Source organism: Diadema antillarum, unplaced genomic scaffold (assembly GCF_040938485.1).
Source record: "Diadema antillarum isolate AM-2024a unplaced genomic scaffold, OU_Dant_1.0 seq00000143_RagTag, whole genome shotgun sequence".
NCBI lineage: Eukaryota > Metazoa > Echinodermata > Echinoidea > Diadematoida > Diadematidae > Diadema > Diadema antillarum.
In genome coordinates, this window is record NW_027271219.1 from 897,471 (window position 1) to 969,559 (window position 72,089).

A 72,089-nucleotide genomic window follows, 5' to 3' on the forward strand; every position below is an offset into this window, starting at 1 on the left:
CACTCTTCATAGAAGGATAGAATCACCAAGTATATATATATATATATATATATATATGTATATACATATATATATATATCATATTAATATCTTTTTCAGGAAATATATTTCTTGATTTTACTAATAGTTTTGAAAGTGCGCTTATCTTAATATCCTTTGCTAAACCTTTGCACAAATCAAACGAGCCTGTTTTCGCAAGTGTTACGATCATTAAAGAGTGTTCAGGAAAAGAGCTCAGACTTCAGGTGAAAGCAGACAACAGCGAGATAGCTGGCACCAGTTGAATGGAAATCACAAGATCCTTTAAACGAATACCAATATACATCTCTCTCTTTTTTTTCCACAAAAAGTGAACACAACGTCGCCTATGATACAGTTCGTAATTCTAAATGTATACGTTATTCTGATGGTATGTTATTCTGGAGGTTTTTTAATTGAAAAAAAAAAATGAGAATAACGAACATTAACCGACGCCACAGAACTGCCAGTTACAGCGAGAGTGTGTGTTTCATCGGTTCCCTTTTGGTATACTGTATATCTAAGAAAAAAAAACCCGACAAAACTGCTCAATCTTATACAATGACAATCAGAAATAGTCGAAGGCATGTAACATTCGGGCCTTGAACAGTCAATCCCCTCTCTATAGCCGTCACAACGTTTTGACCGTACGTGTTTTACCTCCGGTTTACTTTTTGAAAGCATTTTATACAATTTTAAGCATACTGATACAACACATTTAATTAAGTTTGTACTTTTATTCTCTGGTTTTTGACACGTATATCTTTCATAATGTGATGCGTTTGCAAAGAAACAAATTAATGTTGTATCAAAACAATGTCTTGCCATTACGTTAATATTAAATTTCTGCGCAGAAACGCTGAGTGAAATATTTGGCGCTGTGAATAAATTCAATAGATTATTGTTGGCTGCGCAAAAATTTACCGTTACACTGTTGAATTTCTTCTCCTATACATCTGGTGTAATGTATAATAACCTCAAGTCTCCATCTCAAAGTGCGTTGAACTTATAAACCGATCCTCTTGGCTCTCGCTCTGTACCCGTTGAGTGCGGCCTTGCAGGGTAAAAGTACTGACGCCATCCGGATTCAGTAGAAAGCACACGGTGTACACAGCGAGCTCGAACTCCGCACTCACTCCAAAGATGATCGAGCTAGTTGCCTCGTATTCCAAAGTACCACCGTGAAGACTGAAGCTGATTTGCATCTGGTGTGGCTGTGACAGATGTGGGGAAATATTCGCACGATGAGATCCTTCTGTTTTGGGAGTTATCTAGTTGATTTGAAAAGTCTTAAACTTGGTTATCTTTCTGTCACATTTCAGTAATTAAAGGGATCATGTAGTTTTGGTTGAGACCTAATGTCAGGTTTCTAAAATTTTTTGGTGAGATAATGAGAAACCTCTTATGAAATACGAACGAGAATGTAATTCCATGAAGAATTCAACGTTTATTAAAAACTAAATTTGATGAAAATTGGTTTCGAAATGGCCGAGATATCCAAAAGAGAGCGATTCTAATAAAGTGTGGGACCCACACTTTTTACGATCGCTTTGTTTTACTTTGTTTTTGGATGTTTCAGTCATTCCAATCCCGCTTTTCAATAAATAAACTTTGAATTCCTCTTAGAATGGTATGCTCTGAGGTACTATTTCGTAAGTGTTTTCTTGCCATCTCACAAAAAGTTAAAAGCCAAATTTTCATCTCCACCAATACTGTACCATCCCTTTAATAGTGAGAGATGTAAAGTCCTATTCGCAATGATTTCAAAAGATGCTCACGGAATGACTAAAAGGAAATAGTATTGTGCTATTGCAGACGGACATTTTTTTTGTATATATATATACTTTGTATAATAGGCCTAGTGTGTATAACGCGTAGTCAATGCAGAGTTCAATCTGGCGGGACACGGATCCAGAGCAAATAACCGAAGGAAGTCGAGAGTAAAACAAAGGAAAAAAAAAAGAGGTACGGTAGATCAGTTAAATATCAAAATGAGAGGTCTAGTATGTCATCCGTTTTGGTCGTACCATTTTACGAGATTCCAAAGCCATTCATTTATATCTATCTACATTGCACGTGCAAGAAAGCACACCAACGTACTGTAGTGACCAAAGGTATCAGTTGTATCACTGGTTTACGATCAACAGCTTTCTGTAAAGGTTTCAATGGTGTTGTTGATTTGTATTGTTTTGTTTGCTTTTTCTTCCAACTTTTGCATGGCACCGAGAGTCCAAAGATACAAGGGAGATGCACTCGAAATAGAAACTTGAAACATCTCTCTGAATTCTTACTTTTCATTTACCTGGAGCCTACAAAGGTCGACATTACCTCTCTTTCTGCGATGTATCCATGGTAGGTAATCCGCCCTTCCTTTTCGTCCAAGTAGAAAGCTAGCCAGTTGTGGTACCCGCTGACCATTCCATTTACGACCTCGCCGACGAAAGTGCGCTCGAAGCCGGACGAGTCCACTGTCGTGCCATTCGAGGGCTGCGGGAATACTGCGTGAACCAGATGCTACGGACGTGGGCCCGGAACTTGGTAAGCGAGCAAGGCTTTTGAGGGCAAAGATCTGTGGGCACGATGAGGTTGGCGAGGTAGTGCCAGTGATCGTCGTAAGAGGCACGTGTTCAGGAACAATAACAATAATTCATAAGGGTGAGAGTACACCTTTTTTGCTTGTCCTTACTATAGAAAAATTTATGTAACAAAATAATGTTGTGGATAACGTACAGCACATCATGACGTCATTACGGACAACTAAAGAAGTCTTTAAAAATTCAATATTTTTCCCTTTTCTGGCAGAATAAAAGAGCGCTTGGCATACGTCTTTTAGAACGCATGGGGAATAACTCTTTAACATATGTCAGGAACAAATCAATGGACTGTGAACTTTTCATGAAATATAAGAATTTGTTGGAGTCTCCTTACATTTTTTTTTTCCAGAATGACGTTATGAACCGTAGTAGTTTCCTCATTCATGGATGACTAAATTAACCGATTTTGAATCGAATCCAGATTTAATCAAACTTTCACCGATGCGATTTTCTATTATTACTACTTTCACTAAAGCCACATTTCGGGGTTGGGTTTCCTTTAAGGTTTTAGGCACATATTTACTAACGGAAGGACATTTTAAACGATGTTTGTTTTGATATCTCCGTAAACCTTCAACAGCGCACGAGCCCTTGCTTCTGCATACCGTTATCGACCAGGAATTCGTAGGTAAGGTTCATAATGGGAGTGGCGAAGACTTCGGTAATGAACTCATCGATCTCGATCCTTTCCCGAACAGGCATGGTCTCCATGGTACCGGTCAGCCGGAAGTAGTTGTCCAAAAGGGCAAAGAAGGATGGCCAAGTTCCGGTCAGTTTTGTCTCATTGACATAGTTGAAAAGACTGGTACTTAAATGTGAAAGTTGGGAAGAGAGAGAGAGAGAGAGAGAGATTGAAAGGAAGAAGAAGAGGGAATGAGTAAGAGAAATAGTAAAATTAGTGCCCAATGACTGATATCATGGAAATGTTATCATTCATCTTCAAATACTGGACATTGATATAATCCATAGCATATTCCTGTCCAATGTTTGGCTGTGGATCTAGGGATCTGGCTGTACCTGAGGTGAGGCTATGCACCGCTTTGACATGAACTTTCGTAGAGCAAGGCACATCTTCGTAAATTATTTTACGAGTTACATGCCCCGGGTAATTACTAGGACATTAGACCTTCTGAAGAACCAACTATGTTGCTTTAAACGTTTTATCCCGTCCCATTCCGCTTCCCACCTAACATCAAATTCAACAGACTGTTCGTTGCTTACAGAATCCCCAACCGTTTCTTTTTTTTTTCCTTTTCTTTTTTTACATAGCCTCTATTCTTTGTTTTTATTTCCCTTCTCGATTTTTTTTCTCTTTATCTTATTCTTCATAGCCAAGAATGATGATGGCCTTACCTAGGGACCGCTTTGGTAGGAGTCAACTGGGCAGAATCATCAAGATAGTTCTGACTGTTGATGACCAGGTCTGGACCGTCCAGTCGGTTTGAATCTGCCTCCCAGAGGGACTGGACAAAGTCCGAAAGGATGTCTCCTTTAAGGAGAAACAACGAATGAGATTATACGTTAAAGATGGATATACAGATGATTAATGAAATAATAGAGAAGTTAACATCATACATTGGTCAATCTGCCATAACATAGATGAATTAGTAATAAGCTTGAAAGTGAAAAAAAAAATGCAAAGTGACAACATTCACTACACTGAATGCAAAGTTATATGAAGGCTCTATTTTTTTTTTTTTTTTTGTGATGATAGCACAAACACTGAATTACAAGAAGTTCAATAAGGAAAAAATGATAAGGGATTCTTTACACCCTCGAAATGTGAAAAGAGAGAGCAGGACCAGATGTTGAAATATAATCGAATACCATGAATTACACGATAAGGATTGATAAAGATCGTTGAGGTATAGTTTTCCGAAGACTGTTTACACATGCATTTTTAGCCTGTTATGTATAATTTCTCGTCAAAATTGATAGGTGAGCAATAGGTAGGTAATAAATAGGCTGGAATAATTTGCATATTCATGTTCTAAAACATAAAATTATGTTATTGTTTTGCAAGCAGCTGTATAATTGCATTTTTTTTTGTAGGAAATAAAGGTAAATGTAATTATTGTGATGTTGTTAGACTTTAGAACAAAAATATCAATGTGTATAATTTATTAAAATCGATACAGTCGGTCACATTTTTGAAGTCCTCCTCCTGTGAAGTTCTCCACAAGCACCATGGTTATACTTTTTGTCATTCTTTAAAGAGGAGAAGTAGTGGGAGGGATGGTGATTCAATGTTTCACCAATTTGTGAGCTGAAATGAAAACAACTACAAAATTGATGTGAAATGATTAATCTAAAACACAGGTGACCTTTGTTTGACTGAAATTGGGTTAGAAATAGCTAAAACTTGATCACGTGAAGAAACATATAGGATTCGACTGGCCTTCAAATTTCATTCGAATTTGGTTTTAAAAAGATGTTCCTTTCCCTCTATTATACGGCAATGGAGCCGATGTCTTTGCAGTTTCCACCATCAATCGTGAATGCAGGATTTGCCTTTTCTGCATCTGTGGTCCCAGATGTGCGTCGTTAGAACCCTGCACATTACTACTCGTCTGAAAAGAAAGATTAAAATGTAATTACTATTCTATGATTTCTGTAAATACTACTTTCACTAAATCTACATTTCGGGGGTTTGGTTTTCTCTAAGGTTTTAGGCACAGATTTACTAATGGAAGGGAATTTTAAAAGATGATTGTTTGGATGTCCCCGTAAATCTTCAACTTCGCATATGCTAAAAACATAACAGCAAAATGTAATCAAATAAAACTTCGAATAATTACGAAATTGTGAAATGTCGGTAATTCTCGCAAAGCAGATCTTGAGCAGGCAATAAAAATATGCAAATGAATGACTGGATGATGCTATTCGCTACAAAATTTGTCAAATATTTTGTTCCTGAAATCTTGGAATTCCAAAGGCTTTTTTTTTTCTAAAACGCAATAATGGCTCAGTCTCGATTCCTATAATGTATGTGATTGATCATAATTGTAAATTTGTTCATTTGTGAATAATAGGCGTTTTAGAGGTATTGCATTTTTTTTTTTACATTATCATTGCAAAATTCTGAAAATGATGACATTATGATGAAGTTCACTAAGCAGTCTCCTGAAAACTGTTTTGTGTCGTTAGCAAATCAATGTTTCCCTGTAATGTGCGTAATCTCTTTTTCCCGAAAAAAAGGCTATTTCCTGCTAAGACGTTGTCCTCTAATGTGTGTCTCTTGGTTCGATTTCTCATTGTCGCCCATCTACTTTCCCTCCAATTACAACTGGTTGCATTCATTACCCTGCTTGTCATCGGCAGTGTGGCACTTCATGTAAAGACATGAAAATAGACACTTTTGCCTTTCAACGGTCCATTGTTTGAATTTCACTCATGCTTCATCACAAATAATGGGCATGGATAGCAATTAAAAGCGGGGAATGGTGTCGGGCGTGACAGCAGAACACAGCGGACAATAATTATCATCGGCGAATTTTTTTATTTTTTACAGAACATGGTGTGTTCAAAGCAATTATAGGCTATGATATTTTGTGTGGAGGACTTGCTAATGAGAACGACTTGTTTCTATGGATACTGTCTGTAAGTGTCTTTTCTTTCTTCCTCTCAAGGTCTGAAACAAAACAACAACAAAGAAGCGAGTTGCGTGCACACATCACATAGATTATAACCGTTACTAACAGCAGGCATTGATCAAGATAATGTTAACGGAAACGTGTGTGAAAGAAGGCGCATTGCTTGCCTTGCCGTCAAATGGTCAACAGACAAAAACAGCACACATGCACACACACACACACACACACACACACACACACACGCACACGCACACATAGAATACACACGACTGACAAGGTTCATCAACGTGCGAGGTTTACATAATGATGGTAATAAACTGCATATTATTTTAAATGTATTACGTGCTATCTGTGTGTGCGTATGTGTGTGCGTGTATGTGTGTGAGTTTACATTGTTATGTGCGAAAATAGTTAACCAAGAAAAGATGAAAGAAGAAAAGAAAACCTTTTTCATCCAGATTTACACGTGTGGTGCTTGTTGTCAGATCTGTAACAAAACTTGATTTCGTCTTGTCCCCTAAGGGTGGAGACTTAGATGCTGTTGACGTAGCAACAGTTGTTGCTGAGGAAGCAGCAGTTGCAGGCACACTACTTGTTTCAGTTGTCGTTGGAAACGGTGATACCCCTGCTGCCAGTGACGTTGTTAAATCCGCGAGCGACGGATGAGATATTGCCAGCTGAGTGGTTGTAAGCAAAGTCGCAGCCATTGCCCCCGTTGAAGCTGGTTTGGATGATTGTACAATCGGAGTAGTCGTACCGTCGCCAGTGACTACAGCTGGAACACAGTATTAAAAATGAGGAATTCAGTAACTGTTATAATGTCAGACTCCCATGCAACTTTTTTTTTATTTGATTTGATATGAGTTTTTTTTTTCCATTTTATTTATTTATTCTCTGTATGGCATCATTTACAATTCCTTTTTTAAAGCGATATAATCAAACATAATACATACATGTATACGATACTCACAGTTTCTACAATAGTGAATTTCTTATCTGGGTTTATATTCCCACCAGACATGATAGAGTTCTATAGCTTTTGTACGATCAAACGAGATGTCAAGTCCCATATAAAGTTCAACTTTGTATGATTGGAAATGGTCGTGTGATGTCTACTATAGGGCTAAAGCAAATCCATTATGTATACATGTATTTCAAAAAAGTTTTTCTTGAATAACGGTTATGGAATAAAAAAAGCATTTATACCTTTATGCATATTTTACCGAGATCTATGATTGACAATATCATTACTTATTCTATCATGTGATAAACATTAACCCCCCCCCCCCCCCTCCCCAGAAAAAAAAAGAAGAAAATGGCTGTTTTTGTTTTGGTTTGTCATATTCTACGTGTTTAGATTATATTGTTATCCTTTTAGAATAATATACCACTACAACAGGTTTTTCTCAACAACTTTACAGAAACTAGTGTTTGTTGGAAAGTATTGAAGTTTATCAAATAAAAATACAAAATCATACATAGATAGTGCAATTACCATGACATTGTGAGGGCGGGGAGATGGGGTGGGAACATAATATAATCATATCCGTGAATGTGCAAACACTATGTAACGATGAGATCTCACCACTGCCACAGTCTGTCCCGTCGAATCCCGGTGAGCAGTGACAGATATAGCTACTTATCGTTTCCTCGCAAGAACCATGGACGCAAGGACCGCTGTAGCAATCTGTGTACAGAAAGTAAAACAACCATGGAAGTGCCAATAAAACACGAGCAACAGTGCGACTTCAGTGGCTTTATGATCAAAGGAACACAAACACACATACTCTCTAAAAAAATCGAGTGAAAATATTCACTCTTAAAGGAGTGAATACAAAAAAGAGTGAATTTCGAGTGAATTCTGAGTGAAAATGTTCATTTTCACTCGCTTTGGAGTGACGTCAGGGATCACTCCAAAATCTTCGAGTGATCCCTGAGGTCACTCCAAAATGAGTGAAAATGAACATTTTCACTCAGAATTCACTCCAATTTCACTCTAAATTCACTCTTTTTTGTATTCACTCCTTTAAGAGTGAATATTTTCACTCGATTTTTTTAGAGAGTAATATTATTATCATAATTATTATAATATCATACTTCCTTCATACCTGCAAGATTATAACTACATGTTGTACAATGTATCTCTACAGAATGTGCTTAAGTTTCGAAATGTCTGTATGTTATGAAAGTTATAACATACAATTATACAAAAGGAACAGAAATAACGACCATGCAAGGGAGACTATACAATACATTATTCCGTTATTAGCAATCAAGAAAGTTCATAATCGATTGCACACACATGTTTGACAGCAAGCAAAATTTAAATGAAAAAGGTATGGCACCCATAGTGCATTTATTATCAAATCAGCCTTCCTTTTGCGTATAGTTTTTAACCAGTAACAAAGCTCCGTGGAAGATGGGCAATTAATCAATTTTGTTTTTGATTTGCATGATTGTATCTCTTAGTTTTCCTTATTTTGAAATCTTATGAATATGATAAGTGGGTGTATCTTTATGTTATGCACAATTTATTTGATTTGTGTGTGTGTGTGTGTGTGTTTTCTTTGGTCTTTTTTGGCTGATCAGGTTACCCTGCATAGAGATTTGCAATAGATAGATAGATAGATAGATAAATAAATAGATAGATAGATATAGATAAATAGATATAGATAAATAGATAGACAGACATAAATATAGATAGATAAAGAGATTAATGAATGATAAATAAATAAGAGAGTTTCCTGATGGAATGTACCTGGCTTACGACAGATCCGGTATCCACGGGGGATCCCCAATCGGCTGACTCTCTGGCAAGCGGGGTTCTGCGGCAGCTGCAACGGTTCCAAAGGTGATGTCACGGGGATCAGCTTGGGAATTGTCCTAACGGCGGCGCCGCTGGGATCATCTCGAATAACCGGGCACAATTTGAACATGGGAAGGGTATAATTCAGACCAAACCCATCTCTACAACAGGTTTTCAGAGAATCTTTTCCCTCGGTGATACCTAGGCAGTACGAGTGATGATGGTAAAGATTCGTATTAAAAAAAAAAAATTATTCATATTCGTGCTTAGTTCATAATTATAAGATTGCACTTACATTATACGTTGTTACACAATGTATGTGTATTACGTATAAGGTGTGTGTGTATTAATACCAAACATTACAAAATCTAAACAAGTATTTGCAAGACACATTCAGGTTTAATCAAGGTCAAAATGACAAAAGACGAGACATACAGGTTAAATCATGAATCACTGTAAAGAAAAAATAACTACATCGTATGTTCCTCACCCAACAAAATAGATGAACAATTTATTATAAAGATGACGTTTTGCTTCTTTTCACAGTGAGCTTAAAGTTACAATACAACTGAAGAGTTTGTTCGCAAAAACTGATAAGTCCATTTTTGAAGATTTTTAAGTACGGTCTCTGTCATAAAGTACAACCTATATTGGTCACTACATGTAAAGGTACATTTTTGAAGTTATGGTCAAAAGAAGAAAAAAAAATCTTATCATTCTCTTTATTTTTCTTTGCCTTTAATCGCAAATATCTCCATTTGAAAAATATGTTCTTATCGTTTTTTGCGAACAAACTCTTCAACTATTTCCAACCAATTCCTGTTGGGGTTCGAAAGAGCAATAAACAAGTATGTTCTCAAAATATCACTCGAAGATGGCAAGTCGTTTCCGCGAATTGGAAGGATATTCACTACTTTTAGTAGTTTTCTCAACCGAATATCACATGTATTCAAAACTTGCTTTTTCGGTGACATAACGAGAAGAATGAAAGTACGACAATTCATAAGTCAGTCCAATATCTCCATCTTACGATATCTGAGAATAATATATAATAGATTTTTGGAGAGTATGCTCTTACAAATTTTTAAGAAAATGTCTTACCAATGGCTAGGATTCCAAACATCAGCCATCCTGCGTAGAGAAGCCACGTCATTGAGCAGGGTATCGGCATTACAAGTCGGGGAGTCTAAAACGATACTGAAAAATATGCACGATAGCTGTAACTGTTTCCGTGTCACTCTAAATAACACCGAATTCTTTGAATATTTCCATGGCGGTTTAACATTTACTTGTCCGTAGTTTCACGGTACTATGTATTCTTTCTTGAAAGCGAGTGAAGTCCTGAATAGGTTCTATTCAGTTTCGACATTTTGGTATGCATGCTCTTACCGTCTTCAGGAGAAAGAAGTCCAATATATCGACACCAAAGACAAAACAAAAACAAACATACAAACAAACAAAACACGAGACTGAGAAAATGACACAAAAATCATTCATTCATTCATTCATTCATTCATTCATTCATTCATTCATTCATTCATTCATTCATTCATTCATTCATTCATTCAGGCGTATGGAACAATGTGCCTGGTTGATACCGTTTGCCGACTGTTAAAGAACTGCTCTTCACACAATTTTCTGACCGTGAAAATTGTTCAATTCCGTAACCTATATACCGGTTGTCTTTTTACCAACAAAATAAGCATATAGGTCCTACTTGCTGCATATTGCACTCACCTTTAAAAAAAAAAAAAAAAAAAAAAAAAAAATATGAGAAACGAGTGGTCACGCCCAGTGACTCTATCCACACCAAAGACAAGAGAACCTAACTCATTGAGGACGGACAGATTTTGATACAACAGGCATTTCCTATAGATACCTGCGTTATGACTAATACTTGTAATATGACAATTACACTGTATCTGAATCGACGTGATGATGAGCATAGCAAACTGCAGACAAAATACGACTTTCCTACGCTACACTTTCTAGGTACATGTGGTAGAGTGTCGGGTGGAATACTTCAGCATAAAGCGGACCACCAAAGCAGGTTATTTGTTAAAGCCACATTAAGTCCTCTTCTTCAAATTGTTAAAAAAAAAAAGCAAAACGCGCGAATTCACAGAAATAGCTATGAAGAGGGAAAACTGTTCCCATCATACAGTTGAAAGCTTTACCAATCCGTAAAGTCAACCTACCTCGGTGAACGTTATTTTCCCTTAGCAAAGGGGGAAAAATGATTTAATCCACTCTCTGCTCCAAGTAAACCTCACGATTGCAATGTCGATACCAACTGGACAGACTTTGACTAGTTCTCCAGTGACAGGCAACCTACAAGGTGATAAAAGGGTCGTGCAGTTGAGCGTGCACATCGACCACTCGAATGCTTTTAGGTACATACAACCTGCTTTCATCTTGCGGAAACATTGAAAAAAAAGAAACCACGATTTCATATTTTATTCGTATGATGTACGTGCCTGAACACTGAGGAGTCACTCTGAGGTCACAAAATGAAGAAGAGAGAGAGAGGGGGGGTTACACGAACAACGTCCACAAAGAAAACAAAAAAGGGACCCATAATAGAACATTCAATATTAACCTCTGTCATTTTTCCGTAAAGGCGACAAGACCGATGTCGTCTAAGCGCAATTGTAAATGGGGCGCCCTGTTTTTTAAAGTTCTCTATTTTGATGTATTAGACTGGAAACTCACGAGAGATTGAAAGCTACTGCTCAGGTACACGCTCTATACTAGCTATGAATTATTACTCACTTTGAGTTTAATGGTACAAACATATTTTTGCGTTGTTCTTAGAGCCACAATTTTTTTTTTTTTTTTTTTGGATAACAATTTACTTTCGTCTATGCTGACAACTTAGTAATCAATAATTTCAAATGCTTTATGGAAGTACTCTGAGAATGTGTCCGACTCTGACTCTAAGAAGCATCGCCTATCTAATCTGAACGTGTCATTGTGACGTGTATCTAATGTCGTAGTTGTTGTTGCTGCTGCTTCACCAGAAAACAACCGTCATGAGAAAGTCTGTAACTTTTATTCAATCCAGAATGACTTGGGATAATTCTCTGTGTTCATGTAGTTGTAGTTTAATTTTGTTAAAAAGATCACAATATATTACTTCATTTTTGCTTTTCAGCAGTATGTCGAATTGATAAAACAGGGATATGTTTCTGCATTTACATCAGATATACAATGTATATATAAATGGAAAGAAAATAGTTTATTTTGAATATTAGCTGCTGGATAAGGACACCAAAAGATAACCTTTCTTTGAAGTTTTGTGGCAAAAAAAAAATCAAAGTTTAGGCTTTATACCTTGTGTAACTTCATAAGTTTAAAGTGTCAACAGACGGATAGATTCCCTTGATAGGTTGCAGTTGTAATAGGTTTAATGCATTTTGTCTGCAAAATCATCATTTCTATACTGCTCATCGCGTGGAAGTTAACTACAAGTCAAATCTCAGCACCATCGAGTAAAGCAACACGACAACAGTTTCTGACAACTTTATTGTGCATAATTTATCAATTCTATTCCGCCTTGCGATATTCATTTTTACCACGTTCAGAAACGTGTGCGATGTACAAATGATCATGAGATGTTTTGCTCCAAGACACGGTATGCGTAAGTAATGTTGAACACATTTTTTTTTTTTTTTTATAAACTAGAGACATCACAGAATACAAAACAAAACATCATCACTTGGTTTTAATACTGAATCAGGATTTCATCCCTTTCCATTTGATGTGTGCATGTTTCACTTAAAATTCTTGAAGGATTTCTTTTCCTCCAGCTCCATGGCTGATTGCAAGTAGGCGTGTAAAGAGTTACGTGGTTGTGGAAAGAACAGCACATTACAGTCAATGAATTGTCCTCACTCTATTCTACAATATTCTAATAGTGAACAGGCGCATTTCACAAGTTAATTAAATTTCATTAAATTCAATTTAATCTTATGAAAGTTTATTAAATTTCCATCAGTAACACTTCTGAGCAGCATTAGTTCTGATCCCTCCCAGACAATGAGCTAATTTTGCTATTAATAAAATGACAAGTGACCCATGTTGTATTAAATGAAATTAAATGACAAAGCTTTCATTATCACTCCTACTTATTATAATCCCAGTGCTCTGACCCGGTTGACTGTGCTTTGGATTTAACCTTTTAGCAACTGAAGATTCCATAAATAATGACCTATTGTTCACTGCATAGTACAGCAATATTACTCTCATTTCAACAACTTTCTAAATTATGCAAATTATGTAGATCACTGCATGTTTATTTTTTTCTATCATATTAATTATGTTTATAGCCTATTAAAACTTTACCAAGAGACTTGTGTGTTACAAAAATAATTCTGACACACTTTTGTCGACATATGACCTCTTTAAAATTACATAATTAAATCTGTATGAAACTAACAAAAATAGTAAAGCATAAATCTACATGTACAAAAAAAAAAGCGGGCAGGTGGTTTAAGTCAGTTTGGGGAGTTATCTGATGGGCGGTTCAGTTACTAATGGGTTAACCACTATCATACTATATTGCAAGACAGGAACTTACCTACTACTTTATACTCACATACTAGCAATACATGTACATGCAACACATGACTTCACAACTCTGTTTGTAGACACCAGATGGCAGACTACAGACTGAGTTTCAGACAGTATACTGAATGTATACTGCACCCTGTGCTGGGTGGGATAGTTTGCTTGTTTGGTTTGGTTTTGTTCTGATGTACTGGTCACCAAGGATACCAAGAGAGGTCGCTGTCCTCTCAAGCTTTGGTCATGTGACTTTTCACATTAAAGGACAAGTCCACTTTTATAGACATGTGGATTGAGTGAATGCAGCAATATTAGTAGAACACATAAGTGAGAGTTTGAGGAAAATCTGGCAATCCGTTCAAAAGTTATGAATTTATGAAGTTTCTGCTCAGTTACTGTTGGATGAAAACACTACTCCAGCTTGTGATGTCACAAGTGTATAACGACATAAAGAAAATATGAAAGAAAAAAGAAACTCAAAATATTTTCACTTTTTCCACACAAAAGAACACTTGATTTGCCTCTTTCAGAAGGCAGGGCGAATAATATTACCCGTAACATATGCCAGTGACAAGTCGAGGAAATGTGCAATTTTTTTCAAAAACTAAATTTTTGTGAAATTCTCTTTATATTTTCTTTAAAACACTGGACGCATGTGATATCAAACACTTTAAATTAGTAGTCTTCTCATCCAGGAGTGACTGTGCAGATATTTTTAAAAATGCATAACTTTTGAACGGATTGTTCGATTTTTCCCAAACTTTCACCGATCTGTTCTTGCTGTATTCACTCATATCCACATATACAAAAAATACTATGTATATGAATGTGGACTTGCCTTTTAAGAAGTTGAGAACGGGCTAATTTTGCTATAGACCCCTGCACGGGTAAACTTCAGGACTCATCCTCAATGGGTTAATACACTATGTAGCACCACTAAAGAACACTTCACAGTGGGGTCCAGTTTGACGGAAGGCAATATCATTGCATTTTATACTGTTTCTTATAAAGGCATACACAAAGGGAGGACAAAATAATAACAATTCTTAATATGGCACAACATAATTATTTTGTCCATCCTGTCTCTCACACCTTCACTCTGTTGCTCAGAGATCAATGAAGGGAGCTTCTGAAATTCTTCAGGCTCGAGGTACCTGGAAAAAAATAACTATGTCTAACGGGGAGCTTTCATGTCCGTACCATTGGAGATGGTGACTACTCTTGTTCTTTTAAAATGCCATACAAAACTAGAGCTTTTCTACACTGACTGAGGCAGAGGTATCAATAAAAAAAAGGAACAAAGAGAGCTACCCAGTACGTCCAATGTATTCGTGACAGAAGTGGATTTAATTAGCAAGGAAATGATTCCACAGAATACGAAGAAAAAAAAATTCAGCTGCATCTCCTTGATATCATCCTTTTGTTTTTCCACCGACCAAAGTTACAGAGGAACTAGTCCTCATCCCACCAGTTATCTGGGGGTTCACTGTTGTGAGATCGTCTGTGCTGGTTGTCATGGCGATATCCTTGCTGCACATCCCGTCTCCAACGACTCCCTTCGGCTCGGTCATCCCGGTCATCCCTCCTCTTCGACTGGGCAGCCTGTCCGTACCGACCAGCATTGTCCCTGACACCATCATTGTAATCATCATCATCATCGTCATCGTCGTCGTCGTCCTGGTGATAGTTACCATGGCGATGGCCCGAGGGGTATCCTCGTGCATCATCCTCCTGCAGTCCATCCCCCTCCATCACCAGGACATCAACGATGGAACGCATCACTTTGCCCTCGTGGGAATCCTGCCGCCAGTCGGTGGGGCCTGGGTCTGTTATCTTCCGTTCAAGGACCCTGTCTAGCTCTTCTCGTAGTCTCTTCACATGCAAACAACAACAACAACAACAAATTGATAAAGACATACACTTACAGACACAGACACACTGTACATATTGTTGCTGGGGCAATAAGATCTTGTATCAACAAAATGTCATATGTTCAGGAGAGCAAAAAAAAAAAAAACCATGGTAGCAAAGCACAATATCAAATGGGATAGCCTTTCCTCTGAAACGCCATGGTGGCTTCATTTTGGCGGTAAGACGGCTAGGATTTGGATAGGACACCACTTTAAGGTCATTATCAGACCATTCATTCAAAAAAAGTCATTTTCACAAAAAATTTGAGATACAAGTTATTGTAACCCTAGCAACGATACTGCATATATGCATATATCTTGTAATTTGCACCACATTGCAGAGCAGGAAGAATGATATGATCAAGGCAAAGAAACACATCTTTCTGGGTTTAGCTCTCCCCCCCCCCCCCCCACACACACACACATAAACACACACCAACATCCTAAACATGCACACACTCATATTATACAGTTGGTCACTGGTGGCACTCTTGTACATGCATTTAGGTTTTGTTTGTACTCACAATGACCAGATCCGCGGTGGCCTGGGAGCAGTGGAACTTGATGTCATCATCGACAAAGACTGTCTCGTGCCCGTGGTCATTGTCCCACGAGATCTTTCCCCCGCAGAAGAGGAGTGGGTAGGGTTCTACCATGGTTGTGTCGTGGAGGAAGACCTACAAGGGCACAAATGCAATGACTTCATGAACTCTTTCTGTGCCTATCAACTTTAATGTGCCATGGTGGAAACCCCCTGTGTGCCACATTATTCTGAGACACTAATGTAGTCGTACTGTGAGAAAACATTTTGTTTTTCAAATATATGTAACTTCTGAAAATTCAATCTGTTGAGTTGCCCAAAGTTGTAGAGAAAATGCCAAGCTTTGCTTTGATGTAAATTGCATGTCAAATCTATGATTGATTTTCTTTTAAATGACCAGTAGCTATGCGTACATCTCTGTAAAGGCCTGACGCTTGCACACAAAACAGTGGCAGAAACTTTATTAGAATTTACACACAAATCCAGCAGGGAACACTGACTGCTAATCAATCCCCACATAAAATGCAAGCTAAATGTGAGAGGAACAGAAGCACACGAAACACTTTCATTGTTCTGTGGCATTTGGCAATTTATCGATCGGTTTGGGCAGGTTTGTGCATTTGAGCAGAATATGCGAAGGTGGCACGCTGGCGACTGAGTCGAGCGTGCGAACGTGGCACATTAAGAGTTAATAGTTTAACCCATTCCTAATGGGAACCTGGTACAGCTGTATACCAGGGCCCTGTTTCATAAAGCTTGCTATCAATAACAAGTTACAATAGTTGTTATAAGCTACTGTAATCCTTGCATCTGATTGGCTGAGAGCAAATTTGTCATAGAAATGTGTCAGTTGTCACTGAAAATAAGTTTTTGAAACAGGACCCAGGTTCCCAAAATGTAGACAGAAGAGCCTGCATTTGTGGCCTAAAGTCATGTTAACCCGTTGAGGACGGTTTGATTTTGCTACAACACGCATTTCCCATAGACATCTGCCCGAGTATACTCGGGACTCGTCCTAAACGGGTTAATGTGCATTATGCTGCCCAGAAAAATGGCTTAAATAAAAAGTTTAGAATTTCTTCTATTAACTCTTTATGTGCCACGTTCGCACGTCCGACTCAGTCCACGGCGTGCCAACTTCGCATATTCTGCTCAACACACAAAGCGCCAAAACCGATCGATAAATCGCTAATCCCACGGTACAATGAAAGCGTTTCTCGCGCTTTTGTTCCTCCCACATACGGCTTGCATTCTATGTGGTTATTGACTATCAAGCGGTGTTCCCAACTAGATTGGCGTGTACATTCAAAGTTTCTGTCACTGTTTTATGTGCAAAAGTCATGCCTTTACCGTAATGAAAGAGCTGGTCAGTCAAAAGAAAAATTGAAAATAGATTTGCCGTACAATTATTGTATATTGAAGCAAAATTTGGCATTCCTCTTTAACTTTGCTCACTATTACTGTATGTCCAGCTTAACAGAAATTTGTAGAAGTTATACAAATTTGAAAAACAGAATTCCTACCTTCATGTCTCAGAACAACGTGGCACAAAGGGGGTTTCCACTATGGCACATAAAGAGTTAACATGTTTTCTTTCTGTATGAAAAAAATGTGAGCATCACAGTATCATCTGCCTTTTCTCCAATGTAAAGTGTATTTTTTTTGTGCTGTAAAACACGTATAAAGATGTATATTGTGTTCAAGGTTGAGCTCAGTACATGACTAATTTTGCTGACCCCATTGAGGTGCATCTTTTGTGTATAACAAAAGAGTTTGTGTGCCCATCAGCGCATGCTATATGCATACCTTGATTCTCTAGAAAGAAATGATTTTGTAAGATTTTCTAATTAGGGGGCTCAGCTGCGATAAAGATGCAAGACCAACTCTTGGAATGATAAGGTAGTTCTTATTCGTGGGACGGCACTTTTATAGAGATATGAGCATGGCAATATGTGACCCGCTACAACAAAATGATCCTAAAGTCGGGCGAGGTCGATTATTTGAAAATTGCGTGACACAATTCCCTAATCTTTCTGCTTTAAATTGATATATAACACGTCTCATAAAAATAATCGGCTGAGGAGATATCGATGTTTAAAAGAGAGCATGTCAAGACGTCTTGGAAATCACTGTTTCGAGAAAAGCGCCCTAAAAGTTCTCCTTGCGACGCAATCACAATCAAGAGACACGCAAGTCAGTATTCACCTCCGGACAATAGAAGTTAAGCCCTAGCAACCCCCGAAATGCTCATTCAAACACAGCGTCGGCGGTCTCCTCACCGACCAATCAGTGACCAGGATGTCAGGAGAAGCGGCTAGGCATAGCGCAACCCGCCCGCACGCACCAGTCGACTGGGCAGTGTGCGAGCTTCACGCTTCGGTTAGCGGCAAGCAGCAAACTGACCAATGAGATCACTCTGGTCGTTATTAGGGGCGGAGCCTATGTGTGGCGCTCAATCCAAATGTTCGAACCAGTTTCTGCTTCGTTGAAACGCCAAAAAACATGGCCCAGAAACACGCTATTTTTGGGTCTTTCCTTTCATCATTTTGCTTCAAAATTTCGACAGATGATAGAAGACATTTCAGACTCTAATAATATGTTAAATTCAGAAAATCGTAAGTTTTGACCAATTTTGATGCTCTAACTTTAAACTCGATTTTCACGGCTTCGACCGTGCGCGACTTTAGGACCATTTTGTTGTAGCGGGTCACATATAGTGGGTGATGTAGAAAAAACTGGACCGGAACACTCACGCTGGTCGACTTGAGTTTCAGGTGGTACAGCAGCCATTTGCTGGTGAAGTTTGTTTCTGTGACATTGACCGATTTCGGGTGGATGGCCACACGTCCGTCTTCCGGTGTGCTCAGCTTCGGTGGCCTGCACAAGAAGAGATCGACGTACATGTAAAAATTGTGATGAGTTTCATGACTTTATGGAATTGGGACTTTACACCAGACAGTGTCTGACAACCACAGTACTCATGCATTATCAAATGATCATGGTGGCTGCTTCAACTGCCCTTACAGTAACATATCACAGACAAACCAATTCAATGGGAAACAAAATAATTTACAAAATATAGAGATTAAAAAAACACAATTAAAGTGAGTGTATTTGTAGACTACATGAAATGCACACATGTACACATACACACATAAAAATGTACATACATACTTGATGTCTTTTTCTTTACTGTAAAACATGATATATTCGCGGCAAGAATTTTTTTTTGCGAATTGGAACCAACAGCCTTTTTTGTGGCATGACATTTTTGTGTATTGCCACTGGCATTCAATGCATGTAGTGTAGACAAGAACTTTTGCATGCATTTTAATTTCCCAATCTTGGCACTAGCAAAATTAAAATGCATGCAAACATTCCTCATTTTACAGTATATTCTTGGAACAAAAGTGAAATTTACTGTAAAATATGTCCCCTGATTGACCACTAATCTTGACTTGTGTTACGTTTCACAATTTGTGTGTAATATATTTTTCCCTTTCTTTCATGCAATTTGATATTCTCACAACCCTGGAGGTCCACTCACCTACACGAACGTACATTGTAACATACAGGATTCCTTTACTCATATGACAGTTAACATATTATGGATACATAAAATAATATATTACCGGTTCATCTTGTGTGGAACCTTGTAGACGTGAGCCACTTTGGGGTACAAACCAGCACATAGTACAGCCTTCACAAGTTGGATGTTCTCTGCACAGTGAATGTTGGACAAACAAATCTTGCATGACTCAAGACTCTCTTTATTGACACATGGCCAGAGAAAGTAATGAGATTATCAATTTCCAAGAAATAAGATCAAGGATCTTAACAAAAACTCTTCTGAAGATCCCATTCACAGTCAGACAAGATAACACAAAACTGATGCCACTCCTAACATTCTCATTGAGGACTCAAACTAGCACAGGAAAGAATCTATAGCAGTATGCATTCTCTGCCATCAAGTGCAATTCATATATTCCCCTGTAAGTAGTCTTTGCAGCATTATCCATGCCAAAGTGAAGCAGATGTCTTCGAAGCACAAGGTTTTAGAATGTTTGCAGATTACAAAAACAAATATCCATCAAACAGGCAAGCTGCTACAGTACATACAGCGTACATACATACTGTATATTAAAGCCGTTTTCTTCACAAGGGTTTAATTTTCGTGAATTTCTTGAATCACAGGTTGGATCGCAAATTTAACAACATGCAAATATTATGTCTCCATGTGCTTGGGTAATACATAGTGCATTTATGTTAGTATCGGCGTCACTTTGTGAAAACATCTTGCAAAAATATCTACGACCTCCTCATTTGCGAAAATATCTGTACGCTAAAATACAGTGTATACACTAGTTGCCAGTTTATAATGACTGTTCACAGGATGCTTCATGGGGTGGACGCTTTCAAGCTGTGTACACACATACAGGCTAAGCCATTGGCCCTGGACCAGTGAAATATCAAGAAAAAAGAATTAATATTTCTCTGGTAAGAACGGGCAAGTAAAATGTTGCTACTTTATCAACACTGCCAAGACGATTGTAAAGCATCCGCATATTTCATGCCCATTTGGACTCGTAGTTCAACGTTTTTGTAGGGGTTGCATGAACTTAGTTCACTGTATACATTATCTTTCTACATCATGATGCGGGTTTTTTTTAACTTTTCTTGGGTTTATATTGGCTTCTTCTATTTTTAAATTTAAAAGATGAAAAGTGGAACTTCCAAGAGGCAGTATCGTACTATCGCATTTCACTTTATTTATCATACTAAATACTGTAAACTAGTATTGGTTGGCATCTCTGCATTACATACCTGAATTTCTATTGGCAGCAGGATGCTTGGCTGATCGATGTGAGATGAATCGCAGCTCATGGAGAAGATCACTGTACTGTCCCTTCATCTTGTCTAGCATCTAGCAGAAGGAAATATTATAGACATGATTAACACTTGGCATTTTGTAGATGTTGTGGTCAAGTTCGATCAACAGTGAGATTCAACATGCATGACACCCACTTGCAGAATGGCAAAGCAATCGGGAATATTGCCTGATACATGTCCCTGGATATTCATCTTAATGCACTGTCAGTCCCACAATGCAGCCTAAATTTCTTCACAAAAGGAACATCAGGTTCAAGTGCTGACCTAAAGTCAATCACTCATCAGAATATCTCCACTTTTTTTTCCTTCTTTTTTTTTGAGAATGAGAGTACAAATTTCATATGTGACCGTGCACCTCAAAACGAACATAAAGTCGCACACACTGATTTTGCGTGAGGACTGGAAATAAGTGAAATTGGTCAACCTAGCCGAACCTGACTTTTTCATATTTTCTGAAAGAGCGGGTCTTCTTTTACATTAAGTTAAAATTTGGTATCATAAGACGGGCAGGAAAGTGTGTTTTTTTTAGCAGTTTATCTCGAACTTTTTTGGTAGAATAGTGTGATTAGGTGTGTCTTTAGAATCCCTTTTTCATTTCTGAAAAACCTTGTCCACACTCTTCACTTTCAACTCTAATAACTTTTGAAAGGATAGTGCTACTGCTTTGAAAGTTGGCATTAATTATGGACAGAATGTGTTAATGAGGCATGCTTAATTTCAGTTTAATCTGATAATCCCTTCATTGTTGTTACTCTGGTGGTTTACTTCCTGTTTTTGTCCCATTCATCGCACAGCTAGCACGGTTTGGTAAAGAAAGCGCTTGAATAGACACTGTACTTCAGAACCGCTTTTCTCCGTTCACACTTTTCCTGAGTTTGTGCTTTCTTTCCAATAGTTAGATAGGTTAGGAGAGTCCATTTGATTTGAGTTATACATCATTTAAAGCTTAAAATCTGCTCTTTCAGAATATGGTCTTAACTAAAGATTCATGTCTGGCGACTTTGTGTTTGTTTTGAGGTGCAGGGTCACATATTTCTAACTGTGATATCCCAGAAACCCACATTTACATGTGTAATTTGTATTCATTAGGTCGTACTTCACAACATTCATCATCATCATTAGCTGCAATGCTATCCTTCTGATTTCCCCGTAACACATCATTAAATCATCATCATCATCACCCTTAGTTCCTTTTACTGCCCACCCTATTCTCAGTGCCCTTCCACATCATCTAATATCAGTCTTTTCCATGGCACGATTTTGATAGAGACAAGCACAGCACGCAGAGAGTGCAGACCTCTACCAAGCAGCTAATTTCCACACATGCATACATGCTGAAAATTGTCTAATTTCCCAATATAGAAGCTTTTTGATTACGTCATCAGCTTCCAGCTGCGTGTCATCTCGCCCAAGCAGAGCATGCGCTTTAGAACGTGTACGCAAACCTCAAATAAATGCAGCTTGAACTCCCAAGTTTATTGACCCTATCAATCTGCAAAAAGATTTTTAAAATTCTTTAAAGATTCATAAAAATGCCCAGATCACAAGCAAAATTTTCATCTGTTCCTTGTATCATTATCAACTTTTCAGCGAAACTTCATCCAAAGCCGTTCACAACTTTTTGAGATATTTCGCAAACAGACAAACAAACGAACGCCAATGAAAACATAAACTCCTTCCTTGGTGGAGGTAATGTGAGAGTGATCAATGATAATGACAGGAGATTTGTATCTGAAGAGTTTTATTTCAAAATGAGCTAAGTACCATTTCGAAACATTCCAAAGTAAGTCCATCATCAGATAGTCAAAGAGCAAAGTTAAAACTTTCCAGTGATACCTCACTTGTGATAGACATAACAAGGAATATTCTAGAAATTATGATAAAGATATCCTTTTTTTTTAAAATCAGCTTTAATCACAAATATCTCAACTTAACAAGAATGGAGTTAGCTCATTTTGAGATAAAACTCTTCATCTGATGCCCCCACCTTCAAGACGTTGTTGGACATGAAGTTGTGCCAGCAGTAGGATCCATCATCACCATGCTCTCTTGCCTCCTCCCATCCCCTCACAGCATTGCAGAGCATCAGGTGGTCGCTGCGGGTGTTGTTTGACAGCTCCTTGCGTCGGGCGTCGGCCAGTTTCTCCTTCCCCTGAGGAGGAGGAGGAGGAGGGGGGAATTTTCTTTTTCATCAGAGGCAAACTGCCATCAGTAATTGTTGCGTGTGCTTGTTTTACTATGAAACTCATATGAAGATGTACATAGCGATCAAGGATGAGCTTTATAGTAGATTTTGAGTTTCGCTGACCCCATTCAGGTGCCTCTTTTGGTACTGGCAGAAAAAGAAAAAAAATCTGAAAAAAAAAAATCAGAAACTAGTGAATCCTTAAGTCTAAAGTGCTAAAGTGCATTAAAGAGACTGTACAGTACTGGTTGAGGTGGGGATTCATGTTTTGAACATTCCTATTAAAGTGAGATAATGAAAAGCCTCTTACGAAATATGAAAGAGCATGTAATTTTAAGAAGGATCCAATGTTTATTTGATGAAAATTGGTTTTCAAATGGCTGAGATCTCCAAAAAAATGCTAATAATAAAAGGCGACATGCCACAACTTTATTGGGATCTCTTTGTTTCACCTTGTTTTTGGATATTTCAGCCATTTCAAAACCGATTTTCATCTAATAAACTTTTGATACCCCTTAGAACTGCATGCTCTTTGACATCTCATAGAGTGGTTTCTGAATATCTCGCAAAACATTAAAAGCTAAATCCTCACCTCGACCAGAACTGTACACACCCTTTAAACTGTGAACATTTCACTACTTTGGAATTTCCCAAAAGTCTGAAAAGTGGGCTTTAGGCAAAGCAAGAAAAAACATTCCTGAAATCAGATTGAACTCTACATTTTTATATCCATGACTAGAACAATGGACCTCTTTTAAGATTGAAAATCCAAGTCTAAATATTGGCTCCTCTGGAGTCAAAAAGAGGAGCAAGGGCCTACCAGTGGGATGATGAATGGGTCCTTCCAGCTCAGGGACGTTGCTATGGTGAGGATGGGATCCAGGCAGCAGAACATGGCCCCGAACAGCATCATCTTACCGATGCGCGGAGCGACCGGGAGGCGGGAGAGGTGGTGCCCCAGGGCAGTCAGGTTTTCTTCCTCATCAAGGGCATTCTAGGGGGAAGATGGAGGCGGGCATCGGAGGCAGGGACCGGAGGCAGGGACCGGAAGCAGGAACCGGAAGTAGGGACCGGAGGCAGGGACCGGTGGCAGGGACCGGTGGCAGGGACCGGTGGCAGGTGCCAAAAGGTGGGCGATGATTGGAAGTATAAGAAAGGCAGAGGAAGTCACATGACTATAATGGACATGATACATGTACTGCCTGGAGGGTACACATAATAAATTAAGTGCAAAGTTGCATGATCTAACTCAAATTACATGTATGCAACTCTGCATTTTCAAACTAAACAACAACTTGCCAGACATGGATTTTTAGTGAAGGGCAGATTCTGAAAGAGGTGACTCTAAAAAGCTAGCTCAATACAAATGGACCTTCCTAACCTACACTTGTACATCTAGATAATGGAAAGAAAGTACACACTCAGGCACAGTATTTACTGAGAAAAGAGGCTATGAAGTCTAGGATCTATTCAAGTGCTAATAATCTCACCAAGTTGTACTCTAGATTTCTGCAATAAATGTGACAAATAAAAACTGTATGTAAAACTGCAATGAAGGGATTATTGGACCACAGCTGTATGTTGAAATTTTGCACATTCTAATCATGACTACTAATAACTTTCAAAGCAGTAGCATCACCCTTTCAAAAGTTATTAAGAGTTGAAAGTGAAGAATGTGTAAAGGGATTTTTAAGAATTTAATGAAAAGGGACCTCTACAGACATACATGTACCTACACGTAATCACACACTTCCATATTCTAAGAGTGGTTTACAACAACACACGAAATTATTACTATGACAAAGGTGGGAACAGCCAACTCTGTTTCTTGGAAGAGGTACATTGTAATCCTCAACTTCTCATTCTCTTTGTTCAGGCTCTCTTTCACAAAACTCACCACCACTAAGATTATTCCAATCCACAAAAAAATATGCTTGTGAAATACATAAAATATTAAGTACAAATTATAGAAAGTATCCCCTGTTGGATGACCTTACCATTTGCTTCAGACTGCTAATGGCAAGAGTCACAGCTCTCATGTCTGGCGGCTGCAGTGCTCTGCTGATGAATGGAATGATCTGACCAAGCTTTAATGTCTGGAAAACAAAAGGGAAGAATATGTACACAGTATATAAGTCTACCTGGAATACCATGAACAATCATCAGCAAAAAGAATAATAAAATCAAAGCATAATAAGGCGTATTTTGAATATCTAATCAAGTATCTCAATAATAATGTATGCATTGGTTTCTTTCCTATCATCACAGGGAGATGTAGTTAGACTGAAAATGAAATACTTTTTATTCATCTTTTCATTGACACAGGTCAAACTCTTGCATTTAAATTCTTGAGATATGAATGGGATATCCTACCATCACATTAACTTGTTGAGGACGGACTGATTTTGCTACAACATGCATTTCCCATAGACACCCACCCGAGTATACTTGGGACTCGTCCTCAACGGGTTAACGAGGAACTCACAGAAACATTGAACCTCCCAATACATCGAACATGCTGCTGAACAAAATGATTCATACATCCTTTGATCCTCTAAAATTCATCACTTCCATCGAAAGAAAAAAGAAAATGAAAAACAAAACAAGCAAATCTCAAAGAGAATCAGCCATGTGTGGGTAGGGGGTGGGGGGAGAGGGGGTAGAGATGCCCCAGGGCCCACCTTGATGTTGAGACAGAGCTCCTCCAGGGGTGTTCTCTGGATCTCTGGTAGCTGGTATTCCTCTAGCTGGGACTCCTTCAGCTGGCTGTACACATGGAAACACTCCCCATCTTGGACTCTACAAGAAAACAATCGGTATAAAGATTGGTGTCATTTTTTTTTTTTTTTAACGGTTTCACCCTTTATGCAATAGTATACACAGGTGAGAGTGTGTTGGTGGAGATGCAGCAATCTTGAGGTTATGAATACGATGGTATAACATGTTGAACGACACTGTGAATACCCAAGAGTGAGCTGCATCTCCACAAATGTTACAAACTTAAACTTGTGCATAATTTGGTTTATAAAATGGATCTATGAAATGTATCTTCAGTATAATATCAATAATATTGGGTGCCTCTTCAATAGGCTTTATGAATGACCCTGTAAAAGCATATTACATATGACTGTACTTGCACATGATGCACAGCTAGCTACACAGATTTGGCACTGCCAGCAGCTACGTATACCACCTGTGGACTACATCGAGCAAGTGGTACATTTGTAATCTGCCATAGGATAACACACCATACTGTTTTTATGGATAATACACATTTTTGCTGCACACTTTTTGCATATTAAGTAAAGAAAATATAGAATGCACACATGACTCATGTCAATGTTTTGGCTATATTCTTTGAACCCATTTTATAATACGATCAGCAAGAGCAATAGGTGTGCTCTCGCTGCTGAACCGTTCAGACATTGTGAAACTATTAAATGTCACAGGGTCACATGATATCTCTCTAATACCCAGTGTATCATAAATGTCCTCTGGTGGGACTGTCTTCAGGGTCACCTGACTCTTTTGTTCTTGTTGTTTTAAAAATCATATGGTAGGGGAGTAAACGACTGACTGTGGGCACTGGGTGTAGCATGTGTTATCTCCATGACAAATTGATACCTCAGGTGCATTGGGCTATTAGAGAAGCAGAAAACACTGACATAGCAAGGTAACATAGAATGGAAGTTTACATACAATAACACAGATAATCTTGTATGTATAGAACATCCAATCATAGTAAAGGGTCAAATTGCAGCAGCCAACTCCCTTTTAGTTAATTAAAGAGAGTACCTGCACCCAATTTCTTGTCTGCAAAGTAATGAATAGACACCTGCATGACAGAGTTTTGACAATGATTTGAAATGACAGGTATGATCATGTATATTTTTCCTTCAAATTCATGAATTTCTTCCGTCGAGATGTTTTCATTGCAACTGATTGACAAATTGCCCTACATCGACGTAAATAAATAAGCACTGAATTGATCAGTGTTTAGTAGTAGCCATGATAAAAAATAATGGGCGTACATACTCGAGCAGGATTCGAACCTACGACCTCCTGATCACCGTACAGGCGTCATCTCCACTAGACCACCGAGCTTTCGCCCGAAAGCAAGTGTTGGTTCTTATCCTTATAGCATGCAGCGGGTACTGCTTTGTTATTCAAATTCATGAATTTCTTCCTTATCGGTTCTTTATATAGAAAAGTCATTTGTGACCGTGCACCTCAAAACGAACCTAAAGTCGCACACACTGATTTTGCGTGAGGATTGGAAATAAGTGAAATGGGTCAACCTAGCCGAACTTGACTTTTTCATATTTTCTGAAAGAGCGGGTGTTCTTTTACATTATGCTAAAATTTGGTATCATAAAACGGGCAGGAAAGTGTGTTTTTTAGCAGTTTATCTCGAACATTTTTGGTAGAATAGTGTGATTAGGTGTGTCTTTAGAATCCCTTTTTCATTTCTGAAAAACCTTGTCCACACTCTTCACTTTCAACTCTAATAACTTTTAAAAGGACAGTGTTACTGCTTTGAAAGTTGGCATTAATTATGGACAGAATGTGTTAAAGAGGCATGCTTAATTTCAGTTTAATCTGATAATCCCTTCATTGTTGTTACTCTGGTGGTTTACTTCCTGTTTTTTGTCCCATTCATCGCACCGCCAGCACGGTTTGAAGAAAGCGCTTGAATAGACACTGTACTTCAGAACCTCTTTTCTCCGTTCACACTTTTCCTGAGTTTGTGCTTTCTTTCCAATATTTAGATAGGTTAGGACAGTCCATTTGATTTGAGTTATACATCATTTTAAAGCTTTAAGTCTGCTCTTTCAGAATATGGTCTTAACTAAAAATTCATGTCTGGCGACTTTTTGTTCTTTTTGAGGTGCATGGTCACATTTTATCTCTCTCCATTCTTTCCCTTTGTCTCCTATTCCAGTGCATCATCAAACATTTAGCCCTTTCTCATAGGATCACTCTGCCTTCTCCCTCCTCGACACAGATACAGATGACAAAATAATTATAATTATATTTCTCTTTCTTTCCATAAATTATCTCTCTCTTTTGCTCCTTTCCACTCATACTCCAGTGCCACACCAACCATGGGAACCACGCTCACCGGCCCGCCCTGCCCCTCCTCTGATGAGCGGAGGCCTTGCTGATCCACTCTGCCTTCAGCGTGCTGATGTTGCGCTCCACGTCAAAGTTGTGCTCCTTGGCCCGGCCCATGTTCAGCACGTAGACAACATCGTCGATGGTGATGCTGGTCTCGGCGATGTTGGTGGCGATGATGATTTTCCTCACGCCTGGCGGGGGACGATCAAACACCTAACAAGAATGCAATCAGGGGGGCATTTAATGAAGCAGTCTGGTCCGATATTTTTCTGACAAACTGTTACAAGCTACTGAAATCCTTGCATCTGATTGGCCAAGAGCAAATTTGTCTGACAACTTTGTCCGACAAAATGCTTCACGAAAATAAATTTCTACTACTGCTAACTATAATGATGACTATAAGGAGTGCACAAAGAACTGTAAAACCTGAAATTTGGGTACATGAAACGTTTGTGAATTTCGCAAGTAGCCAAGATTTGCAAAAGTTAACTGCAGGCAAAAGCTTTTATCTCCAAAATACATCAAATGCCAGTTGCCCATTCGCGTAAATTTTATGCCACAAATATTGCCAGTTTTACAGTTTGCAGGAAAAAAAATAATTATGGTGCTACTGCCGGATTTCATTTCAAATTTTTCTTTTATTTTATGAATAGCAAAAGATAAAGAGGGGGCGTGCACCCAGTGCGCCACCTTCTGGATCTGCCACTACTATGTTACTGTCTCAAAACAATGTGGCACACAGGTAGTCTACACCATGGCACATAAAGAGTTAAAAGAGAGTCAGTGAGTTAAACATACTTGTCTTTGGTTTGCGGTGGGCATCATGGAGTGTAGGGGAATGATGATAAACTTGCTGCTGGCAAAGAACTGCTGGGAGGTCAGCTGGTCATGGAGTTTGCTGATCTGATCCCAGCCTGGGAGGAAGACTAAGATGGCTCCTTCCTGAAAGAGATAATACAGTTGGACCTCCATTATCCAGCAATCGATTACCCGGATTCAGTGTTATCCTTACGTACGTCAACCAGCAGACATATTTTTTAATGTTTTTTTAAAGTATTTCTGTGCCAAATCTCACTCAAAGCAAACACACAGTCAACCATTATCGAACGAATACACGCCGGGACAAATTCCAATCATCACAACCGACTTTAACGTCTACTGTAAAACGAGGAATGTTCGCGTGCATTTTAATTTCGCAAATTCCGCAAGCACCAACATTAGCAAAATCAAAATGCATGCGAAAGTTCTTGCCTACATAATATGCATTGGATGCCAGTGGCAACTCGCAAAAATTTCATACTGCGAGAATGGCCGTCACCTCCAATTCGCAAAATTTTCATGCTGCGCATATATTGCGTTTTACAGTATTTAAGTCATTTCGTGAGACAATGTCAATGACTGATGCTGGACTTGTCACTGGCCCTGAGTGCACAGCAGTGATTCAGTGCAATATAATGTAGGGGCAGTATTGGAGAAGTCGCAATATCAATCTCATTGTCAGTCACTATCAATCGACAATTCATGAAGGGACATTGTACTCTATATAAAAAATTACCCAGCTTTGAAAAATACAATGTTTTCGAAATGTGCTCATGCATTGCAGTCTCGGAATAATATGACACATCAGGGGTCTACACCATGGCACACATAAAGAATAAAGGAAATACAAAACTCATTTAACCCGTCCCACACTGAATTCTGAAATCCCAACAGACTTATACACAGGCCACCAGGTTCCCGTATGGAACGGGAAATGTATAAAATCTGCTTCATCATATGACTCTTTGACACATCCTCATCCTAAACTTTCTCAACAAGCACGCCAACAAGTCTTGTTGTTTTTGTTGCTGGCATGTGGCTATTGTCATTGGTGTTGCTGATTGTTGCTGCTATGTTGTTGGCACTGTTGCTGATGTTGGCATTGTTGTTGAAGTTGCTGCTGTGGTTGTGTTTGTTGCCATTGTTACCTCCGCCAAGGGAGGAGGTTACGTTTTCATTGACATTGTACAAATGCATTTGGTATGTTTGTTTGTTGGTTGCCTGCTTGCTTGCTTGCTTGCTTGCTTGCTTGCTTGCTTGCTTGCTTGCTTGCTTGGTCTGTTTGTCTGTGTGCAAAATAACTCAAAATTGAGAATGGATTTGGATGAAACTTACAGGAAAGGTTGAGAATAACACAAGGAACACATGATTAGATTTTGACAGTGATCCAGGATTTTTCTATGGATTTTATGGAGGATTTTCAATATTTTGGCAGGTACAGTAGGGTCAATGGACTTGGGAGTTCAAGCTGCGCATTTGTTGAAGTTTGCATACCCACACTAAAGTGTGTGCTCTAGTTTCAGCCCAAGTGAGGTGCGCCGCACAGCTGGAAGTCAATGATGTATTGAAACGAAAGGCTTCTACATCAGGAAATTGGGCGATTTTCAGCCTGCATACATATGGATGGAAAACACTGATGTCTATGGAAGAACAAGACCAGAGTTAGAAATGAGCTGCTTGGCGGAGGTCTGCGCTCTCAGAGTGCTTCTCTAGTTGTAGCTATTTTTGCTCTTGCTTATTGCTGTTGCTCCTGTAGTTGTGGTTGTTGTAGTTGCTTTTATATCAATCTGAAATAGTTTGTCCTGCATACTTACCCCCTTGTTAAGGGAGATGTGTTTGATGATGGCTGCTGCTAGATTCAGATCCAGCAGGTCGTGATCCATCGTTGTCAGACTGTCGACGACACGCTCCGAGTACCTGAGGGAAGATCCACAAAGGATGTCATCATTCAGTATTGACCCTTCAGTGACTGAAGATTCCATATATAATGTCCTATTGTTCCCTATAAGGTGCAGCGATATTACTTTCATTTCGACAATTTTCTAAATCACGTAAAATAGCTAACTGTTTGTTTTTGTCTATCATAAGTTATGTTTATTATGACTTAACCAAGAGAATGGTGTGTCACAGAAGTAATTCTGACATACTTTGGTTAACCTTTGACCTCTTTGAAATTACATAATCATATATTCTATATGAAAAAAAAATGGTAAAGCATAAAACTGTTTTGAAAAAAAGATAAATAAAGAAATGGACGGGCAGTTTCAGGCACTTTCGGGAAGTTCAGTTACTAATGGGTTAAATGCATTCAAAAAGTGCATCATCACTGTTGATCTGGAAGTTGCTTCTATACAAATGATGCACAGGATGGAGTGTGTTAGTGTAGGCGTGGTGCACTCGAGGGTATTTACAATTGTGAAACATGCACGAGGCGAAGCCGAGTGCATGTTGCACTTCATTGTAAATACCCGAGAGTGAGCTACGCCTCCACTAACGCCACGAAATAATCCTGTGCATCATTTGTTTTATAAAATGGGTCGAAAATTCGAAAACTAACATCATTTTTCAGCGTTTTTCACGTACCTTTGTGGGTCAAGACGTCCGAAGATGTTCGTCCCAAACATTTACGCACGTCGCACTCGCGGAAGTCCCGCACATACAGTATAAGTATAATGGGGGGTTGGGTTTCCGGACACTTAAGTTCCCGCATGAAAACTTACTTATTTTACATAGAATATGCACCCTTTACCTTAAAGGACAAGTTCACCTTCATAAACATAAGGATTGAGAGAATGTAGCAATATTAGTAGAACACATCATTGAAAGTTTGAGGAAAATCAGACAATCCGTTCAAAAGTTATGAATTTTTGAAGTTTTTGTGCAGTACCCGCTGGATGAGAAGACTACTGCAGTGTATGAATAACTTAGATGTCACATGCGTACAACAATATAAGGAAAATATAAAGAGAATTTCACAAAATTCCATCTTTTGAAAAAAGTACACATTCCCCTGACTCGTTACCGACAAATGTTATTGGTAATATTATTCCCCCTGCCTTTAGAAAGAGGCAAGTCAAGTGCACTTTTATTATGCCAAAAAAGTGAAAATATGTTGAATTTTCTTTTACATTTTCTTTATACTGTTGTACGCATATGACTCACAAGCTGTAGTAGTCTCCTCATCCAGCGGTTCCAACACAAAAATTTAAAAAAATCATAACTTTTGCATCGATTGTGCAATTTTCCTCAAACTTTCACTGATGTGTTCTACTAATATTGTTGCATTTTCTCAATTCTTATGTTTATGAAGGTGAACTTGTCCTTTAAAGACTTGATATAGACTCCTCATATAGGCCTACTAGACAACATACTCTGAAAACGGCGTGAGAATTAACCTGCTAAATCGTTGGATTTGCTCTCCAAAGTGACTCCATGTACGCGTCCGGTCCCATAACGCTTGGTCTACTGTACTGTACAAAGTGTATGTATAGTAGAGTATACGTACGTACGCCACACATGTTATGCACAAGGGAAGACAGGCCGGCCGGCCGGCAGCCCGAACTAGAAGTTGTTTACAGGATTGACAGCGCGTATGCATGCAATTCATCAAAGGAGCCGCCGCGCGCACAGACGATCGGCAATCTACCATAGGATTACAGGCAGTGCAATTGTACTGAAGTAAAGGAAGGAGGTGTGTCTCATTTCAGCGCTTCCTATTGGCTACATTCTTGAACCCATTTTATAATTAACAATATTGAACATAAAAGATGACATTTGAAAAAACATGTTACAGACACTTGTTAAAGGTAATTTATTTCCCACTCATTCTAATGGAGGTAAATCAAGTGTGTGTGTGTGTGTGTGTGTGTGTGTGTGTGTTCATTCTTTGTTTTTCTTTTTTCATAATGCCAGGAAATTCAAGACATATGATTCTCTTTATACTTTTTTTCTTTAGATCATGCCACAACTGGGTCATCACAAACATGTCCTGGTCATCTTACCCAGCAATGTCAGCTCATGGACTGAAAAGAATAAAAAATAATACCACCATAAACGACTTCAGAAATCCACAACTTTGTAACTGATTTTCATTAGACTCCACTGATGTGTACTACTTCAGCTCTGCTTCTGCATTCACTAAATCCACATAAACTGATGTATGAGGAATCATACCTAGGGGTTAATTTCCCTTTAAAGGAGAATTCCAGACCAATTAAAGGGATGGTACAGTATTGGTGGAGATTAGAATTGGGCTTTTCACTTTTTGCGAGATACCACGAAAACACTTATGATATAGTACAGAGCATACCATTTTAAGAGGAATTCAAAGTTTATTTGATGAAAATAGAGTTTGCAATGACTGAAACATCCAAAAACAAAGTAAAACAAAGCGATTGTAATAAAGTGTGGGTCCCACACTTTATTAGAATTGCCATTTTTGGATATCTCAGCCATTTTAAAACCAATTTTCATCAAATAAATGTTCAATTCCTCATAGAATTACATGCTCTTTCATATTTCATGAGAGGTTTCTCATTATCTCACCAAAAAATGTTAGAAACCTGAAATCAGGCCTCAACCAAAACTATGCGATCCCTTTAAAGGTCAGTCTGAAAAGTAAATAAAGGTTTACAAGTGCAACAGTGAAAATTTGATCAAACTCTGATAAAATCGAGGAAGTACGTAAACAATGAAGTTTTGGTAATTTTAACAAAACAGCTTTTGAACAGCCACTAAGAAAATTGACATTGAAATGTAAATGCCTTACAACTAGGAGCACAGCTTGTACACAAAACCTTGAAAATTCAAACCGAAATAAGTACATCTGACTGATTGTTACCTTGAAGTATGATGTCACACAAGTACACCAAGAATTTCACAAGACTTTACTTTTTTTAATAGTAAAGTGCACATTTCTTTGACTTGTTACTGACGTAGGTTAAGGGTAATATGTGACCATGCTCCTCAAAACGAACATAAAGTCGCACACACTGATTTTGCGTGAGGACTGAAAATAAGTGAAATGGGTCAACCTAGCCGAACTTGACTTTTTCATATTTTCTGAAAGAGCGGGTCTTCTTTTACATTATACTAAAATTTGGTATCATAAAACGGGCAGGAAAGTGCTTTTTTTTAGCAGTTTATCTCGAAGATTTTTGGTAGAATAGTGTGATTAGGTGTGTCTTTAGAATCCCTTTTTCATTTCTGAAAAGCCTTGTCCACACTCTTCAATTTCAACTCTAATAACTTTTCAAAGGATAGTGCTTCTGCTTTGAAAGTTGGCATTAATCATGGACAGAATGTGTTAATGAGGCATGCTTAATTTCAGTTTAATCTGATAATCCCTTCATTGTTGTTACTCTGGTGGTTTACTTCCTGTTTTTTGTCCCATTCATCGCACAGCCAGCACGATTTGGTAAAGATTAAGCGCTTGAATAGACACTGTACTTCAGAGCCTCTTTTCTCAGTTCACACTTTTCCTGAGTTTGTGCTTTCTTTCCAATATTTAGATAGGTTAGGAGAGTCCATTTGATTTGAGTTATACATCATTTTAAAGCTTAAAGTCTGCTCTTTCAGAATGTGGTCTTAACTAAAAATTCATGTCTGGCGACTTTTTGTTTGTTTTGAGGTGCAGGGTCACATATTATTCACCCTGCCTTCTGAAAGAGAGAAGTCGAGTGTTCTTTTGTTATGCAAGAAAAATGGAAATATGTTGATTTTTCTTTACTCTTTCTGTAAATATCGTGGTACACATGTGACATCACAAGCTATAGTAGTTTTCTCATCCAGCCATGACTGAGCAGAAACTTCAAAAATTCATAACTTTTGAACGGATTGTCCAATTTTCCTCAAGCTCTCACTGATGTCTTCTACTATTATTGCTGCAATCACTCAACCCACATGTCTATGAAGGTGAACTTGTCCTCTATAAAGTACACAGTACACCATTATCGACAGCGCCCAATTCAAAGACCCAAGTGATGATTGTCTCCGCTCGAAAAGTGGTACTCACGTTCCCCTCATGGCCCGGATGTAATCCTCAAAATCTGCCTGCTCCTCTTCCTCCTTCTTCTTCTCCTCCTCCCTTGCCTTCTTCCCTCTCTTGTACTTCACCCAGACTGGTTCCTTGCGTCGGCTGGAGCCCTCCGGTGGCTGGTATCTGCATGGTATGATGACGAGGACGAACAGCATTTATACTGCACCAGTTATATGTGATCGTGCATCACAAAACGAACAAAAAGTCGCACCCCTTGATTTTACGTGAGGACTCAAAAAAGCTGAAATTGGTCAACCTAGTCAATCTTGAGTTTTCCATATTTTTCTGAAAGAGCTATCCTTCTACATTATTTTTCAGTTTGGGATCTTAACATATATGGGAAAGTGTGTTTTTAGCAGTTTTTCTACAACCCCTTTTTGGGGGAAGAGTAGAATGATCAGGCATGTCTTAGAGGCCACTTGTCATGTCTCGAAATCCTTGGCACACTCTTCACTTTCAAGTCTAATTACTTTTCAAAGGATGGTGCTACTGCTTTGAAAGTTCATTAATCATGGGCAAATTGTGTTTAGAACATGCTCAATTTCGGCTTAATCTGATAATCCCTTCATTGTTATTGCTCCTGTGGTTGACATCCTGTGTTTTGTGTTTTGTCCCTTTCATCGCACAGCTAGCTTGGCTTGGTAAGATTAAGCGCTTGAATAGACAGTGTACTTCAGAGCCTCTTTTCTCAGTTCACACTTTTCCAGAGTATTTGCATTCTTTCCAGTATTTAGGTACACTGTAGGTTAGGGGAAGCCATTTGAATTGAGTTATACATCATTTTAAAGATTAGAGTCTGCTCTTTTAGAATCTGCCCTTAGCTCAAAATCCATATCTGGCGACTTTTTGGTGGTTTTGTGGTGCGGGGTCACATATATCACATAATCATTCACAGAGTTGACGAAAAAAAAAAAAAAATAGGTCTGTAGTTCAGATTTGAAGGTATCATGGTTGAATACAATTCCAAAGTTGGATTGCTAGAGCAACTGAAGAGAAGGTTCTATCTCCAACAAGTTTTAAGGAAGGTATTGGGATTTCAACCCATTCCTCCCGCAATTCTCCTAGAGCCTTCAATGCCCTAAAACGAGATTATTTTTGCGGGTTGACGGACAGGTGCAAGCGCATTGCCGCTTACATTGTTTCGCCAACAAAATTCCAACATTTCCAGCTGGGCAGGGGCGTCATATCTAAATAACAGGATACGCTTTAATTTCATCATTTGTTTCAAAGTTAGATTACACCAAACAAATTTGAATATGGGACAATTAAAGTCCATTTTCCAGCTGGGAGGGGGCATCATATCTACATTGAGGATGTGTTCTGACTTCACGATTTTTTCAGAGTTATATTACGTACACTAAAACCAATTTAAATGTGTGACTAAGTCAAGTTTTCTAAATTTTCGATTTTTTATTATACAATGTTTTGCCATCTCACGGCTTAACATGGGTTAACCCGTTTCATACTGAATTCTGAAATCCCCATAGACTTGATACACAAGCCACCAAGGTTCCATAAGGAATGGGTTGATATGACCTACCCTGTCATCTCTAGGATGTCCTCCAAGTAGTATTCAGTCACCGGGAAGGTGAAACCAGGGATGTTCACCATCGGGGCGTCGCCAAAGTACTCTGAGAAGAGCTCTGCCTTCAGCGTGGCACTCATGAGAATGAGCTTTAGGTTTGGTCTACAGCACAACAGATAAACAGACAGACAGACAGTTAAAGAGAAAAACAGAGAAGAGTGAGAAAAGAGAGAGTGTGAATGAAAATTGAGAGAAGGAGGGCATACAGAGAGAGAGAGAGGGAGAGATGGAGAGAAAGAGAGAGAGTGATAATTATAGCATAAAACAAAATGAAACATGTTCTATAATGACTTAACAATGCATAAATATTCAGCATCATCTATGAGTCTACACACGGAACTTACTCCTTTCATTTTTGCATTGGTCTCACCAAATTTTCTTGAAAATGTATTCATCATGACATAACAGGTTAAAAGAAAGAAGTCCACATAAAGACGGGCACTTTTAAAGGCTTTCCACTGTCAACTGTGTTGTACACATGCCACTGAACAACGGAAATATCGATCAGGCGCAAGGTACATGTATGAATAGAGCATGCACTGATGGGCTCACAAACTCTTTTGTTATATACAAGACGCACCTGAAAGAGGTCAGTGAATATCTACTGAGTTCACCCTTGATTGCTCAGGTACATTTTTATACGAGTTTTACAGCAAAACAAGCACACACTACATTGAAGAAAAGGCAAATAATACTGCCATACACGCAGTTTTCATACAGCATGAAAACGAATATCGATAGAAGAAACTCTGATCTTTCTATTTAAAGTCATTTTTTTTTTTTGGGGGGGGGGGGGGCAGCATAACACAAATTTACATGAATTTAGGCCACGAATGCAGGCACTCCTTTGCACATTTTGGGAACCTGGTACATATACCAGGTTACTGTAAATCAGTTGGTGCCACAGGAACCGAGTATACCAGGTTCCTGTAAGGAACAGGGTTAAGAATTACTTTTCAAACTCACAAAGCTTACAGCATGTAATAGTGAACTGCATCAGGGGGAGTGGCGCTGGATACCATTTCAAGATATTCATTCATTCTCTATTCATGCAGTGTAGTCTCAAAAATAAAGCCTGGCAAACAGAAGCTCAGTGGAGGTGATCCCCACACCTCTTCCCCCTCCCCCCCCCCCCCCCCCCCCCCCCCCCCCCCCCCTCCCTCATTGCACCATCAACTGACCTCTTTGGGAGGAGTTCCTTAATGACGATGAGAAGAAAGTCGGAGAGGATATCTCTCTCGTGCACCTCATCCAAGACTACGTGGCTGACAGTCTGGAGGAGTCTGAGGAGGGAAAATCAATCGTAAAGAGAAGATCATGGATTGTTTTTAACTCTTTAAATGTGCCATGGTGTAAATCCCCTGTGTGCCACATTACTCAGAGAGAGCAATGCAAGTCATGCTACCAGATGAGAAAACATCCTGTTTTTCAAATCTATGTAACTTTCACATATTTCTGTTACCCTGGGCATGTAATGAGCAAAGTTGTAGAGAAAAGGCCAAGCATTGCTTTGATGTAAATTGCATGAGAAATCTATGATTGCTTTTCTTTCAAATGACCAGTAGCTGCATCATTGTAGTGGCATGACTTTTGCACACAAAACAATGACAGAAACTTAAAATTTACACACATACTTTGTAGATTACGTAGTACTTCCATCTGTACCATTACAAGGCAGTGTAAGAAATTTTAAGAGGACATGGGATTCCACCCCTTCCCCTTCTTTAACCCCCCCCCCCCTTGTCCTCCAAGGTAGGGTGCTACCCCATTTACGGATTCCTGCTGATTTTTCCCAAAGGAGGGTGCCACTTTAAAGGACATCTACCATAGTATTCTCAGGACTCATCTTTAACAAGTTAACTTTGAAGGATGAAAGGCCCTTCTTGACATCTTTTTCAAGACAAGAGGGTGGTCCCCATTAAGGATTAAAGGACACCCTGATATCTTCCAAGAAGGGTGCTACCTTAAAGGATTGATGCCCCTTCTGATGTCTTCCATGGTAGGGTGCTACCTGAAAAGATGGAAGACCCCTGTTCCAGAGGGTGCTACCTTAACCCAATGAGGACGGACTGATTTTGCTACAACACACATTTCCCATAGACACCTGCCAGAGTATACTTGGGATTCGTCTTCAACGGGTTTAAGGATGGAAGGCCTCTTTTCATGTTTGCAACATTAGAGAGCTACGTTAAGGCCCCTGTTGTCTTGACATCATCCATGGTAACAGCCAGTACGTTGTACCTTAAACGATTGTAGACCTTTCTTCCAGAAGAGGATGCTACAATGTACCATAAAGGACTAAAGTCCCCCAGCACCCAGATCTTCCAAGGGATGCTACCTCTAAAGGACTCACTTGTCTGACTCCAGCCACTTGAGCAGGATCCCCGTGGTGCAGTAGAGGATGCATCCCTGGGGACGCGGGAAGGCGTTCTCCAGTCGAATCTGGTACCCGACGCTGCCGTTGTTACCACACCGCTCTCCCCTCTCAGCAGCCACTCTCTCAGCTACCTGTGGTTTAGTAGATCAGCAGTATTAAGATACAGTACATAGAACCAGCAAACATATGAATTGACAAAATCACAACACTATCATTTCATTAATTTGGGCCAAGGATTTCGCTAAGCAATTTCAATTCCACGGAAAGCCTCGATAACCATGAACCAAGCTTTGCAAAGAAGAGCGTACATCCTGTCAATTGGTAAACAGGACTCGTTGAATTTGCATCAGAAGAGCATGAACTCCTTCGACAACCAAGAGTGACAATGAACTGATTAGATTGCTGACCCAAACTAAAAGTTTGTAATCATCCCTATGGTAATGATATAAAGAGGGAGGATTTTTCAATGTGGTGGGTTAAAAGAAAGAATTGTTTCGTCTCTAAGACTCACCGATATTGCACTTATTCTGCGGGGCTGTGTGCAGATGACCCTACAGACCGACCCCTCACCTCTTTCAAGATGGTCATCCAGGATGAACTGGGGAACCTGTGTGGGGATAGAAGGTACTTATGGACATGTGGTACCAATTCATCACCATCTCAAGTTTGTAAAGGTAAAACACTAAATACTAACAAATGATCAAAGACAAACTATCAAGATTGTTGGTACAAGTAACAAACTGCCAATAAATCTTGTACACACTGTGGCTTATCAAAGTTGTAATGGAAGTACTAGGCAAGACTCAGTTTTAATAACAACCTAATATGCTATTGATTCCTGATGCATGGCTCAATAATGTTTGAATGAATAAAAGAATATAAACCTGAGTCAAATTTTGCGCTTTATTAGAGCTTCCACTTGTGAAAATTAACGGTTACTTCTTTAATGGGAAATCATGTAAGGGTTTTATTGAACAGAACCATATCCTGCCAAATGTGCACACCATTTGTACGTGTATGCAGAATCTTTAGTAGAATTCAAAAGTGATATTTGAGGGAAACTGTTTAAAGCCTTTTATATCAGGGCTATGCAAATTTGTATAGAAACAGTATGGAGAAAATACACCTGAAGAGAATAAAGAGATACAAAATAGAGGTAAATTCCCCTTTAAATACTGGACTTCTGTTACAGCACAAAAAGCACGAGTTTCTTTTTTTTTATGTAGCCTTACATTGATTTACCTTCACCTAAGATATCCAACATACCTTATCATTCACATTTCTGCCTAATCTCTGCTAGACCACCCACACCTGGTCAGAACTACTCATATTCTATCATGATTACGAGTAGTAGGGAGCCTTGCAGCATCCTGTTAGTTCTATCCTTCTACAAACACACTCTTCCTTCTCCTCCATAAAAGTGCTCTGTTCTAGAGCTCTGAAACACTGCACCAAACCAGATTTTGGGGGTTTTTTAAAAATAAACAGAGAGTGTTTTTAGGAATGTTTTTCCTGACCAGACCAAATCACAGAGATTAATTAACTACTATTCAATACAGTAAATGAGAAGAGGAAACATAAAAATAAGGGAGAGGGGGTTGTATCAACCCCCTTCCCCCACAATCTCGGTCATCAGCCACGCAATCAGCATGAAAATAATTGGCACATGCATTACCTGTGGTGTAATCTACCAAACTACAATAATATAAAAAAAAAGAAATTGGCATTTTCATCTTTTAACATGTCTCAGTTTATAATGCAAATATATGCGTGAAATTCATATGTTTTGCTCTAAATCAGAAAAGAAAGCTCCTACAGTGTAGTATCCTAATTTTGGGTGTACAACCTGTAAATACTCTTTGCAGCATTCCTAACATACTAGAAAGAGATGGGATCAAAATTATTTTTTTTAAATTGTTTTATGAATTTCTTATGTATTCTTTTGTTTTCAACCTTTTGTTTCATTAATATATTTTTGCAAAATTTATCACAGAACTTTTTCAAGCATAATTATACTAAGATGAATAGATTTCAGCCAATGAAAGTGAAAATAATCACATCTTTCTGAATAAGATGAGAAAACTCTATTCGCATTGACTTTGCACAGAAAATCATGTTTTTGAGCAATTTTTGGTCTGACAAGCATGTATAAAAGGTCGTGCAGCATCAAAATAGTATGCCCGATTTTCGTGAAAATGGACATCACAGAATGGTCATGGAAAATGTCGAGGGGAGGCTGATCTCTCCAACCCCCCATCCCACAGTAAAATCCACTCTGGCTAGCATGAAAATGTCATGCACTAGTCTCAACAGCTGAGTATCATGCCCACCAACCATTAGCATCAGATAATGCTGAGTAAATGACAAACTTAGTGGCAAACGTCATGAAAATATCACATCCTTACCTGTGTAGTTTTACCACATCCAGTTTCACCACTTATGACAACAACTTGGTTGTTCCTAATAAGTGACAGCAAGCTCTGTAAAACAAAAGAAAGTAGGTTTGAATCTTTCTTCTTTTTCTTTTTTTCTTTTTCAAAAACAAAGTAAAGCAAAGTGGTTCTAACAAAAGATGGGTCCCACCTTTTATTAGGAACTTTTGTTTTTGGATATCTCATTCTTTTCAAAACAATTTTCCTCAAATACGTAAACTTTAAATCCCCTTACAATCGTATCTTCTTCTACACTTCATAAGAGGTGATTATAAATACCAGTGGCTCATATCAATACTTTGGTACCCTCAAAGTAGCACTCAAAATGTCAACAGACTTATGGTTCATATCTAACTCCAAGATGTTGTATGTAAATGTGACCCGCTACGACAAAATGGTCCTAAAGTCGCGCACGGTCGAAGCCGTGAAAATCGAGTTTGAAGTCACAGCATCAATATTGGTCAAAACTTACGATTTTCTGAATTTGACATATTATTAGAGTATGACATGTCTTCTATCATCTGTCGAAATTTTGAAGCAAAATGATAAAAGGAAAGACCAAAAAATAGCATTTTTCTGGGCCATGTTTTTTGGCGTTTCAAGGAAGCAGAAACTGGTTCGAACATTTGGATTGAGCGCCACAGATAGGCTCCTCCCCTAACAACGACCAGAGTGATCTCATTGGTCAGTTTGCTGCTTGCCGCTAACCGAAGCATGAAGCACGCACACTGCCCAGTCGAATGGTGCGTGCTGGCAGGGTGCGCTATGCCCAGCCGCTTCTCCTGGCATCCTGGTCACTGATTGGTCGGTGAGGAGATCGCCGACGATGTGTTTGAATGAGCATTTCGGGAGTTGCTAGGGCTTACCTTCTATTGTTCGGAGGTGAATACTGACCTGCGTGTCCCTTGACCGTGATTGCCTCGCAAGGAAAACTTTTAGGGCGCTTTTCTCGAAACAGTGATTTCCCAGACTTCGACATGCTCTCTTTTAAACATAGATATCTCCGCAGCCGATTATTTTTATAAGATGTGTTATATATCAATTTAAAGCAGAAAGATTAGGGAATTGTGTCATGCAATTTTCAAATAATCGACCTCGCCCCACTTTAGGATCATTTTGTTGTAGCGGGTCACAAATTATTAACGATCAGAGGTTACATGTATATCAGCAACTATGAGGTACACACAGTAGAATCACTTCAAACACACTGTACAGTATATGATTATTTTTCCTCACACAGACAGTGTGGCAGTTCCCAAATTACAGTCATTCTTTTTTTAAAGGCCGCAATGGAATAATCCCTACATTTCATAAAATCAAAGCATCTTCATTGCAAATCAACATCATACCACTATGTATGTATGAAATTGTACACCAAAACCCTTCTAACAGTCTTGCAATGAGACTACCACACAGGCTGTGCATCATGTGTAGTTGGTATTAAATAAACCACTCTTGAATCTGCATCTCTTGTGTCCACGTGTTTGAGTGTTTCTCCCAGATTATCTTGTGCTTGGAAGTAATAGCAGTACATACAACTGTAACACCTACACAGCTGCAATCATTCCAAACAACACAATCAATTTCCTAGTGCTTTTTTTACCCTTTGCTCTAGTGTTTTGTTCTTCCCTCTAACCTTCCCTTCATTCTGTTTTCTTATTCTTTGTCTTCCAAACCTTCTGCATGTCATAGGAGGGCAGCTTCTCCCTAAACTTTCTCATCCGTTGATAGTCCTCCCTCTTCTGGCTCTCCAGGAATTCTGCCCGTAGCTGACCATCCAGCTCCGGGGTTTTCTTCAACACGTAGCTGTAGAAATTCTGGCACATTATCTCCGACTGACGCAGGTCTGCAACATTCAAAGGAATATCCCATCAAAAACCGGACCAGAACAGAAGCTATCCTTTCAATCACAACAGGTGTACATTTGTAAAATTAGAAAATTTTGACTACAGAATAAAAAGCTTTTATCCACAACTTTGTAAAGTCAGGAGAGTGGGATTTTTCAATCATACAGGGTTTTATCTTTCCCTGTCCTAACTCTGTTTCCATCTATCTATCTTTTTGTGGTTTACATATTCTATCACTACCTAATATCTTTATCTTTATCTTTCCTCTGTTAGCAGGAGCTACAGGTATTACAGCAACAAAACACTACAAACATGGTTTTAAACTGCTATTTTTTTTTTAATGGCCAATAATCGCCCATTTAATAGCTATGACCTCCAAATTCGTAATGATTAGATTAGCATATTTTCATCTCAGAAAAAAAAAAGAAGTCCCATATGAGTTGCCAAGAATGACTGAATCTAGATCCTTCTCTATCACATGAAATGAGTTGAAGTAGAATAAGTGATCTTCTTGGTTAGTACAACATACTTCTTGGCTTCTGCGGGGCAGCGAACTGTGACGTCTCTTCCCGAAGATCTTCCACCTCCCTGAGCATCCTCTTGATCTTTCTCTCCTGCTCTTCATTCATGTTCACCCTGCCTCGCTGTCATCAAGGATTGAAAGTATGGGTAGCCAGAGATATGCATGCCAAACAGGTGTAGTCTACATGTATGAGATATTATTACCCGTTGAGGACAGTTTGATATTGCTACAACACGCATTTCCCATAGACACCTATATCTAGATCCAAGTATACTCGGGACTCGTCCCCAGCGGGTTAAAGGTCCTGTTTACCTTTGGGAGCAGTGATTTAAAAAATGATCATGATATCACATTTGATGCATATGTGTAGGTCTGTTGAATCACAAAACATTCCTCCATATAAGATTTTAGCAAAAAGCCTAAAATACATTGTATCAGTATTTTTCTCATTAAACCGTAACTGTAGACGGTTTAGTCTGGAAACATTCTTATTATAACTATTGTTCACATTTTGTGTATCTAACAATACATAACATCAATTATACGGATTCAGATTTTTACAGTTGTTGTTTTTATCCTGAACTCACATTTTAGAACTATCTTTTAAAAGCACTTATGCTGGGTTTTTGTTTCTTCTGTAAATGGTAAATTATGCCACTAATGAATGATCACAGACTGTCACAGATTATAAGCCAGTTCGTAATTAGCTCATGTACACATTGGTACCAATGATCTTTGTTTTCTGTCAGTTGGTTTTATAAGTACTTCACTCGTTTTCAAAGCGAGATAACACATAGCTTGCCCGACCTAACAACTTATGGCATTCCTATTTTATACAAAAAATGAAGCATTCAGACCAGCACCCCGTTTCATAAAACTTGTTATCAATAACAGGTTTCAATACAATAGTTGCTACTGAAATCCTTGTGGCAGTTGTTACTGATAACAAGTTTTAGTGTGACCAGAATAGTCCACCAGTTGACATCTTAGCAGGCATCCATTTTATTGGTTTGTATTGATTGCAATAACAACCTTTTCTCTTGATATTGCCATACATCAGGCTTGCTGTCAGGTGGATTTGATGGCAAGCACCATTTAGATAAGGATCACATCAATAATCATCACATCAAAGATGCTTATCTCAGTGAATTGAATTGAAATAAACTGTTTAAAAAAAAATGGCATTTTTCTGCTCATGTGCAAAGTGGAATTATGAACTGGTCTATCAGAATTTTTTTTTTTTTTTAAGTTTTCATTGAATGTTTATTATCATGTCAAATGGCCAAAACTCTGGATTCCAACATATTATAATTTAAACTGTTGCTGGCACTGAATGGCATACGTAGATAGCACGCTAGTCATTGGAAGTCAGGATTCGATCCAGCCATAAGGGCACTCCAGTGCAATGAAATTCTATGTATCAAAATTGTCTTACAAGTTTAACACTGTCATTGCACACTTTTACGGGGTCCCATCTTGTTATAAAAAACAAACAAACTACAGGGTATTTAAAAAAAAGCACTTCAAACCTCCTTATCTTGCATCTCAAGCATACTATTCACCTAGTTCCCTGGAGAGTTACGTATGACAATACTTGAGACTGGAACAACTTTGTATCAAAATCATTGTAAAGAATGTGAATGTGAATAGTAAACAAATCACAAAAACAAACTCAGTCCCTTAGAAAATGTTGGTAAATAACATCAGCATTTCCACAGAATTTGATGTTTGATTGTTCAAGTCCTTTTTTTTCTTTCTTTTTTTTTTCTTTTTTTTTTTTGGGGGGGGGTCTCTTTTTATACTGTTAAACCACTGTGTGCTTTGAGTGCTGATTAGCACAGCAAACCCCATAATAGTATTGTACACACTGGTCAAAGTCCCTGGTACCAACCAGTTTAGGATGGGTTGATTTTGCCATCCCCTGCATGCATTTCCCATAGACACTTGCCCATATGCAAGTATACTCGGGTCTCGTCCTCATCGGGGTACAGAACCTGTTGTTATGTAGTGTGACAAAATATCAAGTTTCATCCACTTTGCTTTATCATAGAATCCTTTGTGACTTTGTTCTTAACAAACCTCCTGGATTTCCTTTTCTCGCTTCTTGCCCCTGCTTCGCTGGGCGTACCACATCCCGATCTCGCGGCCGGTCAGGCCCGGTGGTGGTCCGAATCCCCCTCTGCCTCGCCCTCTCCCTCTCCCTCTTCCTTCCCGCTCATCTGCATCTCTGCCTCTCCCACCGCCATCATCATCCTCCCGACCTCTCCTCCATCCTCCTCCGCCTCGTCTGTCTCCACCCCTCTGTCGTCCCCTTCCTCGGTGACCCCTCCAGTGCCCGCCGCTTCTTCCCCCTCTGCCAGACATCAGTTCAGAAATTCTGCCACCGCCCTGGCTTGAAACAGAGTCAGAGACCTATAAAATGTGTGTTGGCACAACAGCATTCATGAACTGTAAAGGAGAAAGTGGAGAAAACAATCTTAATTTAATTCAATTTCAATGTAAAAGGCCTAGGGCTTGTACCGGTACCGTAGAACATCTAGAGTCTAGTAGAAGTTCATCTACTTATAGTAAAGCCAGCTGCCCATGATTCGACCATAAGGCCGTCCAAAATTTGACCACCTGCTACATGTAAAACCTATGCGTTTGTGTGCGGTTAAATTTTGGCACAGGGAGGTCGAACCTTGGCGTTTTTGCTTTACAGTAGCACAAGTAGTAGAACCAGTCATTCGAGATTTGTTGATCATTTAACAAACATGTTGATTATAAAGTAAAAATAATGAGAAGTGGAGAATAGCGAATTAAATTTACTTCTCCGGTATTTTCTACTGCATGCATATTTACTTGACAATAATGCAATAAGCTTTGCAATGTTGTTCATACTGCCTACTAGGACTCGTAGGAGTACAAGTGTATGTTTCAGTTCATGCTATTGCCAAGATTGGGTGATTCGGGCATTGTGTCTCGAGAGAGAAAGAGATTTTAATAACGGGTTTTTTATTGACTCTTCCGACCTCATTCTGGGGTATGAATGAGAGTACCACACATAAATACAAGATAAATAACAAAGAATACATGTTTGTGATATATTACAATGATGTAGATAGTCTATACCTACTAAACATATAAACAGTGATATACAAATTGGCAAGCATGGTTAACTAATCGTATGAACCATACGACCAAACAATCATAACATATAACTAAGGTTACATGTACTACATGTATTACTACTAACATTTAGAACTAGATGTAGATGATGTGTACTACTACTAGATCTACATCGAGTAGACTCTATCACTGGATCAGTGGATGCTTAATTTTTCTAGCTACCACTACGAGTTACAATATTTTCTTTCTTGACTAAAGTACACTCAACTTGTTCAGGCTTCTGCAAATTTGCAAAATATGACATGATCAGCCTCACACTAATAGATCTAGTACTAATCGTGTGTCCTAAATGCGAACATGCGAACATTGTGATGAGCAGTGCGGTGCGATATTAAACTAGCTCCACCACAGTTTAACGTTCTACGTTAGTCCCACAAATTCAATATTTTGTAATGAATCAATTCGTTACGATTTTACAAAAACAGAACCTGCCCGATCATCACAGAAAAATTAATAATAATGATTATAATAAATAGCTAAATTTGGTCCGAACGTATTTTTCCTCCTCCAAATAGAAGCTACATTAATAACAAACGTATCCACGTCGAGCTATACCCACCTAAATTTTCAATAATTTTGGGCAGCACCGCTACCGGCCGTCTGGCTGCTGCTGTGGACCTACGTACGTTGTCGGCGTGTCAAGGTATGGTATGCCACCGGTTTCGCTGAATCACTTTTATCATCCTTTCAGAATCTACTTCAAATTGTTATCAAAATTTATAGCTTCTGTTTCTTGTCATTTATTTTATTTTTGTCACATGAATGACTGCATGAAAAAGTCTGCGAAATGTCAATTTTCTTTAATCAGATAGAATTATTGCAGACACACACAGCGTACCATAACTATAACATAGTACGCGAGTGAGCTGAGCTTGCAGCAAGCGCAGCTCGCAGCTGTCATGTCAAAGGGGGGGGGGGGGGGGGGGGCGCCTTGGGGGGGGGGTACATCGAAGTATTAAAATCACCCGCCCCCCCCCCCCCCCCATCTCCCCCCCCCCCCCAACAAAAAAAAAAGTGAAGAAAAACATAAGAAGGTACGAGTACTATAGGATAGGTATATTTCTCTGGGCTTTTTATAATAATAGGGCCTACATAAACGTTGAATTTATGAATATTGTGCATGGCGTTTGATCAGCCTACAGATATGTGTAGATTTTAAAAAAAAAAATTGAATAATAGGCCTAAAAATCATGATAATGATGATCTTGAATAATGATAATAATGATAATACTACTACAATACTGATTATAATAATGATAATGATAATAATAATAATAATAATAATAATAATAATAATAATAATAATAATAATACGAAGAAGAAGAAGAAGAAGAAGAAGAAGAAGAAGAAGAAGAAGAAGAAGAAAAAGAAGAAGAAGAAGAAAGGATTTTAATCATTGATATATTTATATAATACAGTTCAAAAGTAGTCAGATTCGAAAAGTAAAGTTTCATAGCATTGCATAAGCACAGCCGCGGTGAAAATTTGATCAAAATCAAACAAAAATAAAGCCATTGCAGTTATGGTATTGTGAAGTTTCGCTACATTTTCACGGCACTTCTTTCGTCAGTCTATGTGGGGACCATGATGAATATGCAAGTGAATGATGCAATATAATCACCTCACAACTTGCCATATGTCGTTTGTAAACAGATTTCGACAATCTATAGGATTATGTATTTTTTAGGGAGTGTTCTTTTTCCCATTTGCTATACGCAATGTGTGTCTTTATATGCCCCGTTCTCAAATCCCAATATATATATAGGAGACAGATGATTATTCTGAACTTTGATTAAAGTCAGGAATACCATGATATCATTCTACTTTATAGTAGTTATTAGCAGAAAAAAAAATTTCTGTCAATTTTTGTACAAGATAAATGGAAATTTGTGAGGCGATAGCATTATCTTCGCTAGCTCATTTGCAATATCCATATCAACTGTTCGAGAGCTGTTTTGCAACACTTAACAAGAAATCACATTTTCATAAGTTCTATGATTTTTACCCGATTTTGATAAAATTTGCTGTTGTTCTCATAAATTCTTACTCTTACTCTTCAGACTAACTTTTATCTGGTCCGGAAATCCCCTTTGAAATAAGAGAAGGGAGTATTCATTCAAACTCATCAAAATGACAACTATAGTGATGGATCGAAGAAATGTTACAGAACGCTATGAAAGAAATTGAAATAGAATCGTTGCACTCTTGTTTCATACATTGTACATAATATTATCCAGACTTTGATGCAATGCTTTTAGTCTTTGATTACCAAAAAAAAAAAAAATAATAATAATAACAACGACAATTTGGTGAATCCCAACTGAGTACTGCATCGGGTATTGGAGAATGCATTAAATTATAGTCGCAACCAGCCTGTGTATGCCATAAGAAACGAGAACGGACATTACAAGTACACTATCACGTTACATAACGTATTATGAGGTTGAGCGCCACCTAGAGATGAGTATTTTTTTTCAGTAAAATTAAACTCTTCAACGTGTTCAATATTTTAGATGATGCTTCATCCTCGCTTCCAGCCATCCAGTTTTTTTTTTTATTATTGTACTATCCATTGAGTATCAGCTTAGAGCTTAAAATGAACTCTTCTAATGTTTCATGCTACATGTAAATATTGGTTTTGATTTGTTTTCTTCTTGTGTGTTGTTGTTGTTACTTTTATTTTTACCGGCAAATGGATGCCAGGGAGAAAAATGCGACGTGATTCTACAGCGTCAAACCCTATAATTGTCAACCCATACGCCTCTTCAAGAACAGTTTTTATGACAGCGACTCAGGGCCATGAAACTGTAAGTACGTCATGAACGTGTTGAGCTAATAGACTTGCTCATCCGAAGGGCAGTACCTTGTAAAATGTTGCTGTTGGTTAGGTAAATGGCAAATGCAACGTGAAGCTGTGTGCGTGTGTGTGGGCGGAGTTGTTGCTTTCCATGGTAACCATGTTTGTTAAACTAAAACAAAAAAAAAACCCAAAAAAAGTTCATTATGTTTACACTTCATCCTACCTGCCAAATTTTTACTGTTTTAGAGAGAAAAACAATAAGGGGGAAAGGTGGAACTAGCATGATATTCTATATTTTGTTCCCGACCTGTGTATCTCAAAATAACTACATGTATATTGTTATAGAATAGTATATCATTCACTCATTATTTATCTAGCGATCCACGTCCGACAAGCTTTGCTTTTTAGTGGATCACTATTTTCCATGATCGAATTTATTTTCCGCTCGCCCACGTAGTATTTGTACAGTGTTCCTCTTTATTATTGTACATATATGTTGTTCTATAATTTGTCTCGTATATTACATGAATCTTTTGCAAGCGTTTGAACAATATCAGTTAATGACATGTATACATTGTACTATGTTTTTGATTTTCGTTGATTGGAAATAAACTATGATTGAATTGAATTGAATTGAAAATTGAATGATACCTTCAGAAGCTGTACATTAGGTTACATTGTACATTGCAGGATAAGGGACTTCCAGATAAGGTCCATGAATTGTCACAAGGAAGTGAAAAATTACATTATTATGGTATAAATGCCCACCAATGTTCTATACACGGCTATCGATCGGGGTGCGATTGGCATTGGACTTTATGTGAAGTGCAAGTGCAGGCCTCGTGACATGACATTAGCTCATGGGAAACTCAACTTCAAAAAAAAGAATGTAGGTTAAAAACGTGCCATAGTTTGGCATCACAAAGTTGTTTTGAATGACAGAAAAATAAAACAGTTCAGAGTGCAACGGGTTTTTTTTCCATCAATTGAGACCTTGGTAAGAATTGTGAGCAATTAACGCTAAACATACACACATATACTCCCATAATTGCAAAAGGAAGTCACTTTGTCATGGCACGAATTCTTTTTTTTTTTAAATATAATCTGCGAATCATGCAAACGCTGAGCTTCAAGTTATTTTCTCTATAGGCTTACAGATCATGTATTCATGTAATAAGAACAGTCAACGATGGTTTTATCACCATTTTCTTCCCAGATATGTAGTCGATGACGTGATCACTCTGATGAATAGGGGCCTACGTATAATAACATCAACAAAGTGACGCTTCGACAATTTTGCTTACAGTTTATGTAACTCACTGATATATCGAATGATTATATCAGACTTGTTAGTACGAAAAACTTAACCACAGAACTGGCTGACGCGGCCTTTCTATAGAGCTATTTTTGTTTTCCCTTCAGCTATCGCCTGGTAACCTTATATTTTTCTTCGCCCCTTCCGTCATCATTTCCTATTTCATGCTGATATCATGGATACGATATTGAGGTTGACATTGAAACCGCCTTATTCTCTTCATCGTCATTGCCACGAGAGTGGGTTTTTTTGGATTGGATTATCCTCGAAATTGCTAATCTTTCTCGGATGTTCCCACGCGACTGCCCTTTCCCCTCGTGACAAATGGAATATACCGTTGCTCCCGTTATTAGGGAATAATATACTTTATAGTATTATAGACTGACTCTGAATTCTTTCGACTGACCTCATAGATAAATAAAGACCATAAGTTATGGCATATAGTGATATTCATTTTTTTTCATTATTTTCATATTATTTCATTTCCGACAAAAGTATAAAAGAACATGACATTTACATAATTATACAAAACAAAAATTGGTTTACAATGTGACTTTTGCATATTTAAGCGAAATTAATGCAGATCATTTTCTTTACAATAAAACAAAACATAGTTTAAGGAAATGCATAGGCAAACTGTAACTGAATCGTATGAAGGAAACTATGCTTTTATAATGCGATTTTAGCTATTTGGAAATATAACAGTTTGCTCTTAACCACACATTTGTTTTTCAAATCAGGACGATTAAACAACATTAAATATACTTAGCCTCATCAAAACAATCTCACTCCATCTTTAAAACAGAGTAGGCCTACTTTAATTTGTTCAGCTGTGATTCGTATTTGATTACGGCATTATTACCACTCTATTAGCAGGAAAAAAACTGTTCGACTCTCGTGATGAGAGAGAGTGAGAAATATATATATATATATATATATATATATATATATATATATATATATATATAAACATAGACATGCAGAGATAATTAGTAACTTCTTGCTGCCTGATATATATATATATATTATATATATATACATTATATATATATATATATATATATATATATATATATATATATGAAGAGTATGTTCGCAAAAACTGTCCATATTTGCCAAATGGAGATATTTGCGATTAAAGGTCAAGAAAAATAAAGAGAATAATAAGAAAATTTTTGCTTCTTTTGACCATAACTTCAAAAATGTACCTTTGTATGTGGTGACCAACATATCATTTAAAAGGTATTATTTTGTACTTTATGACAGAGACCGTACTTCAAAATCTTCAAAAATGGACTTATCGGTTTTTGCAAACAAACTCTTCATATATGATATACATAGACATGCAGAGATAATTAGTAACTTCTTGCTGCCTGACCATTACACTTATCATCTCCCCATCATGCCCATTGCAAGCCTGAAATACACATGTATCACAATTTACATACTATAATACTTCTCTCACTTGCGTATACCTTACTCAGCTAGTCCTATAATACTCCTTCTCCTTGTCCTGTATCATCTTCTTCCTCCTCTTTTTACCCATCTGTCATGCTTGCCTTCTCATTCCCGTCCCCTTAGCGTCATTTTCTTCTTATTCATACGCGCTAAACAGCCTCCCTAAATCGCCGTCATTCTTCCTGCATGGTATATTATTATCATGTTCCTTCTCCTCCTCCTCTTCTTCTTCTGATTCCTCGTCATCACCATCCCCCTCCCGTCCCTTGTAATCCTCCATACCTTTCATTCCCACCTTCTGTTCATCTGCATTCTCCTCCTATATCCTTCTTCTTCATTCTCTCCTCCCGCCCTCTTCCTCTTCCACCTCCTCTTCCTCTTCCACCACCACCACCTCCTCCTCCTCCTCCTCTTCGTCCTCATCTTCTTCCTCCTCTTATCCCGCATCCTCCTCCTTCTCCCCCTCCTCTTCCTCTACCTCCCTTCCTCCTCCTCTTGGCCCAAACTCCCTTTCTCCTTCTTCTATCCCCCTTCCCCTTCCATTTCCTCTTACATCCATTGTGACTAAAAGTTCACCCCCACCACCACCACCACCACCATTATCATCATTATCATCATCATCATCACCCTCCTCCTCCTCCTGCTCATCATCATCATCATCATCATCATTGTTATCCTGATTGTTATGATCATCTTATTTATTATCATCACTATTCCCCTCCTAATATCACGTTATTACAATTCTCGTTCACCATATAGCAAAATGTGTTTGTGCTACACTAGTAGACTATCTATAAGAAAAATTATCTTCATCTTTCCATGAATTGTAAATTAATCGTGTCGAAACCGATGCTTCCCAGGAGCATATAGCTTTGTAGTCCTTGTCATCTGTTATTTGTAGTGTTGAGTGGAGAGGTGGAAAAACAAACTGAAAGAGAAACCTTATGACAGCCCTAATCTGCTGATGTTTCTGAAAATTTAACTCTGTTTAACTTATACGTTATTAGGAACTATGTGACTAGAATCATGAACATGTAATATCATAGTTATGTAGAGGACATATCAAGGCACAAGTTAGTCATCTTCAGTGTTTGTGTGTGTCAGCATTATACGTGTAAGGAGAAATTGCGAGGAACATTAGAGTTTATACGTGGGTACAGAAAATATTATGAAAAAAGTGCACGTGAATGCAAGTTAAGGGTCACAGAAAGAGAAAGATATGTATATATATATAGAGGGTGGGGAGAGCTGCTGCGTATTATCACAATGACTTCTCGCATTTTTCTCTCGCACATGTATGATTCCTGTCGCGACCTAACTGTGTGAACATGATCAGCCATCAAACCAACATAAACACTTAACATCAGATACATGCGTTTCCAGCGGTCCAATCATATCTGTAATGACCTTGCTGAGAGGAAAATTCCCAGGCCTTTTGCGTTGACCTGGTTTGAATTCCATTCAGATGAAATGGTTTCGCCAATACTTCTCTTTTCCCTTACCGTGTTGACATTTTTGGGTAATCGATAATCGACGTCTGAAGCCACCAAGTGGGTGTGTAGAGTCACTGTACTTTTGTTTCTCCGGAAGTAATTGTAAAGTTCAATTCCGGTTTAAGAAGAGCATCTGTACTTTTGCTGTCAATATGGACGTGCACCAGCCTTTGCAGCTGCTGGAGGCCCTGTTGAAATCATAGTATTACGCGTGACTTTCTTTTCCTTTCTCTCTCACATATTTAGGCATGACGAAACAAAATGTCATAAAGAAGAGCCAGGGTAGTTGAATGAATTTTTTTTTTTTTTTCAATTCAATTCAATTCATTTATTTCCGTAGTTCCCATTTATGGACATTATAACAGAAATAAAAAAAACTAAGTTCTTTCACCTTGTAAACAATGTGCAAAACACAAACAATATACATGGTGATAACACAGTAAATATATGTAATGATATGTAATTTGCATGGTTCTTGCATGCTGTCTTACCCCAGGTTCACAGGTTTATTTTGTCATACGTGAACTACGTACATATTAGCAGCGAGTCTTTCTATGCTAGTTGTTACCAGAATTGTCATTCTTGTATACCTTTAACTACCATGATGTAGAGTATCCCTCTCCTTATCTTTTCCTCTCACTTTTCTTTCTTTTTCTCTCTTTCTCTCATCTTCCTATCTATGAACAAATTGAACGCGCATAATACATTTTTTTAATGATGTTTATGTACATAATAATATGTGTACGTTATCCATACTGGACGTCCCAGTCAAGCTTTTCATAGCTTATGACGATCCAGACAAAATGTGTAATTTCATGTACAAGCTATGTGCATATTTGTGAATAATGTATGTATATGCATTTTGTGAATAAATCAAATCAATCAAATCAAATCAATAACTGGTCAAAATCGAAATCGAGATGGGGTTGATCAACGAAAAGTATGACGGGACCTACATGAAAGCAAGCTTGTTTGGCTGTAAGCCCCGAGTAATCAGTGTTTGTGAAAAAGAAACGGAGAACGGATAGAAGAATTAAAGAAGCGGGTACGCCATTTCAGATTTTACTTTTTCTCACAGTCCATGTACATACATGAATAAGTAAAAGCACAAAAATAGATATAGTATAGAAATAAATGAAAAATATGGTTGTAAATATATATATATATATATATATATATATATATATATATATATAATTATAACAATAATGATAATGATAATAATAATAATAATAATAATAATAATAATAATAATAATAATAATAATAATAATAATAATAATAATAATAATGATAATTGACAGTGCTTATATAGCACATAACACAAAGTGATAATGTCCCTATGCGCTCAAAAAATGAAAAGATTATACAAAAACATACAATTCCAAATCCAAGAGATATTTCAAACTAGCGGAACAAGAAGAAGTCAAGAGAAGTCGGGAATATAGATAATAATATCAATCTATATATCGAAAAACATATGTAAATAATGTATTTTTCTGCGCTGTAAAAGCTTCTGGTATACTTGGTGGTAATGTACAGTTAAATGGAAAAAAAAAAATGAGCCTTGATTTAAAGACTGCTACAGTTTGGGAGTTCCTGGCTAAACATTCTAATGGTAAGGTATTACACATTTTGTGTTTATATGAGATTTACGCGTTAGTAGTTTAGATAGATTCGACGAAAAGTATATTATGTCGGCAGTTTTGTGTGTGTATGTGTGTGTATCAAGTGCAATACACGCGAATTGTAGCGTTGATATCATTTTCATATAACATAACATTAAAGAAAGATATGACGGCTTTCATGTTTATAAAATAAAATGTTTCACATGGCCTAAAAGATGTTCCAAAAGGATCCAAAATAAAGAAAAAAATATGCAGTGTTAATTCTAGTGTTAATGAGACTCAAAAGCAAAGATCCTATTTTTTATATTTCGGTGAACTGGCTACTTTGAGACGTTTCTTCCTATATTCTGCAAGTATAGCATTTTTATCATACAAACAATACACAATCTACACTATATCTATATATGAAGGGTTTGTTTGCAAAAACCGATAAGTCCATTTTTAAAGATTTTGAAGGACGACCTCTGTCATAAAGTACAAAATAATACCTTTTAAATGATATATTGGTTACTACATATAAAGGTATATTTTTAAAGTTACGGTCAAAAGAAGCAAAGATTTTCCTATTATTCTCTTTATTTTTCTTGACCTTTAATCGCAAATATCTCCATTTGGCAAATATGGACTTATCGGTTTTTGCAAACAAACTCTACATATATATATGGATATAAAGGAGGCCCTATATATATATATATATATATATATATATATATATATATATGAAGAGTTTGTTTGCAAAAAACGATAGGTACATATTTGCCAAATGGAAATATTTGCGATTAAAGGTCAAGAAAAATATAGAGAATAATAAGAAAAATGTTGCTTCCTTTGACCATAACTTAAAAAATGTACCTTTATATGTAGTGACCAATATATCATTTAAAAGGTATTATTTTGTACTTTATGTCAGAGACCGTACTTCAAAATCTTCAAAAATGGACTTATCGGTTTTTGCGAACAAACTCTTCATAATACATATATAATATTATCATTATTATTATTACTATTACTATTAGGCCTACCAACATGAGACTATACAGATATCACTGAAATCATGAAGGGAAATAAAAGGACAACATAATAAATCGTTCATCGTTACTTTAATGATTTCGTCTGCTATATAGGTACTTCCTTTTAAAAATATAATTTATCAATATATGTGTAATTTGATCAAGAAGTTTCTCATATCTGTTTAGCTACCACAAAATTAGCAAAATCTTCATAATTCGGTTCTGCTGATCATCGTTTTCCCAAGATTATGCCGAGGCATTTAGCCCAGGGCCCTTCTGAAGCTGTTCGTTGTTCATACATCGACAACTAACACTGCAGTGTTCTCGTTTACTCAACTCTAGGGAGTAAAATCATTTATAAAGAAGTAAGATGGCACAGGGGGGGGGGGGGGCAGTTATCCCAAAGAAACTTTCAAACAAATTTACAAATTAAGTATCACTTGAAAGGTTTTGTTTTGCTGTACATGATGATGGGCTTACTTTTCTTTTAAATCAATTGGCCCATTTTGGGGTCAAACACTTCATATTACAGGCGGGCTGTGTCTCAATGTCTGGCCGATTCGAAGTTCCACTTTGCTCATTAGCAGGAAAAAAAAAGGTAATTCGTACCAACAGGCATGTTGTTGTTTAAATTCACTTGGATAAGCATCTGTGGTGTACTAATCATTCATGTAATCCTTACAAACGCTGCTTGCCAGCAAATCCACCGTTTCTGACATCAGCAACCTAAAGTGGTATTTGTCAACATCAGTAGAAAGAGATTTTTAATGCATTCAATGCAAAATAATGAATGGATGCTTTTTCAAGCGTTTATTGATTTACGGATTATTCTCAAGCATGGTCGTCTGGTCTACGCAGGTTCATTCTGTGTTTTAACATATTGATTGATGAACCCCATAAATTTTACGTGAAGCATAATGAATTATGTCGCTCTGAAAACGAATGAAGTGTCCCTATATAAACCGACTGAGAATTAATCAGAAAGGTCATTCGTACTAATGTCAGTGCCCATGTTTACTCCAAACTGGCTTTAGAGGTTATGATAAAATAGATTATGAAGAGCTTGCTTCCAAAAGGCGCTAATCCTTCAGTTTTCAATGGATTTAGCCTGCGCCTTCGATCATTGTCTTATTTGAATCGTAGATGGCGCTCGGATAAAACTCCATGCCAAGCAGCCCAGCGAAAAAAAAAAAATAATAATGCCACGGTTTTGTCAATATTCACGGCTGTTCCCCTCGAACAGTGGTACTCCAGGTTACCAAACAGTAACCAAAAGCACGAGTTTCGGACGAGGGTGTCGAACTTCATTCGAGTACGCCAATAAGATGTATGGTTCATGGTGTAATTTGTAGATTACATGTTGACCATAAATCTGAATATCAAGTTTAAGAAGTACACGTATGGCAAGATAATGTTGCATTGCAAAGGTTTGTGGGTCTTTTTTTAGGCTTTCCGACAGGTTGAAAAATTCTCTTCAGGGTCATTCCCATCGTAGTGTAGTAATTTAGGGAAGAGAATCTGGAATGAAAATGACAGAACATGCCGTATAAGTTTAAGGGTATTTGAGAGTCTTTATTATTGTTGTTGTGGTTGTGGTTGTCGTCGTTGTATTAATTACGCCCGGGTCGTCCGGTCCCTGCATCACAAAGCCCACAAAAACTCATCAGATTTATCATTTACCATGGCAGATTCTCGAAAAGGAAGATTTCACTTTTAATGATTCAATTCAATTCAAAGGTTTTATTTTCACTTCTTTCAACAGAATGTACAAAAAGTATAAATTCAACATGGCACTGCGTTTGTAGGAATAATGATTCTTATTCAGGTCAGTTCGGTTCTTTATATTACTTCTGTTTCTTGATTCAAAAACCGAAAGAAAAAGCAATAATCAACGACAAAAAAAAAATCATAACATAAGTGGATAACATGAGCGAAGTATACAAAGATACATTCAAAGACATCATAGAAATATCATAGATTTATTTAAATATCATTTCTTTTCTATCCAAAGCAAATTATGTTAATGAACAAATCGATTATTCATCATCATGGTATTATGTAAAACAACTGTTATTGTTGTAACGGAATGAACCTGAAACGTGTCGCTGGGGCGCTGTCTTAATGTGCAAAGTTGCTTGACGAGTTAAAGATCTATCAGGTGTTCATTCTGTTCAAGTTGGGTTAGTCACCATTAATTGTGTGGAAAATTGCTAGACTATTGATAAAATTTGGTGTACCCATATAATTGATAACATTCTATATTAATGATTATACAGTCGACGTGTCCGAGCAGCAGCTAATGCTGACCCTTGATGTTTGTTGTTGATTTTTTAACATAGGCCTACATATGGCGCCATACAAATGCGCTGAATCCTCACCATCTTAAGTCAGACGTGAGAATTATGAAGGTGTTGGAACACTATATTCTTGCTCTTTGTTTCACGACTTCAAAACTCTGAATTTTGGAATAAAAAAGGGGGACTTCTGTCAGGAAAATAATATCCTTAAAATTCCACATATCGGCCAAGTTAACCCTAAATACATAACTATTTTAGGCCGACTGTAAAAATCGATCCAGGCTGTTGATGTTGTTGTTTCTTTATCTTGTAGTGCGGGGTCGCCGAAAAGAAGGAAAGTCTCACTCCGCGAAAAGCACAGAATCAGAATTCCACAAGATTCATAACAATGACTGTTGCGCTATTATGGACCTCGAATTAGTCGTGAAACACTTTCAGAGTGGCTTTATTGAATCGCTTCACCTCACCGCAAATTTCGTGACAGCATGCGGATCTCCAATTAGCGAGTCTTCTCACGAGTACGATAATGAAACAGTTACTGACCTTTTTTTCTGATTGCTTTGACATTCGGTTAACCTTTGACGGATGAAATCAAGAAAGAAAAAAAAAAAGAATCGAACTATTGTGACCCCGACAACCATCCATCTGGTGTGGTGTTACCACGTTTGAAGATATAGTGTGTAATAGTTGGAAGGAAAAAGAAATATCGCCAGATATAACAGGAGCAGGAGAAAGCTATCACCTGGGAATCCATCACTAGAAGGATGTTAGAGTCGGAAAACCAAATAGAGATACCAAAACATTTACTCTGGTAAAATGTATCTGCCGATCGAGTGTAAAGGACATGACCAGACCGGGACAATTGAACCAGTTCTCACGCCGCGCCCTCCGATTTCTCGATTTCTTCCGCATCCGCCGGTGGTCACGGTGCTTCCTAATCTTTTATGAATCCCGTAATCATAACAGAGCGTTGGGCGGTCGGTTCCGCCAGTCGTCCACTTGATCGCAGCTCTATGCCCGTATCGCAAACACAAAGGGTAAATAAAAACAGGTTTGGACAAGTTTATTCGGTTATTCCTCTCACTCTCTTTCCTCATTTTCTCACTTTCTTTCACTTTCAGTCAATCAATCAATCAATCAATCAACCAACCAACCAACCAGTCAATCAATCAATCAATTGATCGATCGATCAAACAATCAATCAAACAATCAATCAATCAATCAGTCAGTCAATCAATCAATCAATCAATCAATCAATCAATCAATCAGTCAATCAACCAATCAAACAATCTATCAGTCAATCTCTATCCAATCAATCAATCGATCGATCAATCAATCGTCAAAATATATCAAGCGTTCACCAGCGGAGCTTTAGCGTTAGTTGTACAATTAGCATGCCATGTCATATGAGTAAACTTTCAAAGACAACATAGAAGAGACTGGTTAGTGGTAAGGTTACAGCAAAGATTAGGATTAGGGTTAGGTTTAGGGTTAGAGTTTTGGTTAGGGTTATGATTAGGTTCAGGATTAGGATTAGGGTTTAAATATAGAGGGTAAGGGGAAGGGTCTGAGGTAATAATATGTCCACGGGGGCAAATGCCCTAGAACCTTTCAAAATAATGAGATGTGATGATAGGCGGGTATTATGACCTCACAAGTCCCCCACCAACCTACACATACTGTGTATATTGCTACGTCACAATATGAACAAAAACATTTGGTATCTATTTGCGCAACACCGTCTTGCAGCGGGAAAATAAGACTTCATGACACCATCGTGCCCACTATCATTCCGTATCTTTTAGTCCGAGGGGGGGGGGGGGAGGGCAATATCACTTTTTGGTGATAACTTGTAACAACTATTTCATACAACTGTCTCAGTTTTGTGACCGATTTTGAAGAAAGGACTAACACTGTATTCTTCTGCCTTTTCTCTGTTTATTGAATAATGTAGATTGAAAATGGATTGGTATTACGCTTTAACTTTAGTGATGGCGTTCTTGACAGTCTCTTGTGAGTTATATTTCCTCAAGAGATTGTACATGAAATAATAGTCTTTCATACAATTGACATAATGCTATATTATAGGGTCGACATAACTACACATCATTTCATTCAAGCCTCCTCGATCTGTACCCAGTCAAATTCTAAAATTTTATCAAATAAATTATACCTGACGTGATGTCATTGCTCGCAATAATAACGATGTCCATCTTCGCCGCATGCGTTACATTATACTGCATTATACCCGAATATCACCAATCACAGACTGTTCATTTAGACCATTCATTGGATATTGTGCACTGTAAACTATTTGCAATATTGACAGATATGATCAAAGACACAAACATACACTTTTTTTTTATGTCAGAGAAGAAATTACCAAAACCATTTCATATAATTCTCATTCAAAATGAGGATATTCCGAAGCATAGTTGGCATCGCTTAACTTTCTATTGTGTATTTACGTCTATTATCGCCCCTATGCTTTGATCAGTCATCAGTGTAATCCTCTACACGTGGCATAATCCTCGAAGATTGCACGTCATGCTAATCATTTACTTTGCGTGTAAATGCCTTCATAATGAGCAACGACAACTTGAATATCGTTAGTTATGAATTTGCGTGTCTGTGTTGAAGTGAAGTGATAGCACAACTGAACTCAAACGTTTGTGTGTGCGTATGTGTGTGTGTGTGCCTGTGCGTCTGTTTATTTTTGTGAAAGAGAGAAAGAGAGTGAAGAGAAAGAGAGAGAGAGGGAGAGAGAGAGAGAGAGAGGAGAGAGAGTGAGAAAGAAAGGGATAGCATGACCTTGATGACACACTTTTAAATAGGACATCGGAATGACTCAATATGGAAACGAAAAAAAGAGAGTAAATAAACAAATGCATACGTAAACTCCCTATCGGGCTCACACGGGTAAATAATTCCCCATAGAGACGTGCGTTAAAATTCAAATTTCAAAAAATTCTGTTAATTAGCTGAAAGAAATGAGGCATTTCATCTTCACTAAGCTGGATAAGTGAGCAATACCCTGTCATCCATCAAATTTGCAAGGCAGGTTCTTCGGCTCAAACTCTGTCCAAGGGTCCACAAAGCCAGACTACGAGTTCTTGTCACTCAAAAACTCACCTATTTTCCGTACACGCACCAAATGAAATAATATAGTCCCTTCAAATTCCATGAGAAAAGCTTTCATCTTCAAACCAAAATGCAGTTTGTAGAGGAATTCATACTCAATATCTGCAGCTATTCAGTTTATGCCAAACTGCATTAATGATTTTTAATTATTTTTTTCTTCATTTATTTTGGTATCTTTGGTACGAATTAGTGAAGGGGTCTGGGACATTCCATTTCATTTACAGGTGTAAGCCCTATAATGCACGCGTACACATACGCACAATAATCGTAGATTACACAAAAAGTTTTGCAAGCTAGTACATATATACGAGCAAGTTTTTCACAGAGCTGATATTCATAATAATAAAATTATGTAAGACAAAGTTGCAGAGCGAGAAGTGGTTAAAGGGGTGGTATAGCTTCGGTTGTGCTTATAAAATGTGGATCCCATCTTTTATTGGGACTACTTTATTTGGGATATTTCAGCCATCTCAAAACAGATTTTGATTAATCAAATGAAATTTGAATTCCTCGTAGAATTGCATGCTCTTTTATATTTCACAAGAAGTTTCTCATTTTTTCACAAGAAATCTGAAGCTCCATGTCAACCAAAACTGTACAATTACTTTTATGTATTCCAATCAATTTCTGTGTTTGAGTGTGTGTGTGTGTGTGTGTGTGTGTGTGTGTGTGTGTGTGTGTGTGTGTGTGTGTGTGTGTGTGTGTGTGTGTGTACCGGTGATACTGTTCTAACTACGATAACTACTACATTATACTATACGATGACTTCAACAACTAATACTAATAATAATTATCAAAATAATAATGGTGATAATTATAATACAATTAGTAATACTATTACAAATGCCGCTAATACAAATACCAATAATCATACTTTTTTTTTCGAATATTCCACTCTAAAATGCATAATAAGTCAAATGCGTGGCAATAATCATTTACCTCTGATCCGTCAGTACATCCATATCGGTCTCGCACTTGTAAGTAAAGTGGACCGGTCCGAGCCCCCATCACTTTTTTTTTTTCGTACCAATGATGCTGAAGTAAATCGGGGAGGGGGGGGGGGGGGGGGGGGGGAGAGAACAAAGAAAAGAAACAAAAAAGTTGCCTATCGGAAACAAAATGTTGATGAGCTTGATCAGTTGACAATAAGACATCTCATTTGGAGAATGAATGATTATACTTTTTTATCTATATAGGGGACACCATTTCGATTTAGATTCACGAAATGGGTGGGACTTTTGAGTGGTAAAACAGCATTGTGTTTTAATCTGTCTGTTCGTTTGTTTGTTTGTTTGTTTGTTTTTGGAAGACACCTGATTGGAATTTGAGCAGAACCGTCACCCCCCCCCCCCCATCCAAATAGATAGATAGATAGATAGATAGATAGATAGATAGATAAATAGATAAATAAGTAAATAAATAAATAAAAATCAGGACTCGAGTGAAATAAGTTGATATACTCAGGGGCATGAAACACGAAAAACGTTTAATATTTCGTGCATTTTATGTATTTTTCATTTTTGCTTTCTAAGAATGCGTCTCTGCAGCATTACGTGCAGGAGTGAGACCATGAGCATTACACTTTCCTCAAACCTATATCATCATTCATTCCTAATAGTGTGCGACATAACGCGGATCGGTATAAAACGTACATGAGAAATTAGGCCCTATGCTGTGCGAAAATTCAAAAACTATATTAGATAGAACAAATAACTATTGTTCAATTCAGTTCTGTTTTATTTCTGGGTTCCATTATGTAATGCCATGTAAAACATTAACAAAGGGTCGGTGTACTTACTGTATAATTTATGCAAACTTGATCATGTAAAATAATATCTAGCGCATTAGTTAGAAAACATAAAAAGTATAAAAAGCAATCGTTTGTCTATGTGCATACAACCTAAGTCTATTGATACAACACCCAATCGAAATCTTGCCCGGTGATTTTCACCATTGACCGCTGCTGCAGTGTTATCTGCGTGGCTGGCGAGTACTGGGAAATCACGGCTATCTATTACTGACACATTCTCACGAAAGTTCTTCTCAACTCTGCTCACTTTCAACCTACAGTTCGTTAACCGGATTGATGAGAGAGCGTGATCAAATTCAGCCGATATTGTACATCTCTATACATTTTATAGCCTGCGATATATGTTACAAAACCAGAATTCTGAAGGTACGTGTAGCTGAAATCAATTTGGCGTGGTCAAGGTTACCTCCCTTGCAAATAGCTGAATTATGATAGGTGAAGGGGGTACCCTCTTTATCAGTCTTTATTAGTGTGTGTGTGTGTGTGTGTGTGTGTGTGTGTGTGTGTGTGTGTGTGTGTGCCTTTTTTTTCATTTCCAGGTAACTAAAACTAAAACAAGGCCTTCAAAAATCTAACAAGAGCTCAAGGAAAGATTGTAATCAACTTAAGACATGGTAACAGCACCATAAATATGAAATATGAAGGCGAACTGTTTGCAGCACTGCTGGTGTTGTGTGTTCGTTTGTCTATGTTTGTTTGTTTGTTTGTTTGTCTGTTGTCTGTTGTTGTTGTTGTTGTTGTAGACGTCGTGGTCGTTGTCATCTTCGTTGTTTTATTTATGCCTGCTGTTGTGACAAAAGAAAATGGAACCTTTTGAGCCGCCCCGCTGAATGTACTGCAAAGTGTTTTTCGTCTCTCGGTTTGGAACTATTTCTATACATCATCATAAAACTATGAAATCTGCAGTATCAACGTACGTCGGGTGGTGATTTCTGCTATACATGGCAAATGCCTATGCTCGGATGCGTTGATGGTTGACTGTACTTTTCTACCCTCAACGAAAGTGCCAAAGGTCAATGGCATTGGTATGCCAATCGTTTTTTTTTTTTTGGTTTTTTTTACAGTATCATTTTACCAACGAAACAGATTGTAGCGTGATTATAGTGAAAAAAAAAGATAAATAACGTAAAATAATGAATCATTGCTGATGTGGGGGGGGGGGTATCTAGAACAGATAGTCGACCATAATTAACTTGCACTTTTTTATTTTTTATATAATCATATTTTTTTTGCTTGAGCATTATCATTATTTAAAACATGCTGTACATTGTAAGTGTCACCATAATATTGATATATTGATAATATTGATATTGAAAAGGCTACGTTACACACACACTACCAAACAAACACACACACACACACACACACACACACCGACACACACCGAAATCATTCTTGACAATAAAAGCTCAGAACTGAATAATAAGACAATCAATATGACATAACACATTATCCTGCATTTAATCATTATTTGAAGAGTTTGTTCGCAAAAACCGATGTTAAATCCATTTTTGAAGATTTTGAAGTACGGTCTCTGTCATAAAGTGCAAAATAATACCTTTTAAATGACATAATTATTGATCACTACATATAAAGGTACATTTTTGAAGTTATGGTCATAAGAAGCAAATATTTTGTTATTATTCTCTTTATTTTTCTTGACCTTTAATCGCAAATATCTCCATTTGGCAAATATGGACTTATCGGTTTTTGCGAACAAACTCTTCATTTCTTGCGTAATACAATGTAAATATAAGTTGACCGCGTTTACTGGAGGTTACTCATTTGCTATGCTAGAACCACACCAGCATAATGACATACTCGTTCAATGTTATTCACACATTGACGCAAATCGGGTCAAAACTGTTGTTTTACTCTTAAACTAGGCACTGTCGATTTGATAAAACCTGCCGGCAATATCTATTGTTTAATCTAATTCGCCTGTTCTTTCCCTCGACTGTGTGTATGAGATTTCGACGGGATGAAAACGCTCGAGATCATAATTTGCATCACGTGATTTTTCAGATTAATCCAGTATTTTGATTTCTCGAAGGATCGGTCCTGGTGGTCTATGATTTCATAAATCTTCTATACTCATTGTTTGGTATTCCAATATTCTTGGCGATAGAAATTTGGGTGGCTGTAGTTAGGAAGACACCACCTTAGACGTCTGTGGACACGTGGGGTGTCACGCGTATGTGTAGGTGTACATAAATTATACAGTACAATGTGTATGTTACCCCAAAAATCACAATCAGATTTGCGCATTCATAACTTCAAATATGATTTAACTGTCTGAATGCTATTTAAGGGTCTTAAAATGTAACATCTTAGCTATATTTTGCAGAAAACCCCATGCAATTTGTGGTCACAGAGAAATGTAAATCATTGTAAAGCATGTCATGGGTCTGATTCTTCCAAGTTAAACACTTATTGGATGCTCGACTTGGAACTGCATGTTCATGTGTGAATACAATGGACAGAACTTGGAGGGAAGGGATTCCCGACATGCTCTACAAAATTCCTCATTTCTCTTTGATCACTGAAGCAAATCAGATGGGGGTTTCTGTAAGATGTGGGTAATAAGTTCTAGTTTTGTACCCTGAAATTGTATTTGGATTGATTCATTACTTTTAAAGTTATTGCTGCGGAGAGTCCCATTGTAATTTTGGGGGGACAGACGGTATGCTTAGCACATAATAAGCACTTGGCTGTTCCATCCGCGCCTTTGAGCATCCTATCACTGCATCGCGTTCAAGAAGCTCAGAGGGATGACCTTCACGAGTTTCATTTATCATGCTTATGAAACGTGGTTCGGTTTAATGGACTTTCGTAACAAAGAGATGTTTATGTAATGTTGGTAGCAGAAGATACTTGGTAGCTACACCCGCGAGTAAGCCTGTATTATGTCGATGATTACAAGCAAAAATACTTTCTACAGTATTGATCTATTTGCCATAATCATACACATCACTTTTTATGGTATTGCGGTTTGAAAATGTTTTTCATGAAGGCTAATGTTGATGTCCTCTACATCACACTAAACTTCGGGTCACAGCACTTTCACATTTTTTTTTTATTAATTATTCTTCTAACCTCTCGCGCTTGGGATGAGCTATGGTAAATCTTTGTTCGCCAGGTGTTTTTGTTTTATTTTAATTATTTTGAAAGAAGCCGGAATTGCTGTTTCCATAATGAGCGATTTACCAAAGCTGTATTATTGGCTTTATTTTGATTGATTCACAGCATTTTTGGGGGGAGGAGAACATATTGGTGTCGGGAGATTGCAGACTGATAATGAATTGAGATGGAAATGATATCGTGACGTTTGCATGAGGTAATACGGACACAAGCCTATACGGCAAGGCAGCAAGATAGTACTTATAACACACAAAGTACATTTACATCAGGAATGTTTGCAGTTTGTATTATTAGCTTAATGACATTGGGAGATGAACTTGATGTGAAATTGCTCCTTGATCTTATTTCAATGAGAGAATTCTTCCTCAGTCACGTACGGTAAGTCGCTACCACTGCAAACTAAAGTTTTCCAGGCTTCTGTTGGAATGATTATAGAAGGAGTTTCTAACCACCCTAGAACTCATGCCCTAATTTACCAGAAAACTATCATCCCTATACGGGATGCAGACCACCCATATTTTGTCGTCAATCTTCTTCCTGCAAATTTTCGCAAAGATTATGCCAGTTCATATGCTTTTCTCTCTTTTTTTTTATTGAAATTCTGATACATATTTTTTTTTAAAAACAAAATTGAGTTACAAATACTTTGTTTTCTGTTTGTGTATCATGCGCAATGAATACTGAAGTTTGCAATGATATTCATTATCTGTTTGCACTGATTGACGGTACGCCCTCACCGTGTCATTGCCCCATGCGGACGGATTCCCTGTGTTAGGATCATAGACCGTGCGTTTGCGAACAGCAAATATCATCTATATAGCATCCTTCCCATTCAATATCAAAAGAAGATTTATGATCACTCACTCAAACGTTGAACAAATCCATCTTCTTTTACGTGTAGTAGTATATTTGTCTCATAATCATTAATTCATCGATGGGGAGTATTTGCAAACCGTTTCTAGTCGAGGTACCCATGGAAGGATTACAAACTGACGCGAGGTCATTTTTCCTGTCACTTTGTCAACGTCAGGCCGCGGTGTATTCAGCAAGATTGTTGTTTTCATATCTCATTCCAGTGACAGTTATGACATAAGAAGTGATCGAGGACAAAGTGTCATTGTGTGTTGTGAAAAAAGAAAGGAGAACAGAACCGTCTGTTATGCTGTCACTCAGGGTCCGCTGTCATTTTGACATTGGAACTCGAACGGCAATAGAGGAACACAGGTCAAGATGTGACCCGCTTTTGTATTTCTTTCCTCTCTTCTCTTCCGCGGGGGTTGAATGAACTTGGTATTTCGTGGAATCGTTGAGTTTGACTTTACTATGTACTATAAACCTGCAGTCTTGCATCTAATGTTTGAACACAGACCTGGAAACATAAATTACAGAGAAAAACGAATTCATGATTCTTTATCTGGTGAATTCGAACCACTGCTATGATGATTCCAAGTCGGTATACGCGTAAGAGCTTGGCACACGAAAAAAAGGTTTCCTCAAGTACATTCCGTTATGAATCATGGTTACACGCCCTCTCTCGACGCAACTATGTTTCGGACTAAGATTTTGTCTGCATTAATCATTTTGGCATCTGTGTACAGGCTTTGCAAATGGACCGCCATTCAACCTTTCTGGTTTCCACGGAAACTGAAAAAGGGCAGTGTACTATTGGGCTACGTTGCCACCACCCATTCCCCCCCCCCCCCCCTTGCACAACATGAAGCCGATCGGGGGTGGGGATGTGGAATAGTTTGATTACGTTTACATACAACTGACCTTAGCGTCAGTTCAGTTTCGATTTTGTTTCGTGCTTCCCGTGTACGAACATAGGAACTGTCGTGCGATCGATCATTGCCTATTTGAGACGGTATAACAAGAAAACTACTTTCCCCTATACGTCTTCGTTTTCTACATACTTGTTCCGTTTATTTCAGGTGCAAACAAAGTGGAATCTGGCACGGATTCCCGATGACAACCGTTTCCTCTCCCCCTCCTTTCCCACAGGTCGTCTCAATTTCCTACCAGTATTAATTTGTAAAATAGTACAATGAACACATATTACACTATACTTGACTACTTTTGTACTTATGACTACTTTTGTTCTTATGTCTGTGTTATTTTGTTGCAAATGTGTTATGTTGTCGCAATATGTGTTTCGATTATTTTTTTTGTGTTAAAAAAGACAAAATGTTATTGCATAATCATTATAAGTCAGTTATGTCCCTTTACGACATACAGGAATCTGCTTTATCAACAGTTTATGACCTTCACTTATGATGCTACATGTTACGATATGCTTTGTCATTTGCGATTTTGCTTCGGATACATAATTTATCTATTGTGTCGAGTGTTACATCCCAACGCGATTTTAATCTTTGCACGCCATCACCGATGACTTGCGAATGTGCACATGGGAATCACGTGATAATCTACTGGGGGGGGGGGGGGGGGAGAGCGGAGGGATGATCATGGAGTATGTAGAATGAACTCTCAGCTAATAATGGAGATCGGATGTGTTGTGTACTATTAAAAGAGCAAGTGTAACATTATTTTCACGTTGGCTGTGATAATCGGTTATAGTCGCACAAACATCAGAACGATAGGAAACTCCACTTCCCCAGCACAAGTTTCATCAATCCTGTAACATTAGCTACAGTTTGATAATAGAGGTCATGGAATACGTTTCGCAATATTGTCATAAAACAGTGATATAGGAGCAGCTTCAGATTATTATGTCAATCAAATGGGTGCAAGTCACGAGACCGATACCCACGAATCATACAGCCCACGAGTCATACAGCCCATGAATGAGTTCGCCACTGAGCAAACAAGGCCCACGAAACCAGCACATTAAGACCCGTGCTGTATCTGTTGAACTCGTGGGCTGTTTTTACCTAGTTTCGAAATTCATGGGCTTCTTTTGCGTAGTGTGAAGCTCGTGGGCTGTGTGACTCGTGGGTGTTGGTCTCGTGGGATGACCCTAATCGAAATAGATACGACGCTCTCGTGGTTGTGTTCTGTAACAGCTATTTTAGTGGAGAGTTGTTGCGAAATCATTGTCCAAGACATAATTAGTAATAATCATATTGAGCACAAAGTAATTGCACAGTTGAGAAGCATCACATTTTTGCACACTATGTAGCTGCTCCTTATAGAATAATCGTGTAAATCCGTCTTCAGTCCCATCTATAATGACTGGCAAAGAAAGAGCACGACAAATTTGCTGCCTTTGGATTAATGATAGATAGATTACAGGTGTATATTAGGCACTGATTGACGAACTAATGTGTTATTCAGGTGTGAGTTTCTTCGATTTGTCTCCCTCTATTACAAATTAAATTTGTTAAGATCGCAACTGCTGATCTGTAAATTAACAAACATGTCGGGGAAAAAGGGAACCAGTGGGACTCGAACCTGTCATCTACTGCTTTCCGGGCAGCGACACTACCACCAGGTTGTCCCTGGTTGCTGGCAGTGACATGATGAACATGAAACAAATACCCAAGCTCCGAAATTCCGACATTGTTATGTTAAGTAGTCCAAGGCAGATAAGACAAATCGAAGAAACTCACACCTGACCCTTCACCCCTCTGAATAACTAATTATCTTCCTTTCATTAATGTGTTATTGCTGTAATTTAGTTTACATTTTGGATATGCTAGCTACACAGAAAAACGTTTAATCAATGATATCAATATTACCATTTTTCTTTTTGATATCATTATAATCGCCGTTATCAGCACTTCTACTATTATGATTATTTTGAGTTCTCAAGAAGGAGAATAGAACGATCGACAATTCAAGAATTCAGTATTTCCTCTATGAGTAAGAGTTGTTTTGTTTAAAGATAAACACAAAAATGACACAAACCATGGAAACATAATCATGATACAAGGTAGTTCACTAATATACGATCATCGAAAAAAGAAGAAGAAAGAATTGGAAATGTCATTTGTCTCAACATATCTTCTTTATGATTGGATAAAGATGAATTCTGTCATCGTGTTGGTGAAAGGTGCTAACCGATAATACAGCAGTAGTATTCAGGAGACCTCTGTTATATGGCCTGACATTAGCGGTGGTCCGGTACGTGACTAGCCCGGGACTGTTAAAATTGATGTCGATCGGACCACCACTTATCTCTGGTGGGCAGTTTGATCAGGCAACTAAAATGGATTGTTATGTGTCACTTTATTTCGGGCCACTATATTTTTAGATTTTGTTGCCCGAATAGGCCAGCAGAGGGAAAAATATTATTGTCAAGCCCTGCCTATAATGGCATAGGAAGTACTGCATCACAATTATGAGTTGTATGTCACAGGACACGTGAACAAGAATGCTTATGTTCAAGTAAAATATCCTTAGGGTATGTGTGACCGCTGAATATCCGACTTTTCTCCAGAAAACTGAATATTATTACACCGTGGTTTTTGTTTGTTTGTTTGTTTGATTTTTCATCTACAGCATTATGTTTGCTTGCATTATTTGGCACACTTCACTTTATCTGGGATTGGTAACTGGTTTGGGATTCCCATCCGTTGTGATAATAAAGTTGATTACGAATACGACAATACCTAACAACATGAGAAGAGATTTCCTCTTACGCTTTGATGCCAAATACATCCTTCAGATTTGTGAAACCTGAATTTCTTCTTCTTTAAATAGTTTTATCTTTTTAAAATGGAAAAATCATCTTTAGCAGAAATGAAAAAGAAAGCAAGCTATGACATAACTTTGTTCTTTAACTTTTATCGAGGTCATCATGTCAACATGGCGTTTTCCTCGACAAAATTCCCCGTGACACTAGCTGTGACTGCCGCAGTTTTTACTTGTCACGCTATTTCCTATACGTCAACGCGATCTGTTTGCGATAACAACACACAACATAGGACAAACAAACAAACAAACGGAAAAATGTAAGCTGAATTGTTTCCTATCAAATCGAAGCTATATAAGCGTGGACGCTGGACGAATAATCGGGAGTTCCCTCC

The 72,089-nt window shown here is 38.0% G+C and overlaps 2 protein-coding genes across 2 annotated transcripts; both read right to left on the reverse strand.

Annotated features, from left to right (window-relative positions):
• Nucleotides 1-995: 995 nt before the first annotated feature.
• On the reverse strand, nucleotides 996-10,164 carry LOC139727705 (uridylate-specific endoribonuclease B-like). Its single transcript, XM_071638685.1, has 7 exons — nucleotides 10,113-10,164; nucleotides 8,964-9,113; nucleotides 7,791-7,892; nucleotides 3,966-4,101; nucleotides 3,198-3,420; nucleotides 2,347-2,532; nucleotides 996-1,232 (listed from the first exon to the last, which is right to left on the reverse strand). Exons 1-7 carry the CDS (start codon nucleotides 10,162-10,164, stop codon nucleotides 996-998), a joined length of 1,086 nt encoding a protein of 361 aa, XP_071494786.1.
• Nucleotides 10,165-15,029: 4,865 nt separating this feature from the next.
• Nucleotides 15,030-46,205, reverse strand: LOC139727706 (ATP-dependent DNA/RNA helicase DHX36-like). The gene is made up of 21 exons (XM_071638686.1): nucleotides 45,921-46,205; nucleotides 43,848-43,962; nucleotides 43,148-43,317; nucleotides 41,445-41,519; nucleotides 39,551-39,646; nucleotides 39,016-39,170; nucleotides 37,844-37,945; nucleotides 36,618-36,764; nucleotides 35,054-35,200; nucleotides 30,855-30,957; nucleotides 29,020-29,163; nucleotides 28,226-28,434; nucleotides 25,785-25,902; nucleotides 25,101-25,199; nucleotides 23,924-24,097; nucleotides 22,906-23,070; nucleotides 20,853-20,952; nucleotides 19,661-19,748; nucleotides 18,782-18,905; nucleotides 16,012-16,164; nucleotides 15,030-15,449 (listed from the first exon to the last, which is right to left on the reverse strand). The coding sequence occupies exons 1-21, from the start codon at nucleotides 46,203-46,205 to the stop codon at nucleotides 15,030-15,032; spliced, it is 3,189 nt and encodes a 1,062-aa protein (XP_071494787.1).
• Between the last annotated feature and the right edge of the window lie 25,884 nt (nucleotides 46,206-72,089).

Excerpts from the sequence above, each read along its gene's own strand:
- LOC139727705 (XM_071638685.1), bottom strand. The coding sequence starts at position 10,164 with ATGACGTGGCTTCTCTACGCAGGATGGCTGATGTTTGGAATCCTAGCC. Across the intron at positions 4,102-7,790 it reads CGGGACAGACTGTGGCAGTG|GAGACATCCTTTCGGACTTT; the intron begins GTGAGATCTCAT and ends TTCTCCTTAAAG. Across the intron at positions 1,233-2,346 it reads GATACATCGCAGAAAGAGAG|CCACACCAGATGCAAATCAG; the intron begins GTAATGTCGACC and ends CATCTGTCACAG.
- LOC139727706 (XM_071638686.1), bottom strand. The coding sequence starts at position 46,205 with ATGTCTGGCAGAGGGGGAAGAAGCGGCGGGCACTGGAGGGGTCACCGA. Across the intron at positions 36,765-37,843 it reads AAGGAACTCCTCCCAAAGAG|ACCAAACCTAAAGCTCATTC; the intron begins GTCAGTTGATGG and ends GTTGTGCTGTAG. Across the intron at positions 35,201-36,617 it reads GACATCCTAGAGATGACAGG|ATACCAGCCACCGGAGGGCT; the intron begins GTAGGTCATATC and ends CATACCATGCAG.